This window comes from Cucumis melo, chromosome 4, assembly GCF_025177605.1.
Source record: "Cucumis melo cultivar AY chromosome 4, USDA_Cmelo_AY_1.0, whole genome shotgun sequence".
Lineage (NCBI taxonomy): Eukaryota > Viridiplantae > Streptophyta > Magnoliopsida > Cucurbitales > Cucurbitaceae > Cucumis > Cucumis melo.
In genome coordinates this window covers 31805839-31875310 of record NC_066860.1, presented here as the reverse complement: position 1 = coordinate 31875310, position 69472 = coordinate 31805839, and the positions used below count along the sequence as shown (strand labels likewise).

The window sequence follows — 69472 nt, the reverse complement described above, 5'->3', positions numbered from 1 at the left end:
CAAAGGCAACACAGGAATTGTTCTTGAAGGATTTTCTGAAAATTATTCAGGTGCCTCCTTGTGCTAATTATTTTATTTATCTTCAAGCTATTACTGATTTCTCAGTCTTTAGCGGCAATGTTTGCAGTTTTTGGAACTCAGTTATGCTATACTACATGTGTGCAAGATGTATTGATCATTGAAGTTGGATTGATGTTATTAAGCTATTTAGCTGTTCATATCAATATTTTGAGTTGCTTCATGATCCATGCTTCCTGAGAATGACTGTTTTATAGTTCCTTTCTTGAATGTGGCCATTACTTATTGCCACTCAGGCGTTTAAACAATTTGATTGTGATCTTGAATGTGATACAGGCGTTAAAAAGCAGTTCTCCCTCTTTTCAAATTTTCCAATTTTAAATTTAGTGAACCAGTGGCTTTACATTTGATAATTTCTAACTACAATGATCATTTCGACTCTGTTGCTTCCAGTTATTGAATTAATTTTTCAAAACTGATTTTATCTTGCAGAAAGCAGGAAAGACAGTCAAGGTATTAAAACTACCATTGCCCAAGATCAACATTTCATCATTAAAGGTTATCTTTGAAGATCATCGAACATATGCATCAACTACAGCTGTAAGTGTAATTTTGCCGTTAGTTTTTGGATATGGAAACTTCCTTAAAACAAGTTTCTCAGTCTGCCTCTTTATCTCACTCCTTCCATTTCCTTGCAATTCCATTTGAACATTAATGCTCTTTCTCGCTCAAACAGAGCATAATGAAAAATTTACTGCTAAAGATAGTCTCGTTGATTGGTATACTCCCATTATTTTTGTCTCTTTTGAGAAAACAAGAGTCCCACTAAGGTTAGTGGAAGTGCAAGATGTGATTGATGATTCTTGTAGCTTATGCAGTTGTCTCTTTTACCTAGCTGATTGATATATTCTGAAATATTGCAGGCTAATGTTCGAGAAAGTTTATGGCGGTCGTTAGAGGAAGACATGATTCCATCATTATCCTCTGGGAGGACAAATTGGTTGGAATTACAGTCAAAGATTATGTCGAAAAAGTTTAAAGAATCAAGTATTTGCGTTGCAGGAGGTATGGAGTAGTACATATCCACCTTGATAATCATGGGAAATCATGTTACTGTGATAACACCCTTTTCCAAAACTCCAGCTATTATTTGACATCACATGCAAGAAATGATCCCATCATGTCTCATTAATAAAATGAAAACTGTCGTTTGTCATTTTAAAAAAAATACCATAGCTTTTGTGTTGCATAAGATGAAAAAAAAAAAAGAAATCATGAATTACCATTAAGAGAGTTCTTTGAATCAGAATCCATGATATGTGTACTCACCATGGTGTGAAATGTCAGACTATTGATGTGCCCATCGGCATTTCAGTATCTTCACATTATTAACAATGATATGTAAGGGAATAAATGATCTTCCTGAAAGGTGAAAATATGTGCATTGGCAACCAGCTCCTCTAGAGGGATCTTGGGCTAGCCTTTTCAAGCGTTTGGTAACTGCAGTGCTGCAGGTCGAAGGCTAATGATTTCTGATACAGATAGAAAAATACAAAGACAGAAATGTGGATGGACTTAAACTTATCCTTTTTTTTTGGACGTCTTGAAACAGAGAAATTAGTGAATTTTTAAGTTTTTTTATTATTCTTTTATATTGGCCTTTATGTTTATGCAAGTAAATGTTCACTTATCTGATTCTCTGAAAGCTTTGAGAATATTAGAGTATGTTACTGGCTGGACAAAGCTGTCATTTTCTGCTTTTTTATTTTTATTTTTTGATAAGAAACAGATATATTCAAGAGGACAAACGAAAAATAGCCTAAGAGCGAGGGATGAGGGGATCCTCCCCAAGAAAAACTAGCAGATAAGGGCCTTCCAATTGTTGAAAATCATAGAAAGGCTATAATTACAAAAGTCATTTCCTGCTTTTTTAAACAAATAAAATTTATAGTCACCAGTGTAGTCATCATTATAGCAAGAAAACTTGGCTTGAAATCTATGCACACCTCACCTTTTTTTTTTTTTTGGGAATTGGAAACAAACCTCTTCATTGAGATAATGAAATGACACTAATGCTCAAAGTACAAAGAGAGATGCAATACTACAAAGAGCTAAATAATCGTTGCTTCTGCACACTTCACTTATTTTAATTAATCTTTGCTTTCTGGAAAATGCCACTGAATTCTATGTTAATTAACTGTTCTCTTTATTAGCGATTGCAGTGTCTTTGTTGAAATAAAGTCAGTCATATAGTCCAGACATGATTGAATCATCAGATATTAACTATTATTTGATGCCTTTTTATATTATCTGGTATAAACAAACTTTATAGGAGATTTTTATGTGGCAATGCATGATATTGTGTTTTTTTTTGTTTTTGGTTTTTGTTATGCAGAACCAGTGAAAGTGGATATTGTATTTAAAAACCCTCTTCAAATCCCTATTTCCGTCTCTAGCATTTCCCTGATATGTGATGTTTCTTCAAAATCTGATGAAACTGAATCTGGTACTTCAATTCTTCCCTGTTTTGGAATTTGGATATTCATTTTTTTTTTACTTTTTCCAAAATAGGAGAATGAGTGTCACTGATGGTACAGGTACAAATAACATAATTGTCCAGAAAAATACCGAACTCAAGTTGTCATCTGATTGGTATGTGTGTTTTAATGCTTTTTAATTTTAATTATAACAAGTCATTGCACAAGCCATTGAAAAAATGAAAAAAAGGCCATTGCACTTTTGCACGTGATCTTGATATATTTAGAATATTATCTTTTTCCTCATTCCAGGGACATGGGATCTGACAATGCCTTGTATACTTTGTCTGAAGTTCACCTCTCTTTAGAAGAGAATGAAGAAAAAGTTGTAAGTGTTTTTTTTTTCTTTGTGCCCTATCATCAAACAAAATAGAAGAAAATAAGAACAATTTAGTTCTTGTTATTTTAGCTCTTGTGATTCAATCTGCAGAGATCACTTGTGTAGTGCCTGCATTGAGAAGCCATCTTTTTTGTACTTCAGCTAGCCTTACATAACATGACAGACCTTAGATTTTTGGGTGTTGAGAAAATTTTTAATGTCTCATGGCCACCGTAAGTTTGAACTTATGTTCAATATTCTTGATTTTTATTTTATTTTTTTATTTTTTTGTCAATTTCTCCAACACGTTGCATATGTGAAACTTAAAAGAGAGAACTGACTGACTTTAGAATTTCCTCCACTTGCCAACTAAGTCTCGGTGATTGCATGAGTTTGTAATTTTTTTTTATTACATTTTTATCCCAACAGTACTTTACATAAAAAAGATCCTACCAGTCTACAATGAATGATTACTTTAGTCTTAACTCATAAAGTTAGGTTATGCATCGGTAGTTGGCATATAGTTAATGTTTTCTTATTGTAATTACTGTCATCTCAGAATTTATAATAATGATTCTAATTTTGCAGGTGCAACTCACAGTTACTCCCAAAATAGAAGGCATCCTTCAAATTGTTGGTATTCGATGGAAACTGTCAGATTCTGTCTTGGGTTTTCATAATTTTATTGACAATCTAGGACAGAAGAATATTGCCAAGGGGAGACAGAAAGCTAAGCATTCTCTTGCTGATAACCTGAAGTTTATAGTGATCAAGGTGCATATCTTCTTCTTATCCTCTGAAATCATCTTGGCCGTTCGTTTTTAGGATTTTGGAATTGCAGATTAAGCTGTTACTACCTTTTGCTTACACCTATATTCTTGACATCCAGAGTCTACCAAAGCTTGAGGGTAGCATTCTGTCACTTCCTAAAGTGGCATATGCTGGAGATTTACAGCGCCCTGTTCTTGAACTAAAAAATCAATCTAAGTTTTCTGTAAAGGTATGACAGTTGCATCTTGGCTATTCTTCACACACCGAGTTCCTTGACCTGTAAAATTTTTAATTCAGTCAATCACTGTCTGGTTAACCTTAAAGAAGTCTTGAAGTTTTGACATCTATGCTCCAAGTAGGGCGATACTTGCAACTTTTCATGAAAAAGACTGTCCAATTAGTACCTCTATTTATGTCTGGCAAAGATTTTTCTGTGTGTGCATGTATCTTTCTTGTTCTTGTTTTCTTTTAATTTGAAATTATTATTATTATTGTTTCTTTTATTTATTTTTGGTGTTGTGGAAAGAAGCATATATGTTTTAAGCTTGTGATTAATGTTGAAGTACTCTTACTTAACAATCCAGTAACTAAATTCTGGCAGAATTTGAAAATGAAGATCAGTCAATCACGATTCCTGAAAATTGGGAACCAAGAAAGTATGAATAAAGACTTCCCTGCTTGCTTGGAGAAGCCAAATAATAGAGAACAGGGAGTACACCCCATCCCCAGCACAACACCAAATGACACATTTTTGTTTCCCCAGGTCAGTGTAAAAAACATTCATTGTGGCATTTATTAACCAGTCTATAACAATAGCAAAACTTTTCCAGACACCATACTTTTGGCTTGAGCGTCTTAAAAACTGATCCATAGATGGTTGAGGCATTGTTATGTTAAAATTTTGAAGCAAAATTCTTTTGGACAAACGTTCGTGGAGGTTTTCATATGACCTCTTGCTTTTGAACAATCATATAAATTATAAGGTTGTTAAAATCAACACTATTCAAATTTTGGGATAGAGTTTAATGTCTTATTATCATCGGCCTAGATTATGATTTTCTTAGACGTCGATTTCTCTTTTTCGTTGTAAATCTAGTTGGACAAATTTTTGTAGATATTAATATTTTTGTACTTTAAAGACGATTTACTCTCGAATGTTCCAGGACACTTTAATTCAAGGTGGAACACCCTTGTTGTTGCCTCTTTGGTTTCGAGCTGCTGTTCCTGGAAATATATCCTTGTACGTAAGCATATATTATGAGATGGAAGATGTATCAAATATCATGAGATATCGGATTCTACGCTTGCATTACAATATTCAGGTATTGTAAAATACCATGACTTGGTGGCTTGAGTGGCTTTAAGCTGTGTATAGTTTTTCCTTTCTAGTTGAAACTAGTGGGTTTACCCTCGATATATGATAATTCATGTCGATATAGGTTCTAAAATACATCCTTTTTAGGCGTTCCATTCTTCATGGTTCAGAAGAACTTTTCTTTTATTTTTTCTTCCCGTTATATGGGAGCAGACTGTGTTTTGGTTGTTGGTTGTCTGGGTTCTGGCATTTGCTTTGGCAGGTTAATATATATAGTATATATAGCTCTGTTCCTTCTGAAGGGGTTGTTTTTTCTGTTTGCTCGTGTCCAGTGGTTTGAATGTTTTCTCTACCATAAAATGATAAAATAAATAGTTCTTTTTTTACTTTATCTGCTTTAATTTTGGTGGTCGATTATTTTTCTCCACATTCTCTGAGTTGCATGACAGATTTATTAAATACTTCGTGAACATAAATTTCTCCCTCTGAATGGATTTATGGTCTGCTAAATTTTCTAATTTGGGTTGTTTCTTTTAACCATCTTAAGGTTTTGCCATCCTTGGATTTATCATTCCAAATCAATCCATGTCCATCAAGATTGCATGAGTTTCTCGTCCGAATGGATATTATCAACAAGACTAGCTCCGAGATTTTCCAAATTCATCAGTTGTCATCTATCGGACAGAACTGGGAACTTTCGTTGCTTCAACCTGTTGATACGATTTTTCCTTCACGGGCTTTAATGCCTAGTCAAGCATTGTCATGTTTCTTCGTTCTAAAGGTATATACCAGGAGCTAAGCTAAGTTTCTCTCATTATTTAACATTCACTTCGAGTAATTGCTTTACTATTATTTTATCTTTGACTAAGCAGGCGACAGTAGTCATTAGTCAAGTAGGCACTTTATAATTGGAGTAACCATGTGTAAAGCACGTTCTTGAAAGCGCTTTCAATCTGCTCCCTCGTACTATTGTGAAAAAAGTTATTTAGCCTCAAGTTTGTGAGTCTTATCTGTTAAACTTAAGAGATCTTGTCTAGTGACATCCACGTGTTGCCCATACTGATCTACAGTTAGGAGGAGGAGAGGATCCTTCCTTCTTGATTGGGGTAAAGATTCTTGCGGAAGGATGACAAGAAAGTTTCAATTCATAAATGTCTCTTTATGGGAAGACCACAGCTCTTTCATATGGAAATATGAGTAATCTTTTTCCTTCCGGAACAAAAATTATTTCAGGAGTTGCATGTAAGGGCATCAATAACTAACTAGGTTGGATCTTAAGAGCAAACCTTACCTAAGCTAAGAAGAATAAACACGGACACGCAACATAGACACAACATGGACACGCCGACATGTCAATTTCTAAAAGAAATGGGACACGACACGTTAGGGATAAGCTATTTTCTTTCTTACACAAATAAATACTTGTGTGCATATTTTGACATATTGTGAATATTACCTACTAATATCAAAAGAACATCCATACATTTCATGAAAAAGGCAATAGCATATCCGTTTTGAACTTCTGAGGATGGAAGAGTAAGTGGCTAGTGGGTTATGAGGGTAGAGAAATCCATGGACGAATGCAGAAAAAGTCTAAGATTTAGAGAAAAATGGGTTGGACCTCAATTGACTTAAGTGGGGTGACAAAACCATTTAAAATAAATTTTTAAAAAAAACTCAGCAGTGTGTCCTTCATGTGTCCCAGTGTGGCTTTGCATGTTGCAGCATGTCTGAAAAAGAAAACAATAAAATAATAAGACACTATTTTGTGTGTCAGATGCATGTTGGGAGTGTCGATGTCTGATACCGACATTTGACCATTTTAGGAGTGTTGGTGCTTTATAGCTTTCAAGTACAAGGGATGAAGTTGCGAATGCTTAAAAGATGAAGATATCATTTGAATATGATATTTTTCACTTTCTATCTATAGACAATTTGTCTTTCAAACAAACTTCAAGTACAGGTTATAGTCTAAGTTTATTTAGTTATCTGGACAAAGTCTCTGTTCCTTTTCCTGGTGTACTACACCATGTCAAAAAAGAAAAAAAAGGAAAAACTGCAATTGCTACTAATCTCACATTTTCTTCTTTGTATTCAGAATATTCACACATCGTTCAGTTCTGAAAAAAAAGTATCTTCTGTCCCGGTGCTACTTGGAAGTGATCTAAAGTTGGGCCCTCAGACTAGCGATGAACAACTCTTTGATACAGCTAGTTTTCCTCTGGCTGCTTTCCATCATTCAGAAAGAGTGTTCCAAGGAACTTCGAACCAGGTAATTGATTTTCATTTTAACCATTTAATTTCCAAATGCTTACTAATAATAGTCGCTAATTTCAACCCCATTGTCTATTTGGCTAAATTATTCAAATACCGGTGTGCAAGTGTCATGTCTTTTCTACGTGTTTCCACAGAATGTGGTTTCTTTAGCATTTGAATCTCTAGTGTTGGACATAGTAACTGATTCTTGTAAGGTTCATGAGTAGTGTCTAGTCATGTTCCCACATTCTTTAGGCTCACACTTGGGAGATTATCTCAGTTAAAAAATATCTACACAAGTTTCATACTGTTACTTGTGACAAAACTAACTAGTAATGAACACTGTTCAGTATAGCGTTTTCTTAGATCGTAAAGTTTTTTGTTTCCTTACTACACCATTCTGCATTTATCAGGACCCAAATACCGTGGACTTTATATTGATCACTCGGCCACTTAAGAATACTACTGATCCTGGAATTTCTGAGTCATCACATCTATTCTCCCATCATGTGTGCCATTGTAGGTAAGATACAGAGCAAAATTTTACTATTTTGGTCACACAAGCTTTTCTATTGATAGAATCCGTTTGTTTGTGTCGTGGACTTATCTACTTATTTTCCTTTGTCTTTTTTTTTTTTTTTTTATTTATGCAGTACTTCAAGCCACAGTCCTATATGGTGGCTTCTTGAAGGGCCTCGGAGTTCATATCACGACTTCTCTACTTCTTTCAGTGAAATCAATTTCAAAATGACAATCTATAACTCTTCAGACTCAACTGCATCCATACGTATTAAAACAAGTGATTCAGCATCAACGAGTGAAGGTAATGAAACTGTTCCTCAATCGCCCAACTCTGCAAACCAAACAGGATGGCACTATGCCTCACTCACACAGGACATTAAGGTATCATCTGATGTTCTTGGAACACAAATGGGGAAGTCATCTTCCCTCGAGAGTGTCTCCCCATTTATTTGGTCAGGAACAAGCTCAACAACAGTACAAATTGAACCCAAGTCCATGGCTGAAGCTCCTCTTCAGATCTGTATATTTTCTCCTGGAATATATGATCTCTCAAACTACATTTTACAGTGGGAACTTCTACCGACGGCCGGTTCAGAAAACATCGAAACTACCACGTCATCAGGAACATCTCGAGGCTATCCGTACTATCTTACTGTCCTTCAATCTACTTGAGAAATTTCAAAATCATGTATGCAGGTCCATTTTCCATTCTTTTTTGGCAGTAGGAGTGTTTTCATAGCATTGCTATAATTTCCCTTGTGAATTATAATTCATATCAAAAGCATTTTTGATGGGGGGGGGGGGGTAGGAAGCTTAATCAAGTTTATTTAGGTTACATAAGTTAAATTCTTTCTTCGTGTTGGTCTAATAAGGGGGAACTAGAAACTACGATGGCTTTTTCACCCTCTCGCTGTATACAGACTTACATTTTGGATTAGAGAAACTTGATTTCCAAGTTATAGGAATTGAAAATTTTCTCAGAAATTTAAACTTGATTTTTGTTTTGTTTTGTTTCGTATTTTATGAGTTTCAAGTTATTGTTGCCAATTAACCTACCATGTAGTTGTGAGATAATTTGACATTAACAATCTTCTAGGACGGTCTACAATGGTTAAGAAACTCTACAATGGTTAAGAAACTCAATGATATCAATAGAATAATCTACTCTTAATTGAGAGTAACACATGCAAGAAAAAGTTTTGACTATCTATTTGATTTTTGTGGTTCGTTTTCTCACAATTTTTCTCGCGATTTTCATTTTTTTAAACCAATCACCTGAATTTTTAACTAAAATTTGAAGTTTGTTCCTTGTAGTTTAACTTAAACTTCACTGTTATTTTGCTTTTAATTTCTTAAAAATTAAGACGCCACTCTTCAAAAAAAAAAAAAGTGGGTCTCTACATTAAAATTCTTAACACTTGTATTTGAAAAGAAGTAGCTAAGAATAAAAACAAAGTTAAAGATCCACTTGGAAAAAGGGTATGATTGCAAATTGCATCCACATATTTGTCCTTACCATAAAAAGCTATAAACTTAATGAAGATTAAATGATTCAAAAACATTATTGAAGAGAGGAAAGTAGATGAACATGAAACAAAAAAGGAAGAAGAAGAACAAGTGGTCCGTGTAGACGCCGTCGGAAAAGGACTTAGTCAAAATAGTATTTCTTTAAACGCGTTTTCTAAAACCCCTTCAAACAGAATAGTCTAATTACTAACTAACAACTTCTTTGCCTCATTTATCCTCTCAAACAAACAAAATAATCATAATAAATTAAATAAAAATCTTCGGGAACATTATTTTTGGAGAAATTATTTTAATTAACAATACTTTTAAAAATATTTATAGATATAGTAAAATATTATAATCTATCTATAATAGATCATGATAAGTGATAACTTGTTATTTTTTGTACTAAAGCAACAAATGGTAACTTGTTGAGTTAGGGGTTCGACAACTTTGGAGTAGGACATACCTAACACAATGCTACTAGATTATTCTGACGCGTTATAACGGTTCATTAATCTTTCTAAGGGTAAGAGAATGGATCATTCATACAAAAAATCTCGATAACAAAAAGCCAAAAATACTTAGATGGAAGTAATATTAAAAGTAATAATTGTTTTTGTTGGCATTTTTAAGTTCAAATATAGAATTCAAAAGCATTGACATTTTAAGTGAGAAAACAATACTTTTTAGCCAATTAAACTTTGGCTCGAGTTGATAAGTTGTTCTTAATTTCAAAACCACATTAATTATATGTTGCCTATAAAATCTTCATATTGTTTACCTTTCATTGTTATAATTTTGAAAGCTTTTCTTTAATACAACAATTATGTATATTGAGCAAAACAAGAATAGTTCGTCTTAAATTCACGAGTGATCTAAAGATTCATAGTTCAAATCCTCGCCTTCTACTATTCTCAACAAAATAATTATTATTATTATACAGTTCAACCGATGTACTACTTGTATTAGTATTGTCCCATCCATGCTCTAATCCAAAAAGACTTAGATATAGATAAGAGCAATACTTTACCATTTATATCTAAGTCTATGTAATTCGATAATAGTCGACGAGTTTCTATCATACATATACATATATACATATATATATTTCTAAAATAAAATTCACTTTCTAAATATCTTTTAGGAAAAAGAAATAAAGAAAGGCTGTTTTTTTATGTACACGACCGGTTCCAAGTCTGATCATCTATCTTTCGAAGGAACTTCCTCTCTTCCAATTCTTCTTCACCTGTCCCACTTCTCCGCCCCATCCCTTTGACTTCTCTTTTCCCTTTTCCCCTTCAGATTCCTCCATTTGCACCCCATTTGACCACTTTTCTCATAAAACCCATCAAATCCCTCTTCTAGGTTCTTCATTTCCTCTGTTTCTCAACCAACCCATTTCTCCATTCTCCATTCTCCATTTTCTCTTCTGGGTTTTCACCAATGAACGATTTATTCTCCTCTCGCTCCTTTTCCCGCGACACCCATGTCGTTGAAATGGGCAACAACGCCTCCTCTTCCCCCACTGCTGTTAATCTCGACAAGTTCTTTGAAGATGTTGAGTCTGTTAAAGACGAGCTCAAGGAGCTTGAACGACTTTACTCCAACCTTCATGACTCCCATGAACAGAGCAAGACCCTTCACAATGCTAAGACTGTCAAGGACCTCCGATCTCGCATGGATTCTGATGTTTCCCTTGCTCTTAAGAAGGCTAAACTCATCAAGGTCCGATTGGAGGCTCTTGATCGCTCCAATGCTGCCAACCGGAGCCTCCCTGGTTGTGGTCCTGGTTCCTCTTCTGATCGGACTCGGACTTCTGTAGTCAACGGTTTGAGGAAGAAGTTGCAGGATTCTATGGAGAGTTTTAACAATCTTAGGCAACAGATCTCCTCTGAGTACAGGGAGACCGTTCAGCGAAGATATTACACTGTTACTGGTGAAAATCCGGACGAGAAAACCATTGATGTCTTGATATCTACAGGTTAGATAACTCAAATTTGACTGTGTCAAGTTCTTTGTTTGCTAAATTTGGCTTGAGGATTATGAAATTTTAAGACCCATCATTTGTTGGATCACCATGATTTGTGATGGGGATTTGTTCTGAGATGTTGGTACGATCACATGATATAATATGAAATTCATCTATAATTAAGTTAAGTTAGAGTAAAAATATGTTTTCCAAACTGCATCTGATAAGAAGTTGATGACTTATATATTTTCCCCATTTGAATGTGTTTATATAAATGCTTGAAGTTCATCTAAACATGCTGTAAGGTGATGCCAAGGGGGGAAGTAGGTTTTGTTTCTTTGATCCCATTTTTTTATGTTCTCTTTCATTTTTCTAGGAGATGGATGCCATTATTTGGTGAATGAATAAGAATGAGTTCCAATATCTTTGGAAATGAAGGATGTAGTGTTTGGTATGAAGGAAAAGAGGGAGATATGAATATATTTTGTATTGGAACATACTCTTAAAATAGGATATAGTGTTCAAGAGTCTTCTTTTCTTCCTTCCCCTGCGTGGTTTAATTTGTTTGTGTCACGTGATGTAATTTTGTAAGGTTTGTTGTTTTGTTTGTTTTTTCTTACTAGGATTGCTAGAAATGAGATGTTGGATGGTTATTGAATCCCAAATCTAATCCCATTAGCTCGTGCTATTGTTCTAAATTCCTCAATGGTTATATATCAAATGCGTGATTGATGAGAAGTTCAATTGCTCGATTTGATTTCAGAAGTTTAATCTCAAGACGAATGATGAACATCTGCTAACATGATAAGATATCTCCAACTATGCAGGTGAAAGTGAGACATTCTTGCAGAAAGCCATTCAAGAACAAGGCAGAGGCAGAATCTTAGACACCATTAGTGAGATCCAGGAGAGGCATGATGCTGTGAAAGACCTGGAAAGGAACCTCAAAGAGCTGCACCAGGTTTTCATGGACATGGCAGTTTTGGTGCACGAACAAGGCGAGAAACTTGACGACATCGAAAGCCAAGTGAACAGGGCTCATTCTTTTGTTCGAGGTGGCACGCAGGAGTTGACAACAGCCAGAGTATACCAGAAAAACACCCGGAAATGGACAATTATTGCCATCATCATTTTGCTGCTCATTGTCTTGGTGATTGTCCTCAGCCTGCAGCCTTGGAAGAAAAATAACAGTAGTTCACCCGCAACACCCTAAAACGCCTCGTGTAAAGCCTCTTTCCTACGAAGTCCAATGAGTCGTCTCCTACCGAGCACTCACACCATACCGCTGTATGTTACTGCCCATATTATTTGAGACAACAGGATCTTATTATCTACTTTTACCCCATTTTGTTTCCATTTTTTCATTAGTATCCATTATTTCTTTAATTCTATAACAGTTTAGACATGAAGAGGTTAGATGGAGAATGGCTTGATTGATGAAAAACCTTGAGGTCTTGATGTCATTGAATAGGAAGGATTTGTTCCTGTTGGATTAAACATTGTTGTATACACCCTTTGGATTTTAGATTCTTCTGTGTAATAGATTTCATACTTTTTTCCTTCTCTTTTGAGTGATTTTGTTTATAATATTATCTTCTTTCTCTATTCCACTCGCAAACTCTTATATGTGTTTTTCATCCAAAAATAATTCAATTGGTTAAGACGTTACATTTGAAACTTTGAATAAAAACATTTATAGTTACCTAAACTAAATGATAATAAATTTGAATTTTTTTAAAAAATAAAATCTTTTGGATGATTGATTACATTCACACAACTCGTTGTGTTTATCACCTTCATAAATAAGTACTCAATGCTTCTAGTAGACTTGTTATCGGACCCTCTTACATAATACAATTTCTAATAATTCAGTTGACTTCTGTTTGACTTGGTTTAACTTGATTGAACTAATTAATCACTATTTCTTAATCAGTTTGAGTGTTCTTCAACCAAACTCTATTCTTTTAAATTTTCAATCTCTCATTACTCCTTACATCTGAACATCTTTCGAAAGGTTCCAACATTCGTAGAAGAATAGAGAAATAAGAAAATTTGAAAATATCTCATTTCATTGATTCAAGTTTGTGAAAAAAAATACATTGTTTGATAATTTATGTATTAGCTGTTTTAAAAACAATTCTACCAAAACTTTTAATTGATAGATTTATAAAAATTTAAAAGTATTTCATATCATTAATTTTTAACTTCGACACAATGTATTATTTATGTATAAAATTTAGCAATTTCGATAATTTATAAAATTTAAAATTTTGGTATTTTTATAAATATTTTGTGCATTTTTGTTTCTTACAATAAATGCGAAATTGAATTTTTTTCCGTTAAATTAAATTATTTATTGAGAAGATATTACTTCAAATAAAAATAAAAGTCTTGTCGGATTCGGAGGGTGGGAACGTACAAAAGAACCAATCGGAGAAATCTCCATCGTTGAATCCGGCGACCGGCGACCGGCTAATCCATTGCAGATTCGAGGTCGTCTTCCTTACAAATTCGAACCAATTTCAAGCAAGTTCAAATCAAACCGCATCTTTCTAGCTCTTCTCTCGCTTTCCTCCACCATGGCAACACTGCGAATGATAGGTGAGTAACTTTCCTCCCAGCCAAACACAAATTTCTCCATTCTTTACTTAATCCAGTTGCAATTAACTCAGTTCTCCTTTCTGTCAATGGCGTTTTGCAGATATTGCAGTTAATTTTACAGGTGAGGGCAGTCAGTTATTTGTACATTAGGGTACAATAAAGGGTCTCTATCATTTTATTTATGTGGAATGTGATTAGTGTTTTGAATGCAGATGGTATGTTCAGAGGAATTTACCATGGTAAGCAATACCACGCAGCTGACATCGCAGCTGTATTGAGCAGGGCTTGGAGTGCTGGGGTTCAGCGAATCATTGTGAGTTTTTTCATTTTGTTTTGTAATTACCCATTGTTCGGTTATTCATTGCCCTTTTTAGTATCTTTAAGTTCTGAAACATTTATCCATGGATTGGCTTCCTTGATGCTCTCGTTTGCCTGAGCCTTGAAGAAACGGAAGAGTAGTGAGGTTATGAGCTTTTATTTTCATGACCGTAAGGATGATATTTTTTTAATAAACAAACATATAAAGCATGCATTTAAGATGTATTCTGATAATTGATAAACCATTCATTTCTTACTGTCTTTTGATTTTTTGGGTCTGATGATGATAGTGATACGATCTAGAATAGTTTGTAAATGCAGGTGACCGGTGGATCACTCGAGGAATCAAGGGAAGCCCTTAAAATTGCGGAAACTGATGGTTTATTTTGTTTTTGTTGTCTAAATTCTGTTGAACTTCTTTATACTCTTTTCGAACTTTTTTTCTCTTGGTTCAACCTGTTGTTTTGCTTGTAGGAAGGCTTTTTTGTACTGTGGGCGTGCATCCAACTAGGTGCAAGGTTGTTTATTCTTCTGTTTTTGTGTATCATTCATTTTCGTTTATTCTTCTATTTTTTGTGCATCATTCATGGTTTCATATAGCCTGTGATTTACTTTCTTTTCAGGAGTTTGAAGAGAGTGGTGACCCAGAGACGTATTTTCAGGCTCTTCTTTCATTGACCAAAGAGGGAATTGAGAAAGGAAAGGTTTGTATCCATCTCATTTCAAAAAGAGAAAAAAAGAAAGAAGAGTTGGATGCCTTTGGCGTGATTATTTGAGAGGATTAATAATCTTCATGCCACACATATGCATTTTTAAGGTCGTTGCAGTTGGTGAATGTGGATTAGATTATGACAGGCTTCACTTTTGCCCTGCTGATATTCAAAAGAAGTAAGTGATACTAAGAGGAATATTCTTCAAATCCCATGTTAATTGTTATGCATTCTATGCACCCAACAGATAAGAAGTCTTATATTGTAGAGCTGTGTAATTGTAGGTATTTCGAGAAGCAGTTTGAATTAGCACATACAACAAAGCTTCCTATGTTTCTACACATGCGTGCAGCTGCTGAAGATTTTTGTGATATTGTAGAGCGAAATAAGCAAAGGTCAGACCTCTAAACCAATGAGAGAACGAAACCTTTACCATATTAGAATTTTCTAGATTTAAGGCCCTAGTCATCTGGCTTTGAAATAGAAAATTTGAACCAAAATGTGAATGCTTTGAGGAATAAACCTTCAAGTACCAAGAGCAATATGCTGGGCCAATTTGTTTTTCTGACTAATTAATTGGTTATGTGTTGTATACATTTAAGATTAAACCATGACCACCAACTTTTCTCTTATAAGAAATTGTGAAGAAATGATAGAAACAATAAAACGGGCAAATGAAAGGTAAATCATATTATTTCCTCATAGCAAAGAAAGAATAAACTTAAGACAAATGCAATTCCCTTTTGTTGGAATGCCTTAAATCCTAAATTGAGTATATGTAATTATTTACGATTTTGATCTTAGGATTTAGAAAAGTGCAATATATAAACTATCTAACTTAATGGTGCCATGTTGTATTCTGAAACATTCTATCTAATAAAATTCTCCTTCTACCCGTGGATGTCGCTAACACACTGTTAGTAAACCACGTATATATGTGTGCGGATCTTTACGTTCTTCGTATTGCTAAATTGTTGATTTCGTAACATCTTTAATACACTCTATAAGAGTGAAGAGAAATGCATATACACGTACATACATAGATCATTTTCTTTTGGCGGAGAGGAGAAAATTGACAATCACAAGGGCTTAAAAGTCCAACGGAATTGCACTGTTATAAAGAATATGGTTCAAGTTTACATGTCTACACATTTCATTTTCCTCATTTCCTTTTATTGTTGTATTTTTCATAAATGATGAGGAACTTGCCAACCGTAGTTGCTTTCTTTTCTGATTGCACGGATGTTGATTATGCCATTGATGCTTGTCATAGGTTTTGTGCTGGAGTTGTTCATTCTTTCACAGATAGTGCAGAAGATCGTGATAAGCTTCTCTCATTCAGTAATTTGTACATAGGTCATTGCCACGTGCTCATCCTTCTATCTTTATTTATTTTTCTCTTACATCTCATTCCTGAAATTAATTGCAACTGCTAAACAGGCATCAATGGTTGCTCTCTCAAAACTGCTGAAAATCTTGACGTTGTGAGGGGTATACCAATTGAGAGATTGATGATTGAGACGGACTCTCCATATTGTGAAATCAAGAGTACACATGCTGGAATTAAGTTTGTTAAATCGGTCTGGGCTTCTAAGAAGAAAGAAAAGCACGATGAGCAGTGCATAGTGAAGGGCCGGAATGAACCATGTTTAGTTCGGTAAGATGCGATATATTTTGTTGTTCTTTCCCTCAAATAGACTTCCCTTTTACTTTATAACTGTTATTTATATCACCATCCTGGAAAATGCTTTCCAATAATTGCTTCTAGTTTTAGTGGACCAACTAGATATATATGTTTTTGCCTCTGTTTTTCCTTTGTTAATGTCTTTATTGTTTTGTTTCTACATATCTTGGATATTTCCCTTATCTGGTAGATTTTTTTTGGTGAATTTGTATTTGATGCAATTTATTACTTCTCTAAGATTTGGCTTTCTTTTTCAGGCAAGTTCTTGAGGTCTTGGCTGGCTGTAAAGGCATCATGGATATCAATCAGCTTAGTGAAACTTTGTACCACAATACCTGCAGGTATCATGAATTTCCGAGAATGAAACATTAACGTTTAAATACTTCTTGGATTTTCTGCCTGCAAGACTGCAACAAATTATTTGTAGGAGTCTTACTGTTTTCTTTCTACTTGTGTTGCTCTATTTTGCAGAGTTTTCTTTCCTCAAGACCTAGACTCTGCAGCAGATGCTCTCCTTGCTGGTTCTCATGATCTTGAAGAAAAAATTTAACATAAATCCGAAACATACTTTTTGTTAAACTCGGTTACTTATACACGCCATAAGTTTTGGAAGCAGAAGCACATTTTTCTCCAGTATGTTTACTTTCTTTCATTACCATGCTTCCAAGTTTTTCGGTCTCCTTTTCCCGTAAAGAGATTTTTTCACCCATAAATTGTTAATTCTCAGTAGATGACAAACAATCAGTAAGAAAAGGCCTGAGAGACGAATATATTAATATTAACTCAGCAAAGAGATTTCATAGTACATCCAGTCCAATTCCCCAGCCATAAATAAAAAACTCGTTAACCTATGGCAACACTTCCACATTTTCCCTTTACTCGCATACACCACTCAATGAAAAAAAATCTAGTCTTCCTTGGTCGTTGAGCAAGGAATGAGAGAATTGCGAGGGAAGATCTGAAGGTATGCAATTTGCAGAAAAAGTTTCCTTAACCTTCAGTTTCAGTTTAATTTTCAAGCCAACTCACAACATCAGATTTCAGGCACTGATACTTGTAAGCAATTCTTTGCTGTCAATGGTATTCTCAGTCCTTGGGAATGCTGCTGGAGAAGTTGGGGCCCGTTCTGCAGCAATATTCAAACGCAGCGGCCGCCCTTCAACTTCCTGTAGGCATGTGCATAGGAGGAGGTTAATGTGTGACTTGTATCTATAACACAGGGCTAAATATACAAAATGCAGGTACATTTTTTCATGGCTATTTCTCAAATAATGTAATTCTGGTTTGCAAGGTTTATGTTAATATGGGCCCATTTTGAAGTAGTTGAAAAGTAATAATGTAGTTAGGGATCAATCACATCAGTAAATTCTGTCACAGGTTCAAGTTTTCTAATCTCTAGAATCAAATTGCCAACTACTCTATTTAAATAATTAATTCTAGATTCGCAATCTTTTAGAAAGTAACTCCACTTCCTTACCACTCCATTCATGGACTCCAAAGCAGACTCTGCATCCTCAGCAGTTTCAAAAGATACAAATCCAAAACCTCTACTTTTTCCAGATGCCCTATCATAGATGACCTTAGCACTCAATATCCCCGGTTGGTTTTCAAAAGCGTCTCTTAGACTCTGAGAAGTGAGTCCCCAACCAAGGTTCCCTGCATATATTTTGTGTGGGCTATCTACAAATTTGTTATAGCTGCTTCTTATCTTTGGCCCCATTACTTCCTTTTCACCTCCCCTTGGCACTTCAGGGAAATTCACCCGAACGGTTCGACTGCCGATTTGCTGACAAGTAGTGCAACCATTAGTAACATCATAGCAATCTTGAATATCTTACACACTGTCAATAAATTTGTCTATCATATATAGACATTGTACCGTGGTACCAAAACTATTACACTTGAGCATTTAGAATCTATTTGTATGCTCCATTCTGTTAGAATCATCAGCACCCTCTAATGTGTATCACTAACACTAATATCACCTAATTCTACAAAACCTTCACACAACTTCTCTACCTTTCTAAATAAATTACTCTTAAAGAACTGCCAAAAAACTCTGCCCTTCTATCAACGCATATGAAAGTAACAACCGCTAGTAAGTTAAGCTAACAGCTAAAACAAACTCTTATATCCAACCCTAGTTTCTAACCACTGCTTTCAAACTCACAAGTTAGAAAGTATGCAAAAAATCTCCACAATTGTTAAGCTAAAAGAAAATGAAAGAAAAAAGAGAAAGAATATAAGTAAGTTACAGAGCCATCAAACATCCGAATTGCTTCTTTAGCTTCCTCCAAAGTTGCCATTGTCACAAATGCAAATCCCCTACTCCTATCCGTAACTTTATCGTATATAACCTAACATAAGATGCAGAAGATAAATCACATGAGAACCCACAATGGTCAAGCAGTTCTAATTAGCCCTAAAAAAACAAGCTCAATCACAAACCTGCACAGAAACCACTTGACCGGCTTCGGCAAATACCTCAGACAATTGGGAAGAAGTCATAGCATAGGGTAAATTTCCAATGTAAAGCTTCCCTGCTTCACGAGATACCGATATTTTTTGTTCATCTTCTTCTTGGGTTTGTTCTTCACCATCCGATTCTTGTACGTCTCCGTATTCTGTTTCTGGGTCGGAGATTTCAAGCTCATCGAAAGCCGGAGGCGCACAGTGGATATGAGAAACAGAGGAGAAGGAAAGAGGGTAAAAATTGGGTAAATGGATTGTGAGGTTGAGAAGCTTCAATTTGTTGTGTTTTGGAGAAAAATGAGAGGGAATTTGGTTGGGATGTTGAGTGAAGAAGTGTTTCTTGTAGAGTGGAGATGAAGAAGCTGAAGCTGCAGCAGCAGCAGCAGCCAGAGAATAAGCCGACATTTGAGGAAGATAATGGGAATGGCGGAATTCCCAAGCGATAGGGATGGATTTTTCTGCTCCGGGAAGCCTTGGGGAACTGGGCAGCTTCAGAATTTGGAAGATGAAAATGTAACATATCACTTGGGAATTCCACGTCACATGGAAAAATCCGATCAAGTGATATTGGATAAGGTTGCTTTGATCGGATTTTCTTTTCTCTCTAATTCAGTATTAATTCCATTGATGGTTTTACCACGTCACCATCCTTGGAAGAACGACATGGATGGATTAAGTGATCAAATTTGACCATCTTTAAAAAGTAATTGGTAAAAAGAAAAATCATAGGCTTTTCTAAACTATCAAGACAAATAAAAATCCCTTTTCCCCTATTAAAAGGAAACTTTCAACTATATATATATTTTTTTTTTAAACTAAGTTTTTCCTTTAGATATAATTTTAGGGATTATAATAAGTATATTAACAACATTTTTTAAAAATTACAAATATTGTCATACTTATATGTGATAAACTTATATGATCTAGACTTTATTGTATTTATAATTTTTTTATAATGTTGTTATATATGTTATTTTCGACAAAAAAAAAGGTATTTTATTATAAATAAAAAGAAGAAACTGTCATTTTAAGAAAAGGTTAAATGGTTTGGAAAAAAAGTATTTTTTTTTTCAATTGATTGAAGAAACTTTTTGAGAAATTCCTATATTTGTAAGTATGTGGGTTCTTCTGCTGAATTTATATTAATTAAATAAGAAAAAACTGCCTTTTTCTTTTCCTAGAAATGAAATTTTGAGAAATCTTTAATTGGTTGCTGGGAGTTTTAGTTTTTGTTAAGAGACAGAAGCCTACTGATTTTCATTTCTAGGGAAGAAAAAAAAAAGACATAGTTTAGGATTTGAACCAGAGAACTGTTCTATAGCATTTGATGTGTACCATTAATTCTTTTACATTATATTTTTAAAGGTAAAATATCATTTTAATCATACTTTATTTTTTATTTTCATACTTTTGAAGTTTCAGTTTGAGTTCATATATCTTCAATACCTCCTAAGTTTAATAATTCAAAGCTAGTTTTTGTAGAAATTGATTACTATAGGTTAGCAAATCTCGCTGCAGTCTTGAACACGTGGATGAAACTTCTTTAGGATTTGCAAATCATATTGCACTTGTGTAATGCCATGACAAACACATTCCAATGTGTAAGTTAATATAAAGAGTGTTTAGTTAAACTAAACCTTCAAAATATGTCTTACCTTGCCCCTCGAGAAAAATAGAATATGATAATATTTACGATTGTAAATGTGTGTTTGTATATATTGTTAATCATGAAAGACATTATTTAAGATTTATTAAAAGTAGGAGTAAAATTAATTACATGTGAAAAGACGAGATGTGCTGCCACGTGATAAGATGAGATGGTATCTTTTCCCATTCCTCACCTCTCATTTTTCTTTTAGTGAACTTCGCTCCTCTTAATTTTAGATCTGAACGTTGCAGTGATTCAAACCAATATCTAGAGAACGTTTCGTTTTCCTCTTTGTTTCTGATTAACATCGATCGGTATTTGAACCAAGGTATAAGCTAAACCCAAACATTCTTCATAAATCAACAGTGTAGATGAGTCCATGAAGACGAAGCTCAAAGTCCAGGTTCCCATTTGATCGTACTCTCATTTCTTAAATCTATTCAAATCATTTTCTTCTTCCTCATTATTTCAATTTTCATAAGTGGGTTGAATTACTACATTAACTATTCGAATCAACTCTACTCTCTCTCTACGTTAGATTTTTCAAAAAGATGTTTTCTTTTACTTTATAAGCATTATTAATGGAATCTACAACTATTTAGTATATTTTCATTATTTATTCCATCTAAACACTTCTAGAAACTATATATTATTTTTTTATTATTCACCAAGTAATTAATTTTATGAAGAGAATCATCTAAAGGTTGTGAATGATTAGTCAAAGAAAAGTATGTCAAGCTTAATTTTATGAAATCAGAGGATATAGGCATTAGCATGGACGAGTAGGAGAAATGTTGCATTGTGCTAAAATGTAAACTATATGGACGATATCGCAATCATATTCTTTATTACACACAGACAACACAATATTCTTCTTCATTACAAAGACAAACCATCTTCATTTCACACAAACTGAAAGACAAACATGGACAGTTGTCCTTAAAAAAACCCACAAGCCAAGCATCTTTGTTCAGTACAATTTGCTTCGGAATGTCTGATTTTGAATTACCAAACACTAGACTTAATGAACATTCTTCTTGTTCTACTTTGAGGGTCACAGTTAATCGCAGTGCAGAATTCGTACTCTTGATGCTCTTATTCTTGAATAGACCCTTTTTTGTCTACTGCACTGCAATTACTTCTTACTTCATATCTGATTGGATGATTCCTTTGATTCTCTCAGCCACCTCTCATACTTAGGAGAAGCAAAACAAAGAGATAAGAAACATCCTACACCTACTTTGATTAGAGCCAAAAATGACTTGCCATTGCAACCAAACGCGGGGACTATCCTCATCGCGAAGCCTGTGACAATTGTCGTTGACAACATGGCAGCAAGCTGGATTTGGTCGCAACAAAGACAGGGTTTTGGTGCAATGACTTGCACCAAGAACCCTTTGCCTTCGCCTTCAAACACAAAGGTCACAGCAGTTGTCAGCTGCTGCAACCCATTTGGGCAGAACCATGCCATGTCCTCCTCCATCAATGATCTCTGCAAGTGATGGGATTGATGGTCCAAGATGGTTGATTTGAAAACGTTGTAGTCCCCTCGAGAATATGCTCGATACCTCAGAACTTGAGAGGCTAAATCCCCTCCCCTTTGCTTCATTTGGGGAGTTCAAAGTTCCACTTTCTGATTGCAGAACCACAGAACATTGAGAACCAGTTGAATCAGAAAGGTTCACCTCATCAATTTTCTTTGGTTCCATTGAAGATTTCCCATTTTTCAGATTCTTTGTGTTCAGGAAACGACCACCAGATCCCCTTGGACGGCGCATTGCATGAAGATGACGCGATTCATGCATATATGGCTGTAAGACAGATATGCAATCTATATCAGCAGGAGTAATGTGGATATATAGTGTTCTGCACAGGACAAAGAAAAATATTTGGCCCAGAGGATGTTACTGTGGCATATAAAAGCATAACAGTTTGTTCAGATTACAGAATTAACATGATGCTGACTAGTATCATATTCAAGCCGATTGTTGGTATCAAATATTCACAACCCTCAGGTTGGTAAACAGAAATTCATAAAACCGAACAAGAGTTACTCTTTAGACAGATATCTGCATCAGGTTGACTTCTTGTTCTAGTTACACTGGTGAGGAAATATACCGAAAGACAAATTGGTTTGTTACTGTTGCATATAAAATAGTGCTCTGTACAGGACAGACAAATATTTGGACTAGAGGATTTTACTATGGCATATAAAAGGACAACTGTTTGTTAAGAGTACAAAATTAACATGATGATGACTGGTGTATCATATGCAAGTCGATCGTTGATATTGAAAATTCCAGGCCGGTAAACAGAACTTCCAAATATACCGAACAAGAGTTACTCTTTAGACAGACATCTGCATCAGATTGACTTCTTGTTCTAGTTATACTGGTGAGGAAATATACCGAAAGGAACAATTCACATCCTTTGATGCACCTACATCTTCTACGAAATCCAAGATCCCAAAAAACAAATCTACCTATCAAGAACTAAGAGAGAGACCCAAGTAAGACTTAATACCTTACGGGTTCTTGCAAGTTTATTCTCCATCATTGCCTTAGCACGTATCTGCCTGCGCCTAATGATTCCATGATACTGCTTTGCATTCACATAAATAGGTCCATCATCTGATGTTAAGCTCATTGGCAGCATAATCCGGCCCTGAATATTGCAAATATTCAACTTTCAACTCATAGATAGGCAGACTGACATTTCCAGATTGTTTACAGTGAATATCAGAATCCAACCAAAAAATACTGTTCAAGAAAAGTACTCATCCATACTTCATTACGTGAAAACTTAAGTTTTGTTCCTATTAATTTTTTGGTAACATTTATTTAATAGATGCCTAATTCTGTCATCTCCTTAGCACCATTTCTGGTTTCCACTTCTCATTCTTTTTTTTTTTTTGTTCATGCTTTAGTTCACTTTATGCATCTATCTATGAATATAAGACGATTCACATAGAATACATACAAGAGAAAACAGAAGGTAAAATGGAAGGAAACGTACTGGTATTTGAGGTCCATAAGCTGAGAGGATTCCATAATGCTGCTCCATGTAAGGATAATTTGTACATATCTGCATTTTTTGTTTCGGAATCAGAGATATAATATAAACAAACATCATTTTTGTTTTTTCCCAAAAAAATCCAAATAACATTCTAGATCATACCAGGGGCTGGCCAAATCCGAGCTCAAAACGATTGTGATATTCTGTCAGGGGTGATTGCAGGGAAAACACTGGTGAAGGTTTTTGCGCATCCATTGACATCTTGTAGTCACCTGCATGGATAGAAACTCACCATTATCATCGACATTTTAACTAGGCAAGATCAAAAACAGGGGAAAACAGGTCTTTCTTGAATTTCATTCTCTCTTTCCCTCTTGTTTTATAACCATTAGCATCTGAGCTTTATTGCTCTATGATGCTAAATCCTTGATATTCTAGGACGAAAATCTTTACTCATGGATTGAACTCAATATTAGTCATTTTCACATTGATGATGTAATTTTGGAGATATTCAGATGTTCCCCTGCCCCCCCAGCCTAAGCCAACTAAGCTACTAAGTTACAAGTTGATTCAATCAACTTAAAGCATTCCCTCCGAGCATTTTTTCTCCCTCACAACTTCTCCCGTCCCCAGCGTCATGCTACTAAGTTACAAGTCGATTCAATCACCCAACAATCTAGGTTCCTTCTCCCCTGACATGTTTCTTCTTATAGACATTTATTGCCAATCGTCAGGAAAGAAACATCCAACTCCCTTATCAATCTCCCTGTGCTATTCATTTTTCGAGAAGCTATTGATTTTGTGAATGAATCATTTCTTTGCCACCTCTAATTAACTTCAAAAATCCTATATCCACCATTATAAGAAGAAGAAACCATCTAACTTCCAAAGATTTCTTTGGGGGATGAAAATGAATCAAACAAACAAAAAGGTACCAGGATAGATAGAAAATGGAGCTGTGTTCAGTTTGTCCAAGCCGTGAGAAACAACTTGTTTAGTGCCATTGAACTCCTTCCCATTACTGCCAAGTTGTTGAATTGATGAAGCCTTCACTTGACCAAAATCCCCAAAGATTGATTGAGGACCTTGCCCAAAAGCACTCCATAAACGAGCAGGAGAAGGTGACAACTGACCAAGTGAATTAGGAATAATTCGTTCATGTTCTTTCAAACATCCAGTTTGTGGCGCCATTTCAAACAGATGTTTTTACTAAATCCTTCACACCAATTCCTACAATTCAGTGTTTGAACAAAAAGCCCATGAGACGTTTAATCCAAAAATGGGAAGCACAATTCAAACAAATTGAAAGGATAAACCAAAAAGAAAAAAGATGAATAGCCACTTTTAAAAGGGCAAAAAGCAAGAGGGAAAACACCCACATGAACTTCCTTCAATCACAGAACAATGAAACAATAACAAAAAGCAAAAAATTCCCCCCAAAACAACAGGCCACAGACAATAGATAGAACAAAAACCAGAATACAAAGCGATTGAACAAACCAGAATATGAAATAGAAGCAAACAAAAGAAGGATGAAACGAGCCCAGATGAAAAGAAGTCCCAAAAAACAACCCCAGATGGAAAAATGAAGGACTGAAGCTGAAAAACCTTAGTTCATAAAAGAAAAAGAAGAAGAGAAAGGGACAACAATCAGAGGGTAAAACCCAATAAAAAAGGCCCTTACAAATTCAGAATCAGCAAAAAGAAGAAGAAGAAGAAGAAGCAGAAGCAGGTATTGAATAGAGGCACAGGAACCCCATTTGATAGGAGTGCTGTTGGTACATTTCAAGCAAAGCACTAACAGAGAGAGAGAGAGAGAGAGAGGAAAGAGGAGAGAGAAAAGAAAAAGAATTAATACACATATAAGTGTAAAATAACTAAAACCCAATGACCAATGATCTTTACCTTGCATGCAACAATTTGTTTCTATATGGAAAGCTTCCATTAATAATATGAACCACATTCATTATAACTGCATAAATTCTTTCCCTCACTTTTTCCCTTAATTATTTTACAAACAATTTTTTTATAAAAAAAAAAATCCAACTTTTGGGCGATTTCACCAATCTCTGATTTTCCCTTCTCCCAATTGTTTGTCCCAAAAAAAAAAAAAAAAGAAGAAGAAAAAAATCAAACTTTCTTTTCTGGGAATTTTTTGAATTTCTGTTTGCTAAATCTGTTTCTTTGATGGGTTTTTTATTAAAAAAATATAAATTGAATACTCAAAGTGTGTACTTAAGGAATGATTAGTGGTTCCAATTATGCTAATCTAAGTCCTTAATTCATAGTTGTTTGTGATCTGGTTTGGCTCACCAAGCTCAAATTCAAAGTTGAATATCATCAAAATAAAATATCATAATTTTTTCCCCTTTATTTTATTGAAGGGAATACCATTTTCTTGCATTATTTTGCTACTTTAGATGATGCTTCGGATTATTCTAAACATCAAAAAGTTGACTATATTTTTTAGTTTTTAATTATTATCTTCTTTCAGAATTGTTCTTGAATTTAGTTTATAGGTGGTGAGCATTATTGATTTTTATGCTTCTGTGTGAGATTGACATGAGATTTTACATATAATCTTTTTTACCTTTATTATTCACTTTTGCTATTCTAATTTTGCATTATTTTATAAAATATAAATTTAAATATTATTTGACGTGGAAATTACTTTAATGTTAAAAAATTGGTAGTTTAATGCATAAGATATTTACAAATATCCACTTCTATAAACTTTTTATTGTTATTTTCAAATAAGTAAACATGTCTATTATTTATATTATTATTATTTTCAAATTTATTTTCTTGTGATTTATAGATTTTTCTCCGACATAATAGAAATATCAATTCACCATTTTTGCGAATCCATGAAAATGTGAAAATATAAGACATACACCTATCAATGGAAATATAAATCTATAATTTTAATTTAAAATTTTAGTTTTTATTTTGAGAGCTAAAAAATTTGGTGTAAAGAATGGATTAACGAAAATATTTTTAATTTTTTTATAAATTTTGAGATATTTATGAAATTTTTTCGAGGTATTTTTTGAACAAAATTTTAACGGTTTCGATTCAAAACTAATTGTAAACTATATTTTAACTATTTTTGAAAGTTTAATGATATTTTTTAAACTTTTCAAAGTTTATAAATATTTTTTACCCAAACATCAAATTTGACGAGCATTTTCTATAATTTAGCCCTTTTTTTTCTTTTTTGTGAAATACCATTGTCTTTAAACAAAGTTAATAAGTGCATAGTATTTAGAAAATAAAAAAAATAAAACTACACACATTGACTTTTTTCTTCTTGAGAAAAACATGTTGACTTCCTTGCTTTATAGTTCATCATAACATTTGTACTTATTTAATAGTTTATTATTGTTTTAAAATATAATTAATTAACTGGTGACAGTACAATTATATTAATTATCGTTGAATTAAGCTTACTTTAAAATACATACCACTAGTTAAATAATTTATCTATTAATTAACTAAATTCAGAATGATAATTCGTTAGTGTGTGCTTTTTTTTATTTTATTATTATTATATAGTAGTATTTAATTACTCTACAATGTTTTATTTAGAGATTTAAAATTTTTAATTATTCCCTTCACTGTTACATTTTTATAGAGTTGAAAATTCGAGGTTCCTCTTAAATTTATTTGAGTCTTTTTAGTTCAACAAAATGCGATGAAAAATTTAAACCTATGATCTATTGATCAAACGTTTACCTACTTTATTAAATTTATTACTCAAACATAACTGATTTAATTCTTGAAAGGGAGGCTAACTATGGAAAATTAATGTAATTAATCATACAACCTAATTAATAATATGATGTACATCCACATGAAGAGTAGTGCTATCATTTTCATAATTTGTGGAGAAAAAAAAACTCCATAGAAATTTAATTGGTCAAAATTTTAACTTTTGACCCTTAAACCAAACTCTACCATTCATTGCCTTCAAACCAAATATAATGACGATGACAACAAGAACCTTTCATTAGAATATATATACAAATATATTTTTCAACATTATTCTTTAAAGACAATACTAAAAGTTGAAAATATTTATTTATATTCAAATATTTTGGATGTTAATTCTAGTTCAACAATTTTATAAAGTAAAGAATCACTCATCGATTTTTAAAATGGATACATAATTAGTCTTTTGTGATCTACAAATTTATAAATTTGAACTAAATTGGGGTGTAACCATGTGTAATTATTTATATGACTTTAAATTCGTAATTAGAAGTGGGTTTAAGGATTAAAATTAATTAAGCCTCCAATTAAAGGCCGGCTCTTTTAGTGTATATATATATATATATATATATATATATAAATTATACCCAATAACCCAATTTAATATAAAAATAAATGTTTCTTTTTTACATTAAAAATAAAAGAATAACTATTCAAAAGTGGGTTTTTATTTTTTCATTTTTCATCTTTTTGTATTTTTAGAGTGAGAGAGAGAGAGAGAGAGAGAGAGAGAGAGAGAGATTCTTAGGTGAGATGCAGCATCAGAGATCCATTATTACTATATGTTTGCTTTATATATATATATACAAAGGCCAAATTCCTATGAAAGAAGGGCAAAAGAAGGGAGAAAAAAGAAATAGTTAGTGAAAAGGCTCAAAGATGATAGAATGACTTCTTACTTAGCTAACTAACCTCTCCATTCTTTTCTTTCTTAAATAGTTTTTTCTTAATATACACTAAAGAGATCCAAATACAAACATGTTTTTTTCTTTTCATTTCCTTTTTTAATTGTTTTTTTAAAGTAATTGAAAAGTAGATCCATTATTGTAGAGTCAAAGGATCTATTGGTTTGAACTAATTAAGATAGTATTTGTAAAAATGAATTTCATAATTCTTAAAAAAAGTCTTTATTTCAAAACCATATAACAACATAAGTCTTAAATAGCAAAATTGTTCTTTAGTACAATGTAAATAGTTTATAATTTTTTATATTCTTGAAAAATCCCCGAATATTATTATCATTATTATTAGTATTAAAATTTTACTAAATTTGATTAAAAAATCAACTTGAAACTTAAAAAATGAGACCTAATTTTAAGATTTAAAAAAAAATACAAGGAACAAAGAGATAGTATTTTAATATTTCCATAGTTTAGTTATATTAACTTTTTAGCATATAACATATTCGCTAAACTTTTAAAACATACGAAGATAGGTACGATAAACGAATCAAATTTTAAAATTATTAACATCATTTCTTTGATACATTCAAAATTAGTTATGAAAAACGTTAATCAATCTAATTTTAATTTACATTCTAACGTACAATTATCATATAATAAAACTTATTTTAAATAATTAAAAGTATGTTTGATGGTTACTAATTTTAACCACTTAAATAAATAACAAATTAATATATTTTAAACTCCCCTTAATATCTTATTTGCATGCATGAGAGAAAGGGGAGTTTTCATATATTGTATCCCTCCAATTGAAACCCTAAAAAGAGAACCATATAGTACCAAAGTGTAGGTTAGGCTCTGCCCTTTCTCTCTTAACTTTACTTTTTGATCAATTCATTTAGTTTTGGTTATAAAAAGATAATATAATCTATATATATTTTCCCTTTATATCTAATTTGTCCAAAACTCCCCATTGAATCTTTAGTATTAATAAATAAAATATTTTAAGAAAAAAGGAACCAAATATTTTAAATAATTAAATATTTTTTTTAGGGTTCCCACTTGCTTTAATTTTGAATGGTTCATTCTTATTTTAGCAAGTTGAGAAATACTTTGTGGTTTGTGGAAACTAAATATGTTTCATATTAATCATTTGAGTTATATATATTATTTATTATATATATATATATATATATATATAATTATTTTAGGCTTTTTTTTATTTTAATATTGTGCCATTAGGGTTAGGTAAAGCACCAAAGTGAAACACACATGGGCTTGAGAAGATCAATAATATATTTTTTTTTTCTTTTGAGAAAATAAAATTAAAATTCAATCTGAGTTTCCAAAGTTCTTTTAATTTCTCATCTGTTATTATTACTTTTTTCTTTCTCTTTTTGGGGGGGAACATTTTAGTATATACCATTTGTTCACAAAGCCATAATTAAGCAGATATAGTATATGTACTGTTTTTGTGTTATTTTGTACTTGTGTTTTTGTGTCAGTGTCAATTTCAATGTCTCTAAATAGTGATAAGACATTAGACATTGGTGGATAAGACCAATATCTTCTACCTTTCCAACAATAAAAATAGAAAATAATAATAATAATGGGTGAATTGAGTAACATTTTTAATTCATATTTTACAAAAAAATATATATATATCGTTATACATTTTAATGTTTAGAGTTTCGTTAAACTCGTTCGTCGTCTAAGATATATTTATGTTATAATGTATACTTGTATTTAGTGCGATAAATATTTAAAATTTTAATAGTAAAATATTAGCAATTTTGTATTCAAAATAGGATAACTTTCATTTTTACTTTATAAATAAGGAAAATAAAAGGTGTTAGATATATTAATTAAATAAAGACTTCTATATTTTCTAAAAACATCCAACATAGTAGTCAGAAAAAAAAAAAAAAAAGAAGAAGAAAAATATTGTATTATTTGAAGTTTATAGGGTTATTAATTAAAATAGTATGAAATTTAAAGAAGAGCTACTTTGTTATGTTCCATTTGTACATAGGAGCTTAGATATTTGATTTAATTAAGTAATTAATGTGCAATCAAAACTAAATTGTAGAGACATTATTTTATTAAGAAAAACTAATTAAATTAAATTAAAGAAAGATAGAAGCTTAATAAGAAACATCGATCTCATCAAAAACATGTTAACATTAAAACCGACACATTTATTTAAAGGGAAAACAATGTTAGGTTTTTGGTTTTTTTTGCTAAGAACTTTGCCTCGTGATTTCAATCAAATGCCCTTTCAATATTGCATTCATTATTTTAGTTGCGATATCGATGCAACTTATTTGAACTTTTGTTATTTATTAATTTCTTTAGAAATATATATATATATAATAATGATTCTTCTAAAAGGGTTATCTTGGACGATATTAGAAGATTCTCGAAACATTCTTTCTAAAAGTGTCATTCAGTAAGAAATTTTTGAACTATAGATTTCTTGATCATTAAAACATATTACTGTCGTTAACGGTTAAGTTACATTTGTCATCAATAATGATGGATTAAATTTTCATATCAAACAAGTCACAAATTCACATACATATAACTTTAGATGGTCGATAGTTCACATACAATATAATATGATATCTCTAAAAGCAAAACTCAAAATTTAAAAATAAATGTTTAGTATTATTTTTAAGACCTATATCTAACTAAATTTACTCTGATTCACACAAACGGGAAAAAAAAATCTTAAATAAGGTCAATTTTTTGTCTTTGAAGGTATATAATACGAATCAAATAGAGATCAAATTATTATTTATATTTTATTTAATAATTTTGATGTAATTTCAACATTTTTATTGGGAGATCATTTAAGTCCGATCATTAGATGGTAAATTTTTTTTGGCATATTGAATTTGGAATCAATTTTTTCTCTCCAACCTTTACAATTCTTGATAATTTAGGATTGCATGTTTGAGCATTTAGGTGAGTTTCAGTATACTCCACCTTGTGGAGTGTACGTTCAAACGTTCGGTTTTATCTCTTGGTTTTTCGATCATAAAGTAATTTAATTATAGTCCTTTCCTGTATTTTTGTCAATTTGACTTTGAGATTATAGAATTTGATATTAAGGATTCACCGAATACCTAATTTTCAAATCCTATAAAAAAAAGTTTTATATATATATAGATTCTACCTGCCCAAAGATTAGACATGGTTGAGATGAGATTCATTATTAGAAAATAAAAAACTCATCAAATCTCTAATGTTAATTAATCAACTTATAAACAATAGGGTTTATATTATATTAATTAACATATATATGTGTCCATTAACTATTAGTGGTCACTCCATTACCCTTCACCTTCTTTTTTTTTTTTCTTTTTCCTCAAATAAATTTAAGCAAAAGAAAAAAAAAACCAAATTAAACAACTCCAAACGAAGCCAAACACCCCTTTTTCCTCTTACATGAATGATGACGTGTAAGCCACGTGGCAGAGAAAAGGAGTCCAAGTGGGATATCTATTAAGATGCCATCTACTTTGAATTAATACGAATTTTTTCTTCCAGTAAGGTTTTTAGCCCACATCATATTACCAAACTTTTTCCTTTTTTTTCTAACATTATGGACTTTGGGTTAATTAAGCTACTTATTTAATTCAACTATATTGGATTCTCTCCTTTTTCTCATTATAAAATTAAATTAGAATCATCTTTTTAATTGATTAGTGAGAGAATATATATATCTATCTGTGTGTGTGTGTGTGTGTATAAACATTATAAATAGATTTGTTGTCCCACTTTAACTCTTTCAAAATTTAGTTAAATTGCAAAATTTGATAACATTTAAAATAATTATTCGCGACTGCTTTTTTTTTTTTTTTTTTTTTTGATAAATTTCAACTTTAAATATAAAAAAGTTGGCTAGAGTTTGTTGAGTATATATATAGATACTGCATTATTATTGTATTTTAAATATAAAAGCTATTTAAAATGTTGTGATTCTTCTAGATTCATTTTAAAATATTAAGAAACATATGTTTAAATTTCCTTTTTTTTTTTTTTCTTAAAAAAAGTATGATTTAAAAGTAATAGTCATGTTCTACCCAAAATTAAAGTCAAGTAATAAAGATGCAAGATATAGACAAAATTAAAAATTGAAATTTGAAATTATTAAAATTGTAAAAGGCTGAAAAAGGTATATTATTACGTCAGCATGCATTAGACGATTAGTGTAATTTCAAACTGTGACGTGGAGTCCACGAAGTCTTATATATATATATATATATAATTTTGTCTTATTTAATTGAATTTATTATTATTTATGTCATTTGTAGAGCTTTCTCTCTTCTTATTATTATTGATTATGTACGAAATTTAAATTAAATTACTTAGAAGAAAAGGCATGCAGTGGATTCTCTTTTCATCTTAAAAACTTTATTCATTATAAAAATGGATATTTTTTATGTCTTTTTTGCTGTTATTAGTACGTTTTTGTTTTATTTTGTTAATTTTTTTTTTCTTTTGATTTTTATCTCTTGAGATCGTCAAGAGACATCAAAAGTGTAATCAGAACAAAAAGAATGTAATGTGTTCACTCCATAATTAAATATAACTTAAATTAAAAATAACTTAATTAATATATGAATTTTTTAAATACAAAAATAAAAAAAGAAAAACATATAAATCAAATGAGTTAAAGGTTATTGTTTGGTGTCTCAAATATTATCTTTGTGTGAAAGGTGTAAGAAAATACAAAAATATATTTCATATTTTTAAATGAAAGAGATGTTAATGATACATTAAACTTAGCTAGAGCTATACGTATCGTTGGTTAATTCATAAATTATGGTTCATTTGATAATTATTTGGTTTTTATTTTTAAAAATTAATATAATTCTTTTAAATATTTTCATAATTTTTATCTATCCTAAGCAAAGGAGAGTTGAATTGTCTAATTTAAAAAATAATAATAAATTTTAAATGACTACTTTTTTTTCTCTCTTTTTAGTTTTTAACATAGGCTTGGCTGTTTAAAACACTAAAGTAAACAAAAAAAAAAAAACAAAAACAAAAAACAAAATTTATCAAATAATATCTTAAATTCTTAGTGGAAGCAATTAAGTTTTAATCTAATTATGGTAATTAAAATGTAAATTAAACCCTCCATATTTGTGTGTCAAATTAATGTTTTTAAAAAAAATCGTCAAATTAATGTTTTTTTTTTTTCGTTATTGTCAAACTAATAATTAAATAGATCATTCAAATATTTAATTTGAAATATTTTTTCGAAATCTATCGATATTTCTTTATTAAGTCCCCAAATGATAACTACCCAGTACCCTTAATGAAGTATTTTTTGTGGGTTGACTCTTTTTTTTATATATAAATAAAGTGGGTTGACCTTGTTAGAAAAATAAAATATAGTGTGGATAATTCACAAATTACGTTCTGAAAATATAGATTTTTTTTGTTTGTCAAATATAAACAATGTAATTAAGAAATTAAAAATTATCTATTATTCAATTGACTTTTCATTTGTCAACATAGAATCTACTATCCGACATGAATCAATAAATTAAAAAAAAAAAAAAAAAAAAAAAAAGGAACCCAAAAAAAAAATATTCTTTACATACAACACATTAATCATAACAATGCCTTCTTTTTACTTATCTGTTTAAAAAAATGAAAGTGTTTTATTTTAGATTTTAATGAAAATTAATCTAAATTTGTAACTTTTTTTTTCCATAAAAAAATTGATTGATATATAAAAAGAGAGGTTACACAAAACTTGAGAACTTTTTTAATATAAGAAATTGACAAATTTTTTTTATTGTTTCTTTACAACATGTAAAGTGAAAATAATTGAACTTCTATTGTCAATTGAGTTGGAGATTTTGGCAAACTTGAGTTAATTTAATCGAGCAATGAAGTATGCAACTTTTATGATTGATTGAGTAAATACTTTAATGAAAAAATAATATGTATTTAAGTAAGAAAAAAATAAGAAAGAAAAAATTAATATAACATATGTACCTATTCGAAAGCTTTTAGTATAAAATTTATATAAAAAAACCTACAATATAATATAAACACTAAAACATATAAATACTTTATGTAAAATTTGAAGATTTCATCAAAATAATGTCTAAAAATTTTTAAGATTAGAATCAAATAAGCAATAAACGAATACTTTATTGTCCTAATTTGTTTAAGTATTATATTAATATAGTTTAATGTGATTACATTTAATTATTAATTTGGGTCAACTAAAATTATGAATATCTTCTAGAATAATTATCTTTTTCAATATACACAAAACACATAATGTTATTATTATTATTTTTTAATTTAATTACAATGGAGCTATTAGGTTTAGTTGGTTGATTTTGTCTAACCAAGAGGGGAAAGAGAATTCAAAACAATTGTTGAATATGGGAAATTAATATTAAATTTTTTTTAAAAAAAAAGTTTAAAAAAACAATAATGTATGGGGGAATAAATTTCACATGGTCATTTGACTAATGATTTTCTTAAATCTTATCATATTCAACTATGTGATTAGAATTATGTTAAAATATGCTATTTTAGTTACCCTAACCTAACATTTGTTATTTACTCTATGATTAATTTTCATAATCTTTCAAAACATTTGTCACATTTATAAATTAATTGGAACATAATTTTTCGCTATGTGGTTCATTTGCAACAATTGTTCTTAAAAGAAAATAACCAAATAATGGGATTTAACATATTATTATATTGCTTTGGTTGCATAGCAAATTATTAGGTGAAACAAAATGAAATAAAGTGGAAGTTAGGACACATCAATATATATGCTTAACATCATGGCGCATTTATTAATTTATCATAAATATTATTGTTCTATAAAGTTTTGGTTTAATCTATTTTTGGGTACCAAAAAGTCCTTCACAACTTGACTCCAATTAAAAATAATTATTGAGGGATGGATAGGTTTAAGATTCCATATCAACAACTTGATAAAATAATAATATGCAATATAATTCCACATTGATATTACCTTTGATTTTTCTTTTTCTAATTTAACAATATTTCTTTTATATTAGTTGTTTTTCCTTTCTCAAAATTATATATAACCATTTTATACACATAAAGGCCCTTCCCAAATTATTGTAATTGTTGTATTTTTCTTCCCAAATTATTGTAATTGTTGTATTTTTCTTATAAAAAAAGAAGTTATATTTTTATATAGAAATATATTAATTACATTGAAAGCAATCAATTAGAAACTTAAAAAGGTAATGGTGATTATTTAAATAAGCTATATTTTGGCTATGTTTTACATATATATATATATATATATATATATATATGTATATGTATGTATATATGGGAATTTTATTATAAAGATACATTTGGAAAATAAAGGGATTTGAAATTTTATAATTTAGGTTATGTAGTGGTCCTTAAAATCTCCTTTTTGAAAAAGACAATTTTAGAACTTTTATATTTGAAACATTGTGAAAACTTTATTTAAAAAACTCTTCTTATTTTTTTTCTATGTTAAGATAAGACAGTTATATTTTTATAATTTTCTTCTTATATTTAATTTATTTATTTTCCAAGGTAATCCACTTATTAAAAAAAACACGTATGTTATCTTAATTAACGACTTTTAACGATATTATTACGGTTGAAAGAAACATGGATTTATCTTTTAAGCATTGAAACAGGGTTTGATGATTCTTTGAAACTTAATAAAATTTAAGTTTTTTATTAATACCAAATTAGGGCCTTTTCATCGAGGAAACATTGTCTTAGAGGATTTTCTTATTATCCAAGAATATACATATAATATCATCGCAAGTAATTCCATATATTATATTAAAAACACATATTTAAAAAAACAACATCAATATTATCTTTTCTTTCTTCTTATTTTTTATTTTCTTTCAATATTTTACATTACGATACCTAAATTCACTCTTTTAAAAATGTAAAATTTACGTGACAACTTTTAATTAGATGCAACAAAAGAACTACACACAATCGAGGGATACAAACCGATATGCATTGCTATCTTTCTTTCTTTTTTTTTTTTTTTTCCATTTAGATGCTATTAGTTTTTATCCATAAATGGTAGGCACTTTTTTTGTAAACTAAATAAATTGCCACGTGGCATCCATGTGATACCTCTAATTTATATGTTTTCCTTTTGACTTTTCTTTTTTAAAAATGAAAAAAAATCAATTTATTTCCCAATTAAAGTATAATTTAAATATATAAAAAAAAATTGAAAAAAGAGAAAAGAAATAGAGAGGTGGAGGGAAATACGTCATGTATGACGTCTACTAATCTTGGATGAAATTTTATACATTTTCCTATGTTGTTAGTGGGAAAACTAATAAATAATAGACAAACCTTTTTTTCTTCTTTTTTGGAACAGCAAAGAATAAACTAAACTAAAATTTACAAATCATTGATTGTATATAGACTAAAGTTAAATTCTTGATAGGAATAACCTAAGAGATTTATTTTTTCTATATTTCACAAATTTCTTTAGTATTAATTTATACAAAATATCACTTTATATTCTTCTCAACTAAAACCTTAAATTAATAATTTTTTATCCCTATCGAAATATATATGTTCTGAAAATTATAATTTGTTCAATTAAACTTATAATTTTCATAATTGAATAAATCCACAAATTTGTCCAATATATAATCAAGTGATGGATGGTAAAGAAAAAGGAATTCACTGTTCATTATTGGGCCTGACCCACAAAAAAATACGTTTAATTGAGGCCCAATCACTGTTCATTTAATTGATCTTCTTCTTCAAAGTTTTGAAATTTCAAAGTTTATTTATCCAAAACTTACCTTAAGCTTAACTTGTTTTGTTTCACGCATATTGCCATAAAATTTTAGATGAACATTAAAAATATCTTGTTTGTTTTAATTTTATTTGATGTAAACAATTAGAAAATTTACAATTTTGATTGCTAAGATGTGAGTTTAATAGTCTCTTTTGGTCAAATTATAAAACAAATAAAAATGTCATACATGTTAATAATTCTTCTTCTTGATCTCTTTTACTCCATTTCTCTACCTGTTTTCATGAAAATAATAATAATAATAATAATAACAATAACAATAAATAAATACTTATCTGAAAATGGGTATTGGAAAACAATTTTTAATGTGAATTAGAGGCAAAATAGGAAAAGATAAAAAGACAGTGTAAGAGGTGGCAGCCATGGAGAAAGGAAGGAGATGAGAGAGAAGATGAGGAAAATAAAAATCAAATATATATATATATATTTAAATCTTATTAAAACATTAAAAATTTAATTTGTCAAGAAAAAAACATGAAAATTTAAAAGTATATTTTAAAACTAAAATATGGTGTATGTAATTATTAACAGAAAATAAAATTGTATTAAACTCTTCCATGGTGTGAGAGTGGTAATTTTTCTTTTATTATAAATAAAATAAAACAAATTATTATTGTTGTTGATCTTCCAATATAAGTTTGGAAAATTACAAAAATGAACTAAAAGATTTATTTAGATTCTATCAATGACAGAGTTGATATATTTACTATCAAAGTCTACTATCGAAAGAATATGAAATTTTGCTATATTTCGTTGTTTACGATTATTTTTCTATTTTTACTATGTATATTAATATTTAAGTATATATATCATAAATAATTGAAATAACGCATTGATTTCCTGGACGATGATATAAAATAAAATAATAATTGACATTCTAAACAAGTCAAAAATGACGTAATTAACTAACCTAGCTATCTAGCATACAACGGTTTTGGAAGACATAATAAGAACATTAATTTCATGATATTCAAACGTCACTTGCAGAACACGACGTCGTACTAAAATATGATTAGCATATCTCCACAAGTGACGACATTGATAAAAATAGCAAACACTCAAAATTAATAAAATTTTCACACTCTTAAAACATATTATTAATTTATATTGTATTTTCATTTTAGTCTGTGACAATTTAGTCCTTAGATAGGATTAAGGATTAGGTCGTAAATTTTTAAAATTTGAGTATTAAATTTTGAATATAAAAATTGAGTACTAAGTTATTAAAAATAATAAAAAAAAAAGAATATTACGTAAGAATAAAGAAAAGAAAAGAAAAGAAAAGAAACAATATGCATCAACCAATTCAATCGGTTACAAACCGTAAATCCCATTTCACAAATTTAATTAATAATAAATAAATAAAAAGAAAGTATTTTTTTTTTTTGTTTGTTTGTTTTGTTTTAGAGTCAAAATGACAACTAAGAATGATATTGTAATATTTAATTTTGGTTAATTGCTATATAACTACCCCTACTATTCAGATTTTCCTTTGTGACAACTCATCTTTAACATTCACCAATCACAATTCTAAAGTTGACTGGCAATATAATTTCAAATAAAATTATGTATACCAATTTTGTAGTTTTGGGATATTTTTACCTTCTTATATTTATGTATTTTCCAGTGATACCTTCAAAAGTTGTTTAATTATATAAACTAAACAAACTTTCTTATAATTAAACATCAAATTTAGGTTTTAGTTAATTATAAATAGTCATTGATTCATCTTACCGTGGATGTTCAATATATGATTGTCAAAACCTTTTTTTTTTTTTTTTTTTTCTTTGAAGAAATATTGTTTCATACATAGCTTTCCCTTTGTGATACATGTAATCACACTTATGTATTTTCCATATAATTATGAGTTATTTATATTTTAGGGTTGTAATAAACACACTCGTTTTTGTAAGTTCATCTTGTTTTCGTTCGATTGTGAAGTGACAATTCTTTTTTTTTTTTTTTTTTTTTTTTTTAATTGAAGGATGCAATTAAATAAATAGACCTCAAACTCAAAATAAATTGTGTTATCACACCTATGCTATATGTAATTTTCATTTATAATTATTATAATTACTAGAAGACAAAAAAGCACCCAGTAATCCATTTCCCAAAAGATTAAAACAGCCATCAAGGAGAAATAAAAATAAAAATAAAAATAACCCACGGCTTATAAATAAACTCCATTGCTGCACCTCAAAATCAGAGCTTGAGAAAAACAAGAAGAAGAAGAAGAAAGAATAAACGAGAGAACTCAATGACGAGGAAGAAAGTGAAATTGGTTTGGATTGCAAGCGACAATGCAAGAAAAGCCAGTTTCAAGAAGCGAAGGCTCGGATTATTAAAGAAAGTTAGTGAACTCACCACTCTCTGTGGCGTTTATGCCTTCGCCGTCATTAATGGCCCCGACGAAGACCATCCTGTCATCTGGCCATCCCTCTCCGCCGCTCAACACCTCTATCGCCGCTTCCACAGCCTTCCGGAAGTAGAACGCCAGAAGAAAATGACGAACCAAGAGACCTATCTCAAAGAACGCACCACCAAGACTCAAGATCTGTTAAAGAAACACATCAAGAAGAATCAAGAACTCGAACTCGATCTCCTCATGCATCAATTGCATCAAGGTCGTCAGATTTACCAACTCACCAACGGCGAATTGCTTGGATTGTTCTGGATGATCGAGGAGAGGATAAGAGACTGTCGAAAACGAATCGAGTATCATCATCAGGTTCATCGTCTTCCTCCTCCTGGACTTGTTACTTCTAACTCTCCTCTGCTTGAAACAGAGAACAATGAGATGGATCTGATTGATAATGGAAGGAATTTGATGGATCAATGGTTTATTGATATGGTGATGAACACCAACGATAAAATTGGTGGAAGTAGTAGTAGTATGGCAGGGGAGTTAGGGTTCGTTCAAGCGGAAGGGAACGGAGTCGACTTGATGAATGGAGGAGGAAGTTCCATGGTGGAGGTCAGCGAAATAGGCGGAACGGGAACGATTATCGTAGAAGGAGATGGTGAGGAGAACAATTTGCTATCGGAATGGAATTTTGGGGGAAATGACGATTCTGGAATGAGTGAGATTGAGAAGCTTGTGAACGATATCGGTGGCGTTGGTGGTCATGTTGAGCTTAATGCTAGTTCAATGGATTTGAGTCACGAACAAGGCGATTTTGGAATCAACTGCAACGTCGTCGGAGGTCCCATGGGGAGTCTGTATACCGATGGCGTTGAGGTGAATGATGATGCAGAGATGATGCTTCATGGATTGTATGAAAATGGAATAAGTGGGGAAGAAAATGTGAATCAAAATGGAAACGATCAGAATGAATTAGAAGAAGATGATGAAGTTGAAGATGAAGATGATGAAGATGATCTTCTAAGCAAGGAATGGTCAAACAACTTTACTCCATGATTGTTGCTAATTAACTATCGTTTAATTAAGCTCTTAATAATGGAGAAATTTAAGCTCTTAATATATAAATATAATTATGTATTATGTTGGTATGAATTATGAAGATCATTATTGTCTAAAGGAATTAGATTAGTGTACTAATTAGTTTCTTATGAGTAGTTGAAATCTAATTCCCCTTTTAGATTAATGCGGGAAATATTTGGTGTCTTAATTAAGCATTTTCTAGTGAAACAAAAGAAAAAGAAATCCAAAGTGCTTAATAATCTTATTGTCTTTTTTTTTTTTATTTTGCGAAGATACTTTTTAGTTTTTAGATATTGGAAAGAGATCACAACTTTGCCCATGATGATCACCATGACTAATAATGATCAATTACTTTGTAGTATTTTTATCCAAATTATGTGAATTTTAAAAATATATTTCTTCTTGAGTTAATTATTAAATACTTTTTTCAATAAATCTAAATCAAAATATTTATAAAATTTTGAGTTCCATCGATCATAGAACAAACTTCTATTACCGTTATCAATATGACTGATAGAAACATATCAATGTCTATCATTAATAAAATGTAAAAATTTGTAAAAATTTCATTTTTATAATTTGTTTGATAGACAAAACATTTAGTAAATATTCGGATTCATTTCGATATATTTAAAAATAACTTATTATTATTATTATTATAAGAGAAAGAGTCCAAGAAACAAAGGTCTCCCATGCATGCAATTGAGGGAAGGTGGCGAGGTGAGACGTGAGGCCTGAGGGTGTGAGAGAGTGTGCTTTGCATTACTTTTTATAATTAACTATTCTTTGGCTTATTCTGGGAAACAATTTTTGAGGAATTATTCTTTTGAATATTTAAATCATACAACATATTTCAACTCATTTAAACACATATTATTTCTTTTTTAATAAAATGAGAATGACTGCATCTAGGGAAAAAAAGAACCATTCATTAATATTACCTATATGTTATGTTTATTAATATTAAAAATATACTATGTATTATACATTCGTTGACAATAATATGGGTATCTCGATAATTGACCTTCTAAACAAGTCAAAAATGATGTAGGTTACGTATCTAGTATGTCGGTTTCAAATGAGATCATAAGATTTTATACTATGTAAACAACACGTGCACAACGGGAATATCGTACAATTATAGAATATGTCTAATCATAGTGATCTCCACAAGCGACAAAGATAAAAATAGTAGCCCCAAAAGCATAATATAACGCCATCTAGACTTAAAAACATATTTTCAGTTATATTTGGAAAAAATAATGATTATAACTATCTCGACTTAAAAATATATTTTTAGTCATAACTATATATCGAGGAAAGTAATGATTATATAGTTTTTTTTTATTAATCATTTGATTTTTAAAAATTAAGTTTATAAATACTCTCCAAACTATAACAAATTTACCAAACATGTAAGTCTAGCTTAGTCTCTAGATTTATTTCTTAACTAACGAATCTAGCTTCTACAGTTTCAATTTTATTACGATTTAAATCTATGTAGACTTTAAAATTTGTAATAATTTCAGATAATTGTGCTTTTAGAAGAATCGATAGTAAAATAAAGTAATTAAATTAGCAACATTTGGTAAATTTTAGTTTTAAATCTGAAAAAGTAGATAAATTATACATGTTGTTTGATAATTAATGATATATATATAGTTGTGATTAACAATTAGTGACTAAATAGACCTATAAAAATTCACATCTTTTAGTTTTCAAATAATTATTTCAATTTTAATTTTAGAAAATATAATTATTTAAAATGTTGTCATATATATATATATATATATATATATGCTTTGAACATAAATTTATATTTTGTTGGCTCTAATTATTTGTACACTATAAGATTATTTGTCAAATATATATGAGAACAATAGTTGCAACTTTTATTAAAAAATATATATATCATATTTTTTTAAAAAAAGCATTAAACTAATCAATTTTCATTTATAAAGAATTAAATGAACATATACATATCAATCTTATCACTTCTAACACTTAAATTATTACCCATTAAAATGTATAAATTATATTACAAATCTCAAGGATCATACAATACTAAGGAAGAGAAAATATAAAACCTTACAAAATTAAGAGTGATTATTGCGATAAGAACAAAACAAAAAGAAAAGAAAAACATTTTATAACAATAATAATAATTCAAATATCAATTCAAACTGATTTTTTGTAACCGTAGTTCCCATTTCATACTTCTTTTTTTTAAATAATAATAATAATAATGTAGTTTTTTTTTTCAATTCTAAATGACAACTAAGAATGATATTTTAATATTTAATTTTGGTTTCATTACATAATTAAAACCACATCTGTTCCAGATTTTCCAATTTGACAACTCATTTTGCCATTCACCTATCACAATTATTCGTCTGTTTTCTCACAAAAACATCAATTATATATATATATACACACACACACACACACACACACATTCCTGACTTTTTTTCTTTTTCTTTTAAATATATTTTCTCAACTTTTTTATACCAATTATTTAGTTTAGTAATTTAAAATTTGTTTAGTAATTATTTAGTTTTAAATTTCGAATTATTACAATGTACTGTGTTTTCACCTCATTCTCTATACAATATTTGAAACATTTGAATTCATAAGTATAAATTATATCTCTTAATTGATGTAAAGTTTATGTTATTTGACTTCAAAGTTAAAGGTTTGGTTTCTCTTTTCAAATACTGTTTTATATATAAAAAGCAAGAATATCTAAACAACTATGTAAAAACCTTACCAAGATAAATAACTTGAACGTGTTCATCTTTTAAAAGTAACCATATTTTGTTGAAGAAAATTAAAAACCAAGCAGTTTTCAAATAATTTCAGATATGCAGTAATCACATAACTTTAGAAAATATTTTTAATTATCATTAGATATAAATTAGCTAGAATTTTTTTGAAAATGAAAATTTAATATCTAAAATTTTGAGTTGAGTCGTAAACAAGAAAAGAAGAACGAAAGCAAAGAAGAATGGATGAAAATAATTAAAGTGTAATTTGAAATGACATCAATTATTATCATTATCGGACGTTCAAACTCGAAATTATCAAAACAATGGGTAGAAAAAGAATGCAAAGAAGAGAGAAGATAAGGATGGGGTTGGAACTTGGAGGTAAAAAGATAAGATTAAAGGGCACGGAATTCACACAGAGAGAACAGTATTTGATCAAAGCTAATTTGGCCTTTTCTATTTCAGTTACTAATGGTAGGTCCTACCAATGGTAAAAATGATTATCCACTGCCAGCCGCTAATTTCGAGATTATTGAATCAAGTGAGACTCAAACCGAAGTTGTGCAAAATCAACATTGCCACTATAATCGAAGTCCAACATCGATTTCTTTGTTCTTTTCCAACATCCTAATTGAATTGTGATAATCGTTTTTGATGAACCTATCTTAAATAATAATAATAATAAAAAAAAAGATTAATTTAATACTTAATTTGTTCACTTTTAAATTCAAATTTCATATCATCAAAATTAATCTTTGAATAAATAATGAAATGGCGATTTTGAAAATGAATCTCAAACAAACATGTATCCTAATTCGCCAGAAAAAGAGAGCCCAAAAATAGGCATTGAACTATTGAAAGAAGGGAAAGGCAACAAACAAATGGGGAAAGAGAAGAAATTCAACACTGTGATATTTGTATACAAAATACATACAACACTAGTCGTCCCAAACCTATTGTTAACACATTTAATTAATGAGAAATGAAGAAGATTTCAAACGAATTTGTTGCACAAACTGAATTATAGCATACAATGATGGAAATCATGACAATATACATCAACAGAAATATGGTCTATTAGAAAATCTTGTTATACTGACTTGTGAGAGAATCTTTGAGGTTCGAATACAGATTGAAGAGTGAGTACTGACGAAGTCTCGACACTTCATACCAAGAGTTGAAGACAGAAAGATGCTTATCCGTGCCGGAGAATGCTAACTGAATTGCGAGACTACAATCGACAGAACCACCATTGTTTTTGCAGCTGTTTGTTCTGATTGCGCAATCCTGATTGTGGATGCAAACAAAGGTATTGTTGTTTGAACATTGAGCGCAACCATCCCTTTTCCAGAACAAGTTTTGCAGCCTTCCTTTTTCAAACTCAAGCACCTACCCACAAGAAAATTCAATGGATTTGTTATCAATCTTGGATGAGCTGTTTGATAGTTAGTCTAGATTATGTTTTTACGTTTTTAGATTTGTTGAAGAAGTGTTTGGTAGGCAATCTAAATTATATTTTTGGAAATTAAAAAACAAAGTATTATAAATTACAAGATACTACAAAATAATAATTATAGAAAATTTTAAAATAAAACATGTCACAAATTTTAATAATTAACATTTTATACTCGACCTAATATTGTAAAGTAGTTTTATGGTTTATAAATAGCTTATGAAACACATTCTGAACAATTATTCAACTTAAAACGTAATTTCTAAATATGCTATCAAACACACATCTAAAAACATATATACAACCTTGTTTTCATCGAATCTTTTGTTTTCGGATTGCCTATGGAGAGACCCTAAACAATTAAAATCCTGTTTTGAAAATGTTGAACATATCATGTTTTATCAAGCCTACCCATTCACATATCCAACAATAACCCCTCCCACTTCTCACCCAAGGATGCTTGCCATAATGTCACGATTAGTTTTACATTGTTGGATAAACGAGAGATTAACAATGAAAATATTGGAGACTACCATATTAGGGCAACGATATTCAATAACTTTTACACAGCTATCTCTCAAATTTCACATAAAAGTTAATTAGTTACAATGTGACCCTGCCATATATCCATTGAATTCTTAATAAACATACCACCAAGTTAGTGTAGTATTGTGTTATTTTCTTGTCTTTAGGTTAAGTTCCTCCGTTCTATGTCTTTATATATAATATTATATTCGTGAGTGTCCGAGCAGCTTATACGAATTTGGACTAATCTCACGAGATAACTGGTCTACCCCTACAGCATTTAGAAAGAAAAACTCATAGAATATTAAATCCTAAGAACCACCATGGATCAAACTCATGACCTCCTAGGTTTTTATTAGATCATGCTCCCTGTTTACTGCTAGAACAACTCGTCATTACATACTTTCTATACGATAAACAGATAAACTTACCAGAGTAAAGCTGGTTACGATATGCTGTTGATCTGCGACAAAAATTGGAGGGGACCTTGCAGCATATTTCCGGCCAGCAAATGCAACCATATAGCCATTTGAAGACTGGTAATGAACGAAAAGAAAAAAAAGAATCATGAGTCCATGGTTGGTAACAAGAACCTAAATCGTCGTCAAGAGGTTAGCTCAATTGGCACTTGTATGTCCCGACAACCAAGAGGATCCAGGTTCAAATTCCCGTATCCTAACTTGTAATAAGAACCCAAAACTAGCATGTTAACGTAGATAAACTAAAAGAAAGAAATTCATATTTATGTGAGGAATAGAAATCAAACTAGCAGAGCTATAAATTTCTTCCTTCTAATATGGTTCAACTCTCTCAAACACCAACTAAGTTCCTTCTTTTTTCTCTACTAAAGTTCGAGATTTGAGTTTCTTAATAAAATTGAATCGTGCAGACTATCAACCAAAGGAGATTGATTACTAAATTCCCTCAATGAACAAATAACACACGGAAAATCCCAAATCAAATCGAGCTAGCATCGGGCAATCAAAGTAAACGAAGTGATTTCATAAGGATCTGCTCTGTTTGCATCCTAAACCCTAGTAGGAGAGTTTACAAAAACCTATCACTCCAATCCCACAAAACAAATTGATCGTTGCCTTAGACAAATAGTCGCACAAATTCTAACTAAAACTAGTTTCATCTGCAAACGAAGAGCAAACAGAAAATCCAAAAATTCAACAACAAAAAAGAACGCAGATGTTTGAAGAACTAACCGGATCGAAGGAGGACACAGAGCGAGAAGTGTTGACGGTGAGGAGGGAGATCTCATCAACCTTAGGTCTAAACACAGAGATCAGAGAATTTCCATTCGTAAGACCGAGCCTGCTATCGCAAGGAGACAACTGCAATGTTTTGTTGAAGAAAAACTTCTGCTGCGTCGCAAAAGCAAACCCTAAGGTGAAGCCGTCGGAAGTTTCAACAGTTGTGTCAGTGCAAGGTGAGAAAACTCGGTTGTTGTCGCCAGCTTCGACGAGCACCGCTGTAACCAACAGAATCAGCACGGCAGACGCCGGTGAGAGATAGGAAATCGCCATGGTCGAAATGGAACCTTCTGCCGAAGAAGAAAAACCGGCACCGAAGTTGTCAACGGAGATGGTAAAGAGTCAAACTTCATGGAGGAGCAGAAAGAGATTTCTAATTCGAAACTTTAATTGGGCTCGTTTTGAAATGGGCCAAGCCCAATAACAATTGTTTGATACTTAGTTCGTCTTGCTTAATTTAGCGGAAATTTAGGGTAATTAGAATGGTTCGTCTTGCTTAATTTAGCGGATATTTAGGGTAATTAGAATGGATAGCAATTGTTAGAATAATTATTAACCATGTAGCAACATTTTAAATAAATTGCAAATATAGCAAAATCAATCGATGATAGACTTCTATCGTTGATAGACTCCTATGGTTTATCAGTGATAGACCAACATTTGCTACATAGTCTACCAACATTTGCTACATAGTCTACCAACATTTGCTACATGGTCTATCGGCGATAGACTCCTATCATTGATAGATTTTGACAAATTTTGTTATATTTGCAATTTTTTTAAAATGTTGCTATATATTTAATTATTTTGAATATAATTGCTACATTTGCAACTACCTCGAAATCTAAGCTCTTAATTATTAGTTATAAAATTACATGATTATTTTAGCTTACAAATAGATTAAGTATGAGCGTAATTGTAACGAGTAGCAATTTTTAGAATAATTATTAAGTAGGTAGCAATATTTTTAAAAAACTGCAAATCTAGCAAAGTCTATTGGCGATAGACTTCTATCATTGATATACTCTTATGGTTTATCAGTGATAGACCAACATTTGCTACCTGGTTTATCAGTGATAGACCAACATTTGCTACATGGTCTATCAGTAGTATAAACTCTTATCATTAATAGACTTTGACAGAATTTGCTATATTTACAATTTTTTTAAAATGTTGCTAAATACTTAATTATTTCGAATATAATTGCTACATTTGCAACTCTTCCTTGATATAATGTGTTTGGCTGGTTTTACATATGGTATGAATAAATTAATTTATCAAAATAAGTCATATTCCTTATAATAATAGTAAAACCCTAAACCCTAAATCCTAATTCAATTGCACCACTTTATTTCTTTTTCTTTTCTTCTTATAAAACATTAATAATTAGGGACAAAAATACGTTACGAAGCATGCCGTCATATTAACTTAAGAAATATCATCAAAAGAAGAATGACTCATAAGTGTCACATCCTATTATAATTTTAATTTGAAGATAAAAACAAAATATTTGAAATTTTTTAATAAAATCAAAGTGACATCAATAAAAGATATATATAAAATTTTAAAGTGAACCTAACACAAAAAAAAAAACACAATATTATATAAGATAATTGATGGATAAAATAACTTAATATCAAACAATAAGAATAGGATAGAGAAACACAAAAATCGATAACCTAATATGGTGCAATATCACGAACTCTTGCAAGCTATATCTCTGTTAAAAATAAGAAAAAAAAAATCTTAAAACAATTACAGTAATTTTTATTTTTTTCAATTAGCTAAAAATTTTAGTATGAAATTATTACTATGGACAAGTTTTAATTAAATAGTTAAATATCTCAATAATTTTTTTTTTTTTTATGATTAGTTCCACGCCAACAATTTGATCTAAATAAAAATTACTCATATTTTATTGCAAAAATAAATAAATAAAATATCTATCAAATTATTCATGCATTCCATCTAAATGTAATGTTGAATCAAAGCATATTCTTTTTACACTATGACCAAAAAATACTTAGATATAATGTTTATTTAATAGTAATTATAATAGAATAGATCATATGATTAAATTATTAATCGTAGTAGAATGTTTATTTAATGCATTTCTGATCTTCTTGATCTCCATTTAACTTACAAAGAAAATTCACTCACCCATCGATCTAAACAAGGAATTATCAATGGAAAAACAAGCATCTTTATTCACGTACAGTGTAAGAGAATTGTTTATGAATACTCTCTAAAATTGTTCTTACATGATAAGTTTTGCCTATAATGATATTAGTCTATTGTATTAATTGGAAATCAAGCTAATGCCACATCACAAACATACTAGGGATACAAACAACTCTATGAACTCATCATTTATGTTTCTTTTTTTTTCCATGAATGCAAGTTTCTTACATGTGGTTTTAAAATATTTGATAAAATCGATAAACAATTAAAATTATAATGACATTAGAAATTGTTCTATTATAACTATTAAAAGTAAGCCACGTTGATGTAGCTTTTTATCTACAAATAAATAATTTAGGATGGATTGTGAGCTTAAAAATTAGAATATGTTTTTTTTTTGTTAAATGAAAGAATATTATGTATGCAACATAAAAAAAATGGTTGAAAGTTTGACATATCGTTTTGGTAATTAACGTCATGGATAACTTTTGGTCTAAAAAACATGTAAAAAATTAGGAAAAGATAATATAAGATAAATATAAAGTAAAATAGATTTATTCCAATGAGTTTAATCTTAATTTATTAGAATGATGAAAGAACTAAAACCATTACCTCTTTACCTTAGGAGGTAAAGGTAAATTTTGTCTCATATTCACTCTATAGATACATTATCTTAACTTCATACGAGTTATCTTAATATGAGACATGAGATCTTAAACCTAAACGTAAACTTTCAATTTATGACCTTTGAGTTTGGAATTAAAGTCCTTTTTCTTTATTTGAAATGTCTTCTTTTGTTTTAAGTTACAAATTTATCGTTGATGTCACGTGAAGACCGATCATGTCTCCTTCTTTATCTTACATGAATAAATGAAAAAAAGAAAAAAAAATTAGAATAGAAAGATTTGAAGTTTGATGTGGAGGTCAAATAGTTGTAAGTGAGGTAGACTTTTGGTAGACAAATCAATTTTAATTAAATAACATGGAGGCTTTATTTAAATTATAAATAAAAAGAATAGGAATAATGTAGTTCAGAAAGACGTTAGGAGACCTTGGGAGGAACAAAATGAGATAAATAGTGACAAATACGTGTTTGAATGGGTCCACGGCATATGTGTTGACAACTCATAGCACGAGCAAAGTTGACTTATAAACTAAACTTATTAGCAAAATATAAGTTTGATACATAAATTATTGTAAAAGTTAATTTTTTATATTTATTAATTATAGATATTGATAGACTTAAGTATGAGTCGATGTTTATTATTAATAAATTTGAAATTTTGTTATGTTTTATCTTATTATTTTAAAAATAATTATTAAAAAAAATTAGAAAAATTAGAGTAAAAAATAAGTAATGATTTAGTTAATGTAATTGGTTGTTTGTAGTTAAAATAATATGGTGTGAGGATTTGTGTATTAGACCTCAAATAAAAATATAAATAGTTTTAGTGGCAATCCATTGACGTACAAATTAATTGACAATTTGAATGTATTTATTTGGAATGTCTTAACTCAATATTTTTAGTTTATATATATATAAAACTCAATAATTTGGTTTTTTAATTTTAACAATAATTTGATGTTAACTCTCTCTAGTTAGAAAAATGCAATTAAGCGAAGGACAAATGAAATTTTATCTACAAATATTTTCAAATAATAATAATTTAACTGTTTTAAAAATTTGGTATTAATTAGTCATAGCTTAGCTTATGAGATATCAATTATCACTTTGGTAGTTAATAATTTAAATTCGTATCCATTATCACTTTTATTTATTTATTAATTACTTTTATTTACATTTTTCATAAATATATTTTTAAAATTTTTAGTCAAATTTTAGAAACAAAAGCTATTTTTTCTTCAAAAATTGACTTGTTTTTTTAAAACTAATAGTAGAATTTATATAATAAAAGAATAGAGATGTAAGTAAAAGTAGTGCTCAAGCTTAATTGAAAAATAAAAAAAAATAAAAAAAAAATTATCAAATGAAGCTTAATTTTCGTATTCCAGTTTTTGTAATCTATGAAAAAAAGAAAGAAATATTTTAATTTTCTTAGCCATTATCAACTCAATTTTTGTTAGGTAATGCTTTTATATATTAAAACAAGATAAATCTTAAAAAATGGCAAAACATTGAAACTATTTACAAAATGTTACAAAATTCATCGAATTTTCGATAATCCATTTGAAAATTTTGTTATATTCCATAAATAGTTCAATTTTGTGTGTTCTTCGTACTAATTCTCCTAAAAAACAATGTATTAACAGAGGCATTTTCAAACATGGTAGTTGATATAATGAATTAAAGTTTTTACAAAATATAGTAGAATTTCAAATATATCATTGATAGACTTCTATAAGTGTTTACCATTGATAGTATATGAAATTTTACTATATTATGTAAATATTTTCAACAACTTTGTGTTTTACAATAGTTTTTGATATTAATATATATCTATGCAAGTAAATAAATAAATAAAACAATAAAATTGTAATAATTTTATTGAAAATGCAGGGAAATAATGGTAATATGAATACCTACTCACTTAGCCGTTACGTAGACATTTGGCCATATGGTTGCAAATGGAAACTTAGTTGTTTCATTGACAATATATACTTAAAAAAGATTATTTGTTTTTAATGTCAACATTTATTTAAAGAAAAATCATTATAGTTCTAAAGTTGTTCACATAAGAATCTAAAGTTTCTTCTCTTGTCAAACATCAAACTTCATTGATAAAATAATAATAATAATAATAATAATAATAATTTAACATTTTAATTTAATTTACTTTATCAATTTAAAAGATTAAAAAAAAAAACTTCGCCTTTAAACAAATTTGATAAGATTAACAATATGACATACATACGATCTTATGATAAATAACACTGTCATGTATATACTAAAATTAAACTTTTACAAAATTATATAGACAAATTTTCAATTTTGACCTATAAAAAGTTGATGCACAAAAATAATTGTATAGTTCACTTGATCGTATAGAACTTGTATCATCGTTGATCTCGATGTTAGAAGTTTCATCTTACCACCCAATTTTTTTATATGTGTTTAAAAATTGTTGTATTTTAGTTACATAGATAATTTGGTAAATAGTCATAAACACCAACACGCTAAGAAAACATTAAAAATCAAAATAAAAACAGTGCTATGCAACATTTTCACATTTCATTATCAACTTAATTCATTAATGATCATAATACAACAATTAAATAATCCATTCCGGAAGAATTTTTTTTGTTAATATTTACTAAAATGACTTGTGATTCGAATCATTTATTCCAAATATTATAAAAAAAAAATTGAAAAATAATATTATTTTTCTTGTAAAAATTTGAACCCAACGAACATTACTCAACCATAATATTTAATATTTTAATCGATGATATGATACGATGTTTAGACTGATTAAACTTAGAGTTATCAACTAACCCATAGTTTAAAACGAATTGACGTCGATATTAAAATTAGAATCCAACAAACATTATATTAAAAATTGTGGAATTAAATCTATAAGCTATCTTTAAATAAAAAGAGTTTGAATTTGATGTATTTATCATTATTTAAATTTCTTATTTGGGTCTTAACCATATCTATTTCTTCCCTCCTCTCATCTATGGCAGAATCCAAAAATCCTCTTTTTCTCACCTTCAACCTTTTTTCTCTTCCTCCATGAACTCCCCCTCGGACTCCGGCGGCGGCGACATCGGTAGTTTCCCCTTCATCGTCGGAATTTCAGTCGGAATCCTCTTCCTCCTCACAACCCTTACAATCACTACCTATTTATGTACCAGAACCACCGTTCCGCAGCCGAATCGCCGTCTCCAGCAGGAGGGACGGCGGGATTTCGTCGTGGATTTTGTACAGGGGCTAGAAGATGAGGTTATTAATGGATATCCGAAGATTCTGTACTCGGAGGCGAAATTGGAAAGGAAATTGGAGTCCGCCGCCGCGAATGGTTGTTCGATTTGTTTGGTGGATTATAAAGACGACGACGTTTTGCGGTTGTTGCCAGACTGTGGCCATCTGTTTCACGGTAGTTGTATTGATCCATGGTTGCGGCTGAACCCTAGCTGCCCTGTTTGTAGAACTTCGCCACTACCGACGCCGATCTCCACCCCTTTGGCGGAGGTCGTTCCGTTGGCCATCGGAAGAAGTTGAAAAAACTGACGTGTAAATATATATATTTTTTGTTTTTTTTCCATAGCAATATTATTTTTCTTTCTTTATTTGTTACGTAGAGGTAAAAAAAAAAACAAAACAAAATAATAATAATTTTCTAATTTAGTTTAGTTTTTTTTAGAATATTTTTTATAGTTTAGTTTAAACTTTAAAGTCAAGTTGTAAATTTCAAATAGGTTTTTCTATTAGGCTAAGTTGATGGTGTTGTAAGAAATTATTAATGGTTCTTTAGAAAAAAAAAATGAGTTTTCTTAATCAACACGACACGATTATACTTAAAACGTTCTAAAATACATTTATGAAAAAGAAAAATAAACTTATATTACTATTGTATAGAATTCTATTATTTCTATTTTGACAAATCATTAGATCGTATATTACTTTAATTTATGAGTTTTACACCATTTTTAAAGTGCTATAAATTTTCTTCCTATAAAATACAATAGGAATGGAAGAGATGATATTTTGTTGAAATGAATGATATAAAATGTTATCAACTTCATAGTTGGAGGTTTAATTTTCCTACTTGGCATATTATATAAAAGAGAGATCATATTTACTAAAATTCACAATTAGAGTTTGTTCACGTAAAATATTGATTTTTTCTATCATAATGATCAATCTCATTTGTTAAAATGTTGTAATCTTGTTTTCATTTAACTTTGGTACTAAGTTATTAGTAATTACTTTACATTTTTGTTACTTATTTTGAGACTCGATATATTTAAGTGAAATTGAAGTATATACCTAAAATACCCTTTATTAATAGACATATTTGATTATTATATTAATCATTTATATTAACATTTAAATATTTATTGTTTAATGACAAAGCTAATAAATATTTTGAAATATCTCTATAAATTTGATAAGGAATTTGTTTCATTTTATTTTCTATAATTTGTCTTTAGAGTCTATTTGAATCTTGTGAGAAATTTAACCATTTAATTAAAAAAAAATCATAATAGCTATTTAAGCTAATTAATTGTCGTTGTAACAAATAAATTTGAAAAATTATTTCATCAAGAAATTTACTGACATGAAGAATGAAACGGAAAGTGAGGATGAAAAAGTCATTCTAAGAATCAACGTTTAATTAAAATGTGATTTTAACGAATAAATTCACAGTCAATCTTATTAGACGATGAAACTCTCAAATCAATTAAAATTTTTAGTTTATTTCAAACACAATTTTAACGGCTAATTCTCAAAACTTATTTATTTATTTAATTTTTTAGGCAAAGTTCATTTAGTTGACTAAATTGATAAAATAATTTTATATATTTAATTAATTTTTTAACGGATAAATAAAATGTGGAGTGTTTATAGAACTGTCAACGGTTTGCTTTGCTTCGGCTCAACTTCTCTTCATATTTTTTTGGGATTTTCTCTTCATCCCATTTGATAAACTCCGACGAAGAAGGGATTTTTCTCACTCACTTTAATGGCAATCGAATCTTTTTGTTTCTCCCATTCTACTCTACCCAAACCCCCGTTTTTATCGCAACCCCTGAGCTTCATTATTAGAAATTCTCAACTTTTTCTTTAAATTTGTTGTTACAGACCTCGAAAAAGAGCATTTCCATGGAACCCACTTTTCAGATGAAGCTGATTTTTCCATTTCTTCTTTGGTTGTGCTTTTTTCCACAGTTCTCCTTTGCCACTCGAGTCCAACTCTGTGGTTTGTGCTTTCTGATTTCAATGCTTTTATTCCATTTCTAGACAGTTTTTGCTTTCCTTTATGAATTGTGGTCTTGTGGGTTCGATTATATAGTTTCTGATTCAGTTTTATAATCTTAGTTTTTGTTTTTTATGCTTATAATTTTACTGTTAAGCCACTTGTTAATGTCATTGTACTATTGAATACTTTTATTTGAAGCGTCGTTTCTTATTATTTTCCATTGATAGTTGCATTTCTGGTTATGTTATTTAGCCCATCATAATCACACAGCTTCATTTTGTAACACTTCTTACACCCTTCAATTTATCACATCTCAGTGAGTGTTACGTGTTTGAAGGTGAATTTGAACTGATGATGGATATGAGATAATTAATTAGATTGTAAACGAGGACTAAATATATCCTATGGAAGTCAAAGTCACCAGATTTTTTAAATAATGGGGCCAGGAACCACTTCCTACATTGTACTTATGACCCCCACCTCTAAGATCTCGTAACTCTAAATTTCTCAAATCCTTATCACTGGCATCCCTTGGGGTTCTATGGAAGTTTGATATTTTTTTTCTAATTTTGTTGAGCTTTGTTGTAAGAGAGTGGAGTTTAGTATTGTGGTGCATGTAATTGATATCTTTTCTGTAACTGATGCAGATGAGACCGCTGAGTATGATATCACGGTGAAAGGAGTAGAGATATCTCCCAGCCCCATAGTTAGGGGTCATCCAACAAATATGACCTTCAATCTACTTATAGGTACTTTCAGATATTCCACCTGGCCCTATTCATCATCTCTAGTATTACTGTTGCTGTTTATTTCAATGTTCTATGTTTTCTTTTTTTCACAAATTCATGCTGAAATTAACTATGAATCTCTTAAGATTTGGTGCAAATTCGTTCATCTAAAATAAATTTTGAAGGGAAAATTTAGTTGGTTTGGTGCTTAGCATAGAAAAGTACATCACTTTCTTATCCAAATAAATAAATAAATACATCACCTCATTCCATTTTAATTTGTGTGTGTGTATGTGTGCCTAGAATAAAATTTGACATGGTATCTTTATTCTTAAAACAAGGTATCTTAACCCTAGTGAGTGGGAGGTAAAAAAGAGTCAAACTTTGAAATAAGCAAAAAAAATTACCTGAAGATTCAATAATATTAAAAAAAAAAAGAAATACAAGCACAACTTCTTTTCCTAGTTACAGGGCTGACATCTTCTTTTAACAATATCTATTCATCAGGACCGACTACCTTTCCTTTCTTCTATGGAGAATAATTAGTTCATGGGTCGTTAGATTGAGGTTACTTCAAACTGAAGTGTTAATTTGGACCATTTCATGCAAATTATTTGTCAAATTATGTCAAATTATGTCAAATTATTGTAAGCTCACTTTGCTTAGTACTGCTAACCTTTAGATTTGTAATCTTTTTATGGATAAGTAGGATTGGAGGATGCTACCTTATCACTTCTATTTTACTTCTAATTATCAACTGCCCTCCAGTTTTTATTTAACCCTCGAGAGAGAGAGAGGTATATCCCCTCCTGCTACCCCAAGTTGATCGAGCCTTTCTACTCATATATTGTCTTATGAAGTTTGGTCCAATCTTTAGTTAATGACAACAACCTGTACACGTCGCGCAGGTAATCCAATCATTGCAGGAAAAATGGTAGTTGATATTTCATATTTCGGATGGCACATATATAGTGACAGCCATGACATTTGTGTTGAGACGTCCTGCCCTTACTTGTCTGGTGATTTTGCACTCCCTCCACTGCGAACGCCTCTGGCATTCTTTTTACCTGTAAGTTACTACTATTTCCATGTTTACCACTTGTGTTTATCTTTTGCTTTTAGTTTCTGGTTTTCCACCCCTAAAATAAGTTAGAAGGAACGATGTTTTACCCTGACTTAATTGATCTACTAAATAGTCTTAGGTCGTTCCTCATCCTGAATTGATATGAAGCATTTCTCTAATTTTCTTTCTACTTCAATTTCACCTTACAACTGGATGGACTCGCTTTATTTTAAGTGTTCTTTTAGTTTCATCAATTTCATTAGAATCTGATAGTAGTTCTAGCCCACCTTGAGGCATGAGTGTCCTCGGGTTTGAGGAGCAAAGCTCCAACTCCCTGTTAACAAAAAAACGTAGGAGTTATGTTAGCAGAGTTTTAATTATTGAAAATTAGAATATCATGTTAAGAGGTTCCTGGCAACGTTACTATCCAGAGAAACTAGGTTTTATTGAGATTAAATATCTTAGATATACGCACACAATTGATTTCTTTTTGACTTTAACTATTATCCATTCTAACTATTTCCTTTTTCTTGCAGGGTTCGTATCATATGCAGATAACCATTGTTGATGGAGATAATAATAAACTTACATGCTTTGGCTTTGATTATGAATTGGTGATTGCATCACTATTTGGAGATAGCTAAGAGATTTTATTTATTGATTATTCAGCTATTGATCTTTGTATATACGAACCCTTCTAGAGCTTTGCCATTTAGATCTTCGTTTGTTCCTTGGGCAGACAACATCTGCCTTGTGACTATTTGAAGAACTAATTCAGGAGAATGAGTAGTGAAAGTCGAGAAAAAAAATTGCATTGTGGGAGCATTGTACTAATACTTATCATCACGTGTCACACATTTCTTTGTTGTTTGTAGATACAGAGTGGAAAGTGAAACAATTAACTACTCCGATCCATTAGATTAAAATAAGATTCACTGTTTCAGGAAATATTCAAGTCTTTTCTTCATTCTTGTTTTAATGTGATCATTGATGTAAAGAAGTTTCTTACAATAGATGTTTGAATTCATGTACTTTATTTATATACACTTTAGAATTGATATTTTCTAGTCTCATATGTACATAATTACCACAAAAAGTTTCTTCATTGGACTGAGGACTGTAAGACCGTATAGTCAGAATTGATGAGAGGGGGACTTTGGTAATCCACCAAAGTCTATGAACAGTATAGGCATGCATTGTCCCCCAATGAATTATGGAGCTTGTCTATAAAGCACACGAGTTAAAGCATAGAAGGTTCGTTTTCTTCCATATAAATCATGATTGTGTGGTTTAGCCTCTGGCATTCACTCTTTTCATTTTGCTGCTTTTCTCATGAGCATACCAACTGGGTGGGGTCTGGTTCTTTCTTCTTCATCTTCATCATCGTTTATTTTTTCTTTATTTGATTAGTGTGTCATAACATGATTGATGGACCATTGTTGGTGATGGGTCAGAATAAGAGTTAGAAATAGTTGCCTCTCTAAACAATGGCAACCCAAGCCCCACTCTGCTAAAGTCATAAATTTATGCAGACTTCTGAAAGCAAACTAACAAACAGCTTTTGTTTTCCCTTCCAGCCTCCACTTTCTAGCTATTGTGGAATCCAGAAGTGAAAATGTGAGTTCGGCTCTTTCTTCTATCTTTCTTGATCATAAGATGTCAAATACCATCATCCATTGTCTATTTAATGATGACAAGAAGAAATAGATCAAGAAAATTAAGGGAATGTTGCTGAAGAAGATGAAACTCTTTCCTTCCATTAACTCTTTTAAACAAGGCCTCTCTCTTCTGTCCGACCCCACTGAGAACACTTGTAGCCAAATATGTGAAACCCCACCCGTTTTTGAAGAACAAATTTCCAAGAGCAGCAACTTCAGGCTGTCCCTGCCTGTAGTAGAATGTTCCATCATATCCCAACATGTTAGAGATCTAAAAGATGCAGAATGTGAGCTTGAAATTAGTGTCAACGACGGAAACCATCTCGTTTCCTTAATAAAGTCTGAAGAAATATTGGCTGCTAAACATAAGTCAGAGCCTCCATGCCTATCGGACACGATTGCCATGAAACCAAATGGTGGGCACCAAGTGAAAGTGGGCAATCATCAAGAACATTCATCTCTATTAGACTTTGAAGACAGATGCCCACCAGGAGGAAGTGAATCAGTTATATTTTACTCGACAAGCTTGAGAAGTATTAGGAAAACATTCGAAGAATGCAACAGTATACGATTCCTACTGGAAAGCTTCAAAGTGCTGTTTTTCGAGAGAGATGTATCGATGCACTTGGAATTCAGGAAGGAGCTGTGGGAAGTCTTGGGAGGCAGGGTGATCCCACCGCGACTTTTTATTAATGGAAGGTATATCGGAGGAGCAGACGAAGTTATAGGCCTGCATGAGCAAGGAAAACTAATGAAACTGCTGGAAGGCATACCATTGGACTTGGCAAATTCACCTTGCTCTTGTTGTGCAAACACCAGGTTTCTGGTGTGTCCAAGCTGCAATGGCAGTTGCAAGGTTCTTAAAGACGACTACGATGATGACGATGTTAACAACTTGTATAATAGATGTACTGATTGCAACGAGAATGGGTTAGCCAAATGCCCCATTTGCTGCTGAAAACACTATAATCATCTTCCCTATGTAACAACACTCACCATCTACTATGTAAGTCAACATCTTCTTAGATTTTTCTGTTCATTAGCTAGCTTTTAGAACTCGACGACCACTTCGTTGTAGTTCTTATGTAGCTTCTTTTTCTTCAGCTATCTATTTTCCTAGTAGATCATTTGTATTCCTGCAAATCAATGAATTCGTAGCATACCAAAGCTATATTTTCCTCCTACACATCTTGAAAGTAAGTTCTTGGAGATCATTCAAATAATTGTATTTTTGTATGAAAATGATTGAAAATGGATGATGGGAAGAGGAGGACAAGCACATGGGTGCTTTGATAAAAGCCTAGAAAATGTCATTGATTGATTGGTATCAAAAGTTTTGTGAAGAAAAAAAAAAGTGAAGTGTTAGGATTACAAAAACTTTATGTTAAAGGGCAAAGGACAGCTTTTCCTTCTCGTTCTTTCATTACTGTTCTGTCTTTTTACCCTCCTTCTCTCCCCTTTAGTTTTGCAAGAAAAAGATGGATGATGGGGAAAAAGTATCTTCTTCTATCTCGTAGGTCAAATAGATTCAAAATTCAATTACTAACTCAAAATATAGCTGCATCCTTGGCTCTATTAGCCATTGATGAAGAGAATAAAATAAAATAAAAAGTTGTTTCTTTCACTCAAAATTGGTAGTATTACAAAAATAACATGTTTAATTCATGGCATTTAAGGATAAAACAATCTACTGTATTTTAGGCATATGATAAAATGATAATATCATTTCTTTGTTTAGAAATTAAATGAGAAATGGTTTTATGAGAGAATATTCTTTTGCCATTTTTCTCTTGTACCATGTGTCTCGACAGGAAAATATTTTCAATTCATTTTTGTTTTTGTTAATTTGATATTATTCCATTTTTTATATATAAAAAAAAACAAAAGCTTTATTAACAAGGAAGCCATAAGTGTAGAAAATGTACAAAAGTGTTTTTCGACTTGGTTTGCTACATCTTGGAAAATTTTGGACCATTCAGCATTGCATTGATATTACAAGAATAAGAAAAATACTTCAGTGTTGAAATTAAACTTTGGCTATTTTTTTTTTTTTTTTTTTGTACAACCTATTATCTGTTCAATTAAAAGTTGCATCATAGCTAAACTTTATTATATATATATATATATATATATATATATATATATATATATATATATATATATATATATATATTCTATAATAAATGGAGGTTATGTGGAGATAGAATGCAAAAGATTTTATCAAAATTAGTTATATAATAATAAGTCATTGAAACACGACAATAAATTAGCAAAAGAGAGTATGTTTAAGATTTTAATATAGTATGAAGGAAATCATATCATGAAGGTCTTAATTAGGTTTAAAAGGGAGAAATAGCTCAATTTTGCCCCTTTTTTTTTTGTTTAAATAAGCTCAATTATGCCTTTAATGAAACAATATAATTATCATTAAGTTTCCATCATTGCTATAATAGACATGTGCTTCTTTTTTTACTAAAAAGTAGAAAGAAATAAAAAAGGTGAAAAATCATTAAAAGTTGGATTAGGGTTTCCAACAACCATACCTACATACTAAAAAAAAAGAGTCAATCAACTTGTTTTTTCTCACAATTTTTGAACCAAAGTCATTTCAATTTATTCTAATTTATTCCTTCTTATATTTACATTTTTGTTTTTTTAACCTATCACTCCCAAATTATAAAAAAGATTCAATTTTACGCTTAAACTCGTTTAGTCCTTAAATGTTCAATTTCTTTAATCCATGAAAAGAATATGGTTCAAGAACATTTTTATCTCTAAACTTTCGTGAAAACAACAATTTAGTATGTCGTTTTATTTTTAAAATTGTAACAATTTAATCATCGAACTTTAGTATGTCGTCATTTAGCGAACATATCTATGAAAATAAAAAAAATAAAAAAATTCAAACTAAGATAGGAAAAAATATGAACTTTTTTAAAAAAAATAACAAAATATTATAACTATTTATAAAATATGACAAAATTCCTCCACTCTTCCGAACTCTATTTAAATTTCAATATTTGTTATCCTAACAATTTTCCAAAGAGAAAAAATATATATATATATCCCCACTTGAACCCTAGAAGGAAGGAGAAGAATCCTATGCAATTAAACTAAAATCATGGCATGTTTAGTGGTATGGTTGACATTCAAAAGCTTTAAAACTTTCCCTTTGATTGGAAGTAATTAATTAACTGATCTCCCTTCAGTTTTAATCAAACAAAAAGTTTTTTTTTTTCCTTCTTCTTTTGACCAAAAAAGTAATGCCTTTCTCTAATTATTTTATGCTTTAGGTTATTTTCATTTGCACTTTTTTTTTTCTTCCTCCAATTATTTTATATATATATATATATATATATATATATAATATTCATTCGTAAGACCCACCTTTGTTTGTTTTTTAATTTTCTATTTAATGCATTAATTTTAAGATCATTGAAAAAAACTTTAATCTTTAGAACTAAACTTCACTTAAATGTAATTTTCATATCATCAAAATAACAAAAGTGTTTTTGAAGGATTAAAAATATGTTTCACTTCATTATCGTAAGTGATTGGTTTGTTCCGATAGAATCGAATGACAAGATATTGTAATCCTCTTGTTCTTGTTATATCATAACATGAATAAATAAATAAATTTGAGAAATCATGGGATAGTTTCAAACCCCTTTTTTTTCTCAAAGACTGTCTTTTGAAATAAGTGAAGTCAATTACTTTCAAGATCATAAAACAGAGAATGTGATTTCAAATACACAATAATCTCAACTTTCCCTTTAAAGTAGCTTTGAAAAAAAAAAAAAGAAGAAGAAGAGGGAACTATTTGAATACTGTTGCCAAACACCATCTCCCACCATGATTCCCCGTTATTTGGAGATGGTATAATAATTGTAGTGAAAGAATAATACAACTAAAACAAGTGGGAAAGACAGCTTAACTGGCTAAAGATACTTTTATCATGATGCACTAGGCAATCCAAGCCCCCAACAACACCTCAACATAGCCCCTCCCACCAGCTTTTACCAGCTCTCCTGATAGGATACCTCAAATCGTGACGGAGAGCAACAAATAATTGAAATAAAAGACATCTAAACCACAAAAATAATTACAAAGCGTACAATATCGTATCACATTCGTTGTCCCTAACAGAAATCAGCAACAAAACATTTCATCCTCGACCACAGAATTGAAACCAGAGAAGATAGCAGAAGCAAGAGGGCTGATGCAATAATTCACAGGAATGACTAATCATTTTATGTCCAAAAGTAAGGTTCATAGCCATGGAAGATGATCAGACAAATCAAAGGGAGATTAGACACCAAAAAAGCAAGCAAAAAACACACAGACAGTTGCCTCTTAACATTGCTGCTGCTGCTGCATACTCTATACTACTATAGTGCATTTCCATCCCCTCTCTAATGCAACTGGAAAGCCTCTCTCTATAAACTCCTCTTTGTTAAGCTCTCAGTCACTTGAAAGAAAAAAAGAACTAGTTAGATTAACCAAGCTTCCTACAATTTACATTAAACCTATGTAGTTGTCGCTGCAACGTCTGCTAATGTGGTGTCAGGACTTTGCGGTGTGGGTTTTGGATCTTCTGGTAGCTGAGAATCAGGTGAAGGTTGCAAAATCTGGGTGTAGTGTAATTCGATCTGTAGGCGGTGGTGAAGCGGGGTTGATGCCATTAGACCCTTCTTGATATCAGCTTGTAGTTCCCGAATTGGGATAGCAGCCAAGAAGCTCTTAATGTATTCTTTGCAGGATTCTTTCCCACGACACAAGACTTCGTCTTTCTCCTTCATTGGTTCTTCAGGTTGTGAGGTAGTGTATGCTAGTGTTGAACTCTCTTCCTTTCCGCTGACTTGTTGGTCCTTGGCCTCAACTATTGCTGCAACAGTTGATTGATCGTTGGAAGTCTTTTCGCCTGCTGACTGGCTAGTCTCGGGCATTTTGCAGATTGTAGTGTTGTTGTCAAATTTCAAGATGTAGGCCTGATTGCATCCTTCGTAAAGCCTCTCTCCTAAGGTGTCGATGATGTAGTATGCATCAGATTCAACGTTGAGAATAAAAAAATGGTCATTCCAGCTCACAACATAAACTTGAGGTTCACTGTTGTTCGGACATTCTGACCCAGTACGGCTAATCTCATCCCATATGTTATCAAAAGACATGGCACCATGCAAAAAATCAAATCTCGCCTCATTTACACCTTCTGGGTGGAAAAAACCAATGAAGGACTTCCTCGGAACCACAGAAAGGGGCCGGATTTTGGCTTGAATGACAGTTTCTAGATCAAAATGCTTGTCGGGGAATTTTTCCCGATATATATCATTTTCACAGAGCTTCCTCCACTCTAATGAGCCATCCCTAATCAAACTATCAAATTGAGATTTTATAGGCATGAGATTTTGGCTGTTGTGAAACCAATCAGCAATAACCGCTACGAGAGCAGTGCATGCACTTTCACCAGCTGCCCTCTCACTTCGTTGATCAATAGAAGCAAAGAAGACCTGTGTCTGTAGCTTCATATGTCCATCACGGCTTACAATTTCTTTTTGCTCCCAAGTGCCAATTGCAAAATTGTCATCCCCAAATTCAGAAACTGACGATCTATTTGCAGTTGAATCCTCTTCGGTCTTTTGCCACTGCAATAACCAACTTTAAACTTAGGAACAGATTATCAAGATATTCATTAAAAGATTGGTGCAGATTCCACATTGATAAGCAAACAATTTTTATATGATTTAAAAAATCTTACCCCAATACCAAGTGATTCATCAGAGCTGAGTTGCCTTCGATCATGATCAATGTCATCACCACCTTCTTCGCCATAGGCCTTCTTCAACAATGGCTCTCCTTTTGCCTTAGGAGATCTAAAACTTAATTTTCTCTTCCTCCATGGCAACAGACCACGTTTTGAACTCTGTGGCAAAGGTTGCTCAGAGGCTGATGCAGTTGAATCTTCCATGCTCGAGCAGCCAACATCTGATTTTCGATTACTATAGTAAACTAAATTTTCGTCATCACCATTGATCTTCATATCAGAGTAATATGATCCCCCAGCGTAATTTGCGTAGGCTAGAGTGCCATAACTAAAGGACTTCCTAATGTTAGTATCCTCCTTCCCTTCATCTGTTTCCCCTTCCTCAATGTCGTCAAAGGAATCAGAGTCAAATGGGTAGCTAGACTCACCATCCTCACTCTTGGCAGAGCACCTGCCCTCACTTCCCTCTTCTTCATGGCAAGTTTTTTTCGCCTTTCGAGTTGACACAAACTCCGTAAAAATCTTTACTTTCCTCAAGCCAGCTTTAAGAGCAGAGAGCTCATCTTTTTCTGCTGGGACATTTTCTCCTGGCCAGGGAGGAGATGGAGCTGGAGCTATTGATCTTTGTACAGGTTGTGATACAACTTGAGCAGTTCTAAGTTCCAGTAAGTTCAGTGATATCTGCACAATTCAGTAACCGTGAGAAAAAAGTATGCAAGATAACAGCAATTTGAGTGTTAGAAAAATAAACTGAAGCATTTTAAGGAAACGGGAAGATACAGACCCAGAGAACGTGACTGGCCTCAGTAGCATTTGTAGATGGATTAAGAGGTATCTTCAATTCAAGCTCTTTCTGTTTGGCCACAGAAACGTATTCCGACAGGTTAAGAGATGCTGAGCCAACAACCTGAACTTTGTTTTTCGACCCTTGATTTAAGCCCTGGGTAGAGAAGGAAAGAAAATAAAACTTCAGGTTCACTATTGATTATTACGGATAATTTCTCGCAGTAAAGATAAAGAATGGGAATACATCAAGTCATCCATACAAATCCGAAGTCAAGACCATAATCAAACAACAGTTAACGTGAAAGCATATAATCCAATAACAAAGAAAATTTGGCATCTATAAGATGCTAACAAATCTGTTAGAAACCCACTATTTGCTTTGACAAGATTTTCAGCATAAAACATTCAAAAGAATACAAATAACAAAACTCAGGAAACCCACAAAATCAAAAGCTACAAAAGTCAACTCCCTTGAACGAATTCAACTCCCCTTGAAAAAGGGCCAAATCTTTATCTCAAACTATCGGCTACAGTTGCTTCAAATGCCATAGTAAAGATTAGAATTCATCACAAAAGAACTGAGAGGCCCAGATTCAAAAAATTAGGAAAAACAAAAGAGAACAATATGACAACTCACAGACTATCTGAAATGGAGAAATATCATCCATTACTATTTCTATTCCAGTACAAATCTTAAGGAAGAAAATACCCAAAAACTGAATATAATAATCACAAGAGGAAAAAAAAACCAGTCTCATAGGAAAAGCTAAAAGATGATCCTGCCTCAATCCAAACATCGAGGATGAACAGTCAAAATCCACGAAAACCCAGTGTCGTAAAGCACAAAAAGTAGCCAAAGATTCAATCGAGGAACAAAACTCAACAGAAAAAAAAAAACCCAAAATCAAACTCACATTGAAGGCAGAGAAAACGATCTCCCATGGATGAAATACATTCTCCTTGTAAGCAGAGAGAGTACAAACGCTAAGAAACTCCTCATCCCACAGAGTAACGCCGTTCTGATCCAACCCATCAGCCTCCTTCGTGTAATTTCTCTTCACAGCCGTTCTCCTCAATGGGCTCAAAGCCATTTTTGGGCCCTTCCATTTAACCTCGACCGTCAATTTATCGACCCCCTTACCATCTTTTGGCGGATCAAGCCCTTCGAGCCTCTTAACCACAAGTCTGACCTCATATTTCCTCGAAACAAGCGGCGGCCATGGCCGCCACTTCATCATCTTCACCACCATCGCTTAATGCACAAAGAAATCAAAGAAAAAAAGAAGAAAAGAACCTGATCCTACTGAACCCAGAAGAAAAAAAAAATAAAGAAATAACAAAAGGGTTCACGGAAAAATGGAGGAAAAATCAGCCCCAAAGTCTTCCAAGATCTTCGAAGAAAGAGTTAGCGAAATCCCAGGTGGATTGAACGAAAATTGGGGAAAAAGAAATTATGGGTTTGTGAAATAAGGAAGAAAAGGAAAAGAAATTGGGGAGAAAGAGAGACGAAGAAGAATATGCCGTTGGCTTTGAGATGAAATTAGAGAGACAGAGACAAAGGTAGGGAAGAAGGGCAGTGGAGGTCATTTTATTGGGAAAAAGATAGAGGAACTGAGAGGTTGTTTGGATATGTTTTTTTTTTTTTTTTTTTAGTAATTAAAAAAAACACTTTTTTTTTTAATAAGGAAAAAATAAATCACCATTTTGACTGTTTGAATTTTTTGAGAAAAAGGTGCTTGTTTCATTTTGGTAAAAATCTTATCTTGTTCTTTTGGGTAGATATTATAGCTATGTACATAAATCTTGGTTTGTATAAATATATTGATGTATGGGTTTTGAAATAAAGAATAAATAAGGGACAAAATTTTATTTTTGTTCTTTTTTTAAGTTTATGTGTAGATGTATAGGTTGACACTCATCCATTTTGGTCCTTACAAATGTATGATTGGTTGTTTTGGTCTTTGTTTGAAATTTAAATGGTTAACTTTTTCAAAAAAAAAAAAAAAAAAAAAGAAGAAGAAGAAGAAAAAGAGAGAGAGAAAAATAGTATTCATTAACCTTCTTTTTGTGTATTTGTATTTTTGTTGAGTTAAAATTATTATTATTATTTCTGTTGATCAAAAATTCAATCGAAAAAAGTGTACTTGGTGTTCATGTGAACAATAATAAATTTATAATTAAGAGAACAATGTGACTTACAAGATGTAAATGTTTGCACACTACTAGAATATGATGCTTACCTCACAAGCTTCGATATGTGCGTTAAGTATATATATGACAGGTAGATAACAAATAAGGAGCTCAAATATTAGATGATACAAAAAACCCTAGCGAACTAAGATTAGATGCTCTTTTGGGACGATAATTCCTTAAACTCTCAATCATTAAAACCTTAAAATCTACTCGATTACAATCTAAGAATTAGGTTAAACAAGGATTAGCTTAAGATCAAGTCTCTTGAACAAAACCTCAAGATCGTGCTTTCCACAATATATGATAATAAATCTCACTTAGGGGACGTTTGGTTAGCGAAAAAAATAATAAGTTCGGTTGAGTTGAGTTGGTAATAATTGTAGAAAAATTATCGAGAGAGTTAACACGAACAACATGTTAATATAAGCATTTTGGTGAGAAATTTGAGTTGATGTAAATAACGAAAGTCAACCAAACAATGGATTAGTTTTTTTACCAACCAAACCCAACACTCCCAAATTACAAAAATGTCTATGCTTAAATTAAAACGTCAATGTATCAGTCATAAAAATAGTTTAAAATTTTCAATTTGATATATGGTCAATACTACAACGAAAAACCTTTTTTAAGAGGATAAATTTCTTAATAGACGATCACTTTAGTATTTTTTTTTTTTCCGAATATTACCATTCAAATCAAAAATGAAGATATTCAAACATAATCTATAAATAAAATTGCTCATAGATACTACTCTATCTCTGTAAAGTAATATTCTAAAAGAACAAAAAAGGTTGTATATTTCTAAAAGAACTTAGTTTGGAAAAAAATAAATAAATAAATTAATCGGCAAATAAAATTGATCAATATAAAACCCTTAATTACCGGCTTGATCGGTTTCCGGTTAGATTGGTATATTTGGGATAAGACGGTATTTTTCATAATCTTAGCCAACGGCGTAGTAATTTGATTGTTGACTACTTTTCTATTTTTTTTTCCCTTTTAAGTGAAATGTGGCAATATTTTCTTTATGGATTTTGTAAGAACAAAATAAAACTATTTACACCTTACAAACAAAAAATTATTAGTAATGTTTAAATATCTAAAATAATTAATGTTTGTATTTAGATGTATAGAATAATTAATATATGGAAGTTAAAGATACTGTATTTGATTTAACAAATTGTATTTATAATGTAATTATTTAATGAAATGGAAAAGAAAATAGCATAGTCGTGAATATTATTAATTAAATAAATTTTCTTTAGTTAAAATATTAGTAATTATTATAAAATCATATGTTAAATAATTTTATATGGTTAATATAATATAAAATATTGATGATAGGTGTATTATTTAAAAACTTATTATGTATAAATAATATATTTGTATTCAATAATTAATTAAAATTAAGAATAATGATTAATTGATATCAATTTATTAATTATTAAGCTTTATTCGTTTCTCAATTATAAAAACCCTACAAGTTTGGAGGCCGTAAAAAAACTATGTCATGTGGATGTGGGTTTTAATGTTCTTAGATGATCATATCCTGAGTTTTAAAATTTATGAAACAAACAAGGATATTTAATGTTTGTCTTAAATCTCGTGGTAATTCCTATGAAACAAATGGATTATAAACAGAGAAAAATCAATTATATTTTTACTTTACAAACCTTTTATCCCTTTTTCTATTTTGTATTTTTCATTTTTTTTAACTCCTATGTTTATTTCTAAAATAATTTGTTTCTATGGACGTAAGTAAATTGTTTTTGTTTGTAAGAATAGACAAGTTTTTAAATAGTTGTTTTAAAATTTGAAAATATTTAAAAATACAACATTAACCAAATGAATTTTAACACCCTCTATATTTAGATTTTTAAAATCAATATTAACTTTGGTTATTAAAAATTAATTTGAAAATCACAAAACTGTTGAAATATTTTGCAAAATAGAGTAAAATTTCATAATAACGATAGACCGATAGATCTCTCTAAATTTTTTTCTTAGTGTTGACTGTACTTTTGAAAAGCCAAGCCAAGCTTAAAAAATAAAGAACAAAAGACTTTTTTGTGTTTGTTGTAATTAGACTATATATTTTAAAAAAAAAAAAGAAGTGAAAAACATAATCAATAATTTGAGACGGTAATGATCAGCGTATTTCAACAATTTAAAAACACAATTATACAACCATGCCTCGATTAATTCTAAACTTGACCATTAGCAAGAACGAATAACCAACATTTATTGTTTATACCGACCAAACTAACTCAATTCGTCTTAAAAAAAGCTAACTGAAATATTTGCTTATTGAGATCGAACTACAATGGAACAACTAAAAAGTGAACAAAATAGAAGAAAAATAAAGATAAGGATAGGTACGCAACAAAGATCAAATTCAATAGAAAAGGTGAAACCAAAATCCAACATCTTTCAAAAGTTTGACCACACACTAAAATCGTTTTCAACCTAAATTGGGCAGAGTCCTTAACTACAATTACAAAGTTCTCTAAAGTTCATTTCTATTCTCCAACAAATCTATTGAAACAAAATAAATAAATTTGACTATTATGCCCCTG

At 30.8% G+C, this 69472-nt stretch overlaps 10 protein-coding genes across 14 annotated transcripts in view; 6 read left to right on the top strand and 4 right to left on the bottom strand.

Moving 5' to 3' along the window:
* LOC103486686 (uncharacterized) overlaps positions 1-8742 on the top strand; it is a 19108-nt gene extending 10366 nt beyond the window's left edge. The window contains exons 15-28 of the mRNA XM_008444705.3: positions 1-50; positions 511-618; positions 942-1083; positions 2414-2524; positions 2616-2670; positions 2808-2883; positions 3463-3648; positions 3764-3874; positions 4247-4408; positions 4809-4967; positions 5508-5741; positions 7059-7232; positions 7630-7739; positions 7870-8742. The exon at positions 1-50 is cut by the window's left edge and continues 74 nt beyond it. Of these exons, the coding sequence (XP_008442927.1) occupies positions 1-50; positions 511-618; positions 942-1083; positions 2414-2524; positions 2616-2670; positions 2808-2883; positions 3463-3648; positions 3764-3874; positions 4247-4408; positions 4809-4967; positions 5508-5741; positions 7059-7232; positions 7630-7739; positions 7870-8410 (2219 nt within the window). The 3' untranslated portion in view covers positions 8411-8742. The remainder of the gene's footprint in view (positions 51-510; positions 619-941; positions 1084-2413; positions 2525-2615; positions 2671-2807; positions 2884-3462; positions 3649-3763; positions 3875-4246; positions 4409-4808; positions 4968-5507; positions 5742-7058; positions 7233-7629; positions 7740-7869) is intronic.
* Positions 8743-10465: 1723 nt separating this feature from the next.
* Positions 10466-12821, top strand: LOC103486687 (syntaxin-121). The gene is made up of 2 exons (XM_008444706.3): positions 10466-11228; positions 12044-12821. The coding sequence occupies exons 1-2, from the start codon at positions 10691-10693 to the stop codon at positions 12427-12429; spliced, it is 924 nt and encodes a 307-aa protein (XP_008442928.1). The 5' UTR covers positions 10466-10690; the 3' UTR covers positions 12430-12821.
* Positions 12822-13632: 811 nt separating this feature from the next.
* On the top strand, positions 13633-17184 carry LOC103486689 (uncharacterized). 4 transcript variants are annotated; one of them, XM_008444710.3, is made up of 12 exons: positions 13633-13817; positions 13918-13938; positions 14030-14130; positions 14457-14514; positions 14610-14653; positions 14759-14839; positions 14953-15023; positions 15130-15240; positions 16119-16201; positions 16286-16502; positions 16787-16870; positions 17001-17184. In XM_008444710.3, exons 1-12 carry the CDS (start codon positions 13796-13798, stop codon positions 17077-17079), a joined length of 972 nt encoding a protein of 323 aa, XP_008442932.2. In that variant the 5' UTR covers positions 13633-13795; the 3' UTR covers positions 17080-17184. The 4 variants fall into 4 exon arrangements, with proteins under 4 accessions (XP_008442932.2, XP_008442933.2, XP_050940062.1 ...); XM_008444711.3 differs by having other exon boundaries at positions 13691-13817; positions 14016-14130; XM_051084105.1 differs by having other exon boundaries at positions 13801-13817; positions 14444-14514.
* Positions 17185-17274: 90 nt separating this feature from the next.
* LOC103486688 (33 kDa ribonucleoprotein, chloroplastic) lies at positions 17275-19691 on the bottom strand. Of its 2 annotated transcripts, XM_008444708.3 has the most exons (4): positions 18978-19691; positions 18785-18886; positions 18007-18315; positions 17275-17695 (listed from the first exon to the last, which is right to left on the bottom strand). In XM_008444708.3, exons 1-4 carry the CDS (start codon positions 19404-19406, stop codon positions 17570-17572), a joined length of 966 nt encoding a protein of 321 aa, XP_008442930.2. In that variant the 5' UTR covers positions 19407-19691; the 3' UTR covers positions 17275-17569. The 2 variants fall into 2 exon arrangements, with proteins under 2 accessions (XP_008442930.2, XP_050940061.1); XM_051084104.1 differs by lacking the exon at positions 17275-17695 and having other exon boundaries at positions 17850-18315; positions 18978-19583.
* A 1786-nt stretch (positions 19692-21477) lies between these two features.
* LOC103486690 (nuclear transcription factor Y subunit A-10) lies at positions 21478-25514 on the bottom strand. The gene is made up of 6 exons (XM_008444713.3): positions 25349-25514; positions 24600-24894; positions 23827-23936; positions 23665-23733; positions 23173-23313; positions 21478-22460 (listed from the first exon to the last, which is right to left on the bottom strand). Exons 2-6 carry the CDS (start codon positions 24853-24855, stop codon positions 22059-22061), a joined length of 978 nt encoding a protein of 325 aa, XP_008442935.1. The 5' UTR covers positions 24856-24894; positions 25349-25514; the 3' UTR covers positions 21478-22058.
* Positions 25515-39399: 13885 nt separating this feature from the next.
* Positions 39400-40718, top strand: LOC103486691 (uncharacterized). Its single transcript, XM_008444715.3, has one exon. It carries the CDS (start codon positions 39455-39457, stop codon positions 40613-40615), a length of 1161 nt encoding a protein of 386 aa, XP_008442937.2. The 5' UTR covers positions 39400-39454; the 3' UTR covers positions 40616-40718.
* Positions 40719-44286: 3568 nt separating this feature from the next.
* Positions 44287-47008, bottom strand: LOC103486692 (uncharacterized). The gene is made up of 3 exons (XM_008444716.3): positions 46594-47008; positions 45814-45918; positions 44287-44793 (listed from the first exon to the last, which is right to left on the bottom strand). The coding sequence occupies exons 1-3, from the start codon at positions 46912-46914 to the stop codon at positions 44482-44484; spliced, it is 738 nt and encodes a 245-aa protein (XP_008442938.2). The 5' UTR covers positions 46915-47008; the 3' UTR covers positions 44287-44481.
* A 7345-nt stretch (positions 47009-54353) lies between these two features.
* Positions 54354-57446, top strand: LOC103486693 (MD-2-related lipid-recognition protein ROSY1). The gene is made up of 4 exons (XM_008444717.2): positions 54354-54707; positions 55355-55456; positions 56344-56504; positions 57035-57446. The coding sequence occupies exons 1-4, from the start codon at positions 54611-54613 to the stop codon at positions 57140-57142; spliced, it is 468 nt and encodes a 155-aa protein (XP_008442939.2). The 5' UTR covers positions 54354-54610; the 3' UTR covers positions 57143-57446.
* A 49-nt stretch (positions 57447-57495) lies between these two features.
* LOC103486696 (uncharacterized protein At3g28850) lies at positions 57496-59340 on the top strand. The gene is made up of 2 exons (XM_008444720.3): positions 57496-57752; positions 58076-59340. Exon 2 carries the CDS (start codon positions 58224-58226, stop codon positions 59112-59114), a length of 891 nt encoding a protein of 296 aa, XP_008442942.2. The 5' UTR covers positions 57496-57752; positions 58076-58223; the 3' UTR covers positions 59115-59340.
* Positions 59341-62384: 3044 nt separating this feature from the next.
* On the bottom strand, positions 62385-66296 carry LOC103486697 (uncharacterized). Its single transcript, XM_008444721.3, has 4 exons — positions 65618-66296; positions 64702-64857; positions 63912-64598; positions 62385-63798 (listed from the first exon to the last, which is right to left on the bottom strand). The coding sequence occupies exons 1-4, from the start codon at positions 65951-65953 to the stop codon at positions 62683-62685; spliced, it is 2295 nt and encodes a 764-aa protein (XP_008442943.2). The 5' UTR covers positions 65954-66296; the 3' UTR covers positions 62385-62682.
* Positions 66297-69472: the final 3176 nt, after the last annotated feature.

Coding starts and splice junctions, on each gene's coding strand:
- LOC103486687 (XM_008444706.3), top strand. CDS start 10,691: ATGAACGATTTATTCTCCTCTCGCTCCTTTTCCCGCGACACCCATGTC. Junction 11,229..12,043: donor TGATGTCTTGATATCTACAG/GTTAGATAACTC, acceptor CCAACTATGCAG/GTGAAAGTGAGACATTCTTG.
- LOC103486689 (XM_008444710.3), top strand. CDS start 13,796: ATGGCAACACTGCGAATGATAG. Junction 15,241..16,118: donor GTAGAGCGAAATAAGCAAAG/GTCAGACCTCTA, acceptor TGCTTGTCATAG/GTTTTGTGCTGGAGTTGTTC. Junction 16,871..17,000: donor TTGTACCACAATACCTGCAG/GTATCATGAATT, acceptor TCTATTTTGCAG/AGTTTTCTTTCCTCAAGACC.
- LOC103486688 (XM_051084104.1), bottom strand. CDS start 19,406: ATGTCGGCTTATTCTCTGGCTGCTGCTGCTGCTGCAGCTTCAGCTTCT. Junction 18,887..18,977: donor GTCAAGTGGTTTCTGTGCAG/GTTTGTGATTGA, acceptor ATCTTATGTTAG/GTTATATACGATAAAGTTAC. Junction 18,316..18,784: donor TTCGGATGTTTGATGGCTCT/GTAACTTACTTA, acceptor ACTACTTGTCAG/CAAATCGGCAGTCGAACCGT.
- LOC103486690 (XM_008444713.3), bottom strand. CDS start 24,855: ATGGCGCCACAAACTGGATGTTTGAAAGAACATGAACGAATTATTCCT. Junction 23,314..23,664: donor CTTATGGACCTCAAATACCA/GTACGTTTCCTT, acceptor TGCAATATTCAG/GGCCGGATTATGCTGCCAAT. Junction 22,461..23,172: donor AACTTGCAAGAACCCGTAAG/GTATTAAGTCTT, acceptor TCTGTCTTACAG/CCATATATGCATGAATCGCG.
- LOC103486691 (XM_008444715.3), top strand. CDS start 39,455: ATGACGAGGAAGAAAGTGAAATTGGTTTGGATTGCAAGCGACAATGCA.
- LOC103486692 (XM_008444716.3), bottom strand. CDS start 46,914: ATGGCGATTTCCTATCTCTCACCGGCGTCTGCCGTGCTGATTCTGTTG. Junction 45,919..46,593: donor CTGTGTCCTCCTTCGATCCG/GTTAGTTCTTCA, acceptor GTTCATTACCAG/TCTTCAAATGGCTATATGGT. Junction 44,794..45,813: donor TCGTAACCAGCTTTACTCTG/GTAAGTTTATCT, acceptor TCTTGTGGGTAG/GTGCTTGAGTTTGAAAAAGG.
- LOC103486693 (XM_008444717.2), top strand. CDS start 54,611: ATGGAACCCACTTTTCAGATGAAGCTGATTTTTCCATTTCTTCTTTGG. Junction 54,708..55,354: donor CACTCGAGTCCAACTCTGTG/GTTTGTGCTTTC, acceptor TAACTGATGCAG/ATGAGACCGCTGAGTATGAT. Junction 56,505..57,034: donor CTCTGGCATTCTTTTTACCT/GTAAGTTACTAC, acceptor TTTTTCTTGCAG/GGTTCGTATCATATGCAGAT.
- LOC103486696 (XM_008444720.3), top strand. CDS start 58,224: ATGTTGCTGAAGAAGATGAAACTCTTTCCTTCCATTAACTCTTTTAAA.
- LOC103486697 (XM_008444721.3), bottom strand. CDS start 65,953: ATGGTGGTGAAGATGATGAAGTGGCGGCCATGGCCGCCGCTTGTTTCG. Junction 64,858..65,617: donor TCGTTTTCTCTGCCTTCAAT/GTGAGTTTGATT, acceptor TTCTCTACCCAG/GGCTTAAATCAAGGGTCGAA. Junction 64,599..64,701: donor AGGCCAGTCACGTTCTCTGG/GTCTGTATCTTC, acceptor TGAATTGTGCAG/ATATCACTGAACTTACTGGA.